The sequence below is a fragment of the Thalassophryne amazonica genome, chromosome 2 (genome assembly GCF_902500255.1).
Source record: "Thalassophryne amazonica chromosome 2, fThaAma1.1, whole genome shotgun sequence".
NCBI classification, from domain to species: domain Eukaryota; kingdom Metazoa; phylum Chordata; class Actinopteri; order Batrachoidiformes; family Batrachoididae; genus Thalassophryne; species Thalassophryne amazonica.
Window position 1 is genome coordinate 9307381 of NC_047104.1, and position 72089 is coordinate 9379469.

At 41.2% G+C, this 72089-nt stretch overlaps 1 protein-coding gene across 1 annotated transcript; it reads right to left on the reverse strand.

The window, feature by feature from the left end:
• Positions 1–23038: 23038 nt before the first annotated feature.
• znf507 (zinc finger protein 507) lies at positions 23039–54158 on the reverse strand. Its single transcript, XM_034183572.1, is given in 13 exon segments — positions 23039–24393; positions 28277–28411; positions 30952–31056; positions 42074–42182; positions 42959–43055; positions 44177–44394; positions 44397–45567; positions 45569–45812; positions 45814–45980; positions 45982–46014; positions 46017–46335; positions 46337–46539; positions 54059–54158. Coding segments are annotated over 13 exon segments (3240 nt in total). The 5' UTR covers positions 54065–54158; the 3' UTR covers positions 23039–23960.
• Positions 54159–72089: the final 17931 nt, after the last annotated feature.

Consider the following 72089-nt stretch of genomic DNA (forward strand, 5'->3'; position numbering starts at 1 on the left):
AGTGTTTCGGTGACTGAGTCGGTAAGTGATGGCTGGAGTTTTGAAATGTTACACAAGTGGAAGAAAGCAGATTTGGTGATGCTCTTAATATGGGAACTGAATGAGAGTGTTGAGTCCAAAATGACACCCAGGTTCTGCACTTCGGATGTTGGAGAGGTGGTGCAGCCATCAATCACCAGGGTGAGGTCTCCAACCTTCTTGAACAGTGGTGATGGGGCCACCACCATGAACTCTGTCTTAATGCTGTTAAGTTTCAGTAGGTTGGTGGTCACAAGTGAAATGAGGTTATCCTATCTATCAACAGACTCTATGGTGGAAGTTGGCCCTCACGACAGGGTGCAGGATCATTCTCAGACACTGGAAATCAAAAAATGTAATTCCAATCAATGAATAGTTAGAGGAAATGACCAAAATGGCTGACTATGAATGGTTGACCTTTAGGCTGAATGACCGAGAGGAGGTGTTTTTGAAATTATGGGGCCCCGTCTTGAATCACGTACAAGATGGGTGATGAGTGATTTCCATGTGAATGATGAAGTATTCAGACTGTAACATGGGCTTGGCTGTGTAGTGCAGGGGTGTGTGTGTGTGTGTGGGGGGGGGGGGGGGGGGGTGTCTGTGGGAGTAGAGCAGAGGAGTTGGACAACATCAGCCTGGGACCTGCTTTTAACAGCCATTAACAAATACCCACAGCAAGCTCTGGTACGGGTCCGGTGTCAAGTGAAGGTTACAAATGATCTTCTTATGGCCTCGGACAGTGGACTCATCTCTGTGCTTGTTCTGTTAGACCTCAGTGCTGCTTTTGATACTGTTGACCATAAAATTTTATTACAGAGATTAGAGCATGCCATAGGTATTAAAGGCACTGCGCTGCGGTGGTTTGAATCATATTTGTCTAATAGATTACAATTTGTTCATGTAAATGGGGAATCTTCTTCACAGACTAGGGTTAATTATGGAGTTCCACAAGGTTCTGTGCTAGGACCAATTTTATTCACTTTATACATGCTTCCCTTAGGTAGTATTATTAGACGGTATTGCTTAAATTTTCATTGTTACGCAGATGATACCCAGCTTTATCTATCCATGAAGCCAGAGGACACACACCAATTAGCTAAACTGCAGGATTGTCTTACAGACATAAAGACATGGATGACCTCTAATTTCCTGCTTTTAAACTCAGATAAAACTGAAGTTATTGTACTTGGCCCCACAAATCTTAGAAACATGGTGTCTAACCAGATCCTTACTCTGGATGGCATAACCCTGATCTCTAGTAATACTGTGAGAAATCTTGGAGTCATTTTTGATCAGGATATGTCATTCAAAGCGCATATTAAACAAATATGTAGGACTGCTTTTTTGCATTTACGCAATATCTCTAAAATCAGAAAGGTCTTGTCTCAGAGTGATGCTGAAAAACTAATTCATGCATTTATTTCCTCTAGGCTGGACTATTGTAATTCATTATCATCAGGTTGTCCTAAAAGTTCCCTAAAAAGCCTTCAGTTAATTCAAAATGCTGCAGCTAGAGTACTGATGGGGACTAGAAGGAGAGAGCATATCTCACCCATATTGGCCTCTCTTCATTGGCTTCCTGTTAATTCTAGAATATAATTTAAAATTCTTCTTCTTACTTATAAGGTTTTGAATAATCAGGTCCCATCTTATCTTAGGGACCTCGTAGTACCATATCACCCCAATAGAGCGCTTCGCTCTCAGACTGCAGGCTTACTTGTAGTTCCTAGGGTTTGTAAGAGTAGAATGGGAGGCAGAGCCTTTGGCTTTCAGGCTCCTCTCCTGTGGAACCAGCTCCCAATTCAAATCAGGGAGACAGACACCCTCTCTACTTTTAAGATTAGGCTTAAAACTTTCCTTTTTGCTAAAGTTTATAGTTAGGGCTGGATCAGGTGACCCTGAACCATCCCTTAGTTATGCTGCTATAGACGTAGACTGCTGGGGGGTTCCCATGATGCACTGAGTGTTTCTTTCTCTTTTTGCTCTGTATGCACCACTCTGCATTTAATCATTAGTGATCGATCTCTGCTCCCCTCCACAGCATGTCTTTTTCCTGGTTCTCTCCCTCAGCCCCAACCAGTCCCAGCAGAAGACTGCCCCTCCCTGAGCCTGGTTCTGCTGGAGGTTTCTTCCTGTTAAAGGGAGTTTTTCCTTCCCACTGTAGCCAAGTGCTTGCTCACAGGGGGTCATTTTGACCGTTGGGGTTTTACATAATTATTGTATGGCCTTGCCTTACAATATAAAGCGCCTTGGGGCAACTTTTTGTTGTGATTTGGCGCTATATAAAAAACAAATTGAATTGAAATTGAATTGAAAGTGAATTAACCGAGCCAGACATGAGTGTTTGGAGGAGGTTCCTGAACACTTACAGGATCCATTATGAGCAGTTGGTGACAAGCCTGCGGGCTGAGCGCTTCATACCTGCAGTGCTCAGATTACTTGCAAGGCATTTTATTCTCTCCTCACTGATGAGAGTCCAAGGAGTGGCTGAAAGCATCCTGAGCCTGACAACTTAACAACAAAAACTGAACGAGATGTACAACTACATCTGTGGGAAATGGAAGATGTCTGGAATGTTGTAATTTGATGACTCTCACTTGTAGTAGATATATATATATATGCTTTTGATCATATATCCTTGTGTAAACATTAATTTTATCATGTGCAACTGTGTGATTTGTTTGTTTCGAGCTGTGAGGGATTGCTATGTCCTCTGCGAGCTATCAGCTGGTCACTCACAAACTGATCTCTTCTCATACTTCTGTATTGGAGAGGCTCCTGGACTTGGTCAGAAAACAGGCTGATCCTGGTGTTTGGGAGGAGAATGTACTGAGAACAGTTTCACAAATGTCTGAAAACTCACCGTACGATGTCTTACACAGAATTGCTGTTCTGACTACTGACAATTTATGTGGTTTAACCCGCATCATCTCTTTGCGCTGTACATATTATTTGTGGACGTAGACTCATTCACGGTGTAAAACATCAACCGTCCCTTACCAAAAAATAGTACTGACAAGTATATAAAAAGTAAACTAGAAGTATACTTGAAACATACTTGCATATACTACTTTTTGGTAAGGGGTTGCAAAGATTGGGCATCCTGCCAGTGTTGCAGAGACTGAACACGATGATTAATCGCAACAACCACAGTCATGTTTTACACCGAGCGGTGCTCAAATATGAATTTCTTGATGTTTATCAAGATGTATGAAACATTTACAGTAGTGTTCAGAATAATAGTAGTGCTATGTGACTAAAAAGATTATTCCAGGTTTTGAGTATATTTCTTATTGTTACATGGGAAACAAGGTACCAGTAGATTCAGTAGATTCTCACAAATCCAACAAGACCAAGCATTCATGATATGCACACTCTTAAGACTATGAAATTGGGCTATTAGTAAAAAAAAAAGTAGAAAAGGGGGTGTTCACAATAATAGTAGCATCTGCTGTTGACACTACAAACTTATGTTCAAACTGCTTTTTTAGCAATCCTGTGAATCACTAAACTAGTATTTAGTTGTATAACCACAGTTTTTCATGATTTGTTCACATCTGCGAGGCATTAATTTTGTTGGTTTGGAACCAAGATTTTGCTTGTTGACTAGTGTGCTTGGGGTCATTGTCTTGTTGAAACACCCATTTCAAGGGCATGTCCTCTTCAGCATAAGGCAACATGACCTCTTCAAGTATTTTGACATATCCAAACTGATCCATGATACCTGGTATGCGATATATAGGCCCAACACCATAGTAGGAGAAACATGCCCATATCATGATGCTTGCACCACCATGCTTCACTGTCTTCACTGTGAACTGTGGCTTGAATTCAGAGTTTGGGGGTCGTCTCACAAACTGTCTGTGGCCCTTGGACCCAAAAAGAACAATTTTACTTTCATCAGTCCACAAAATATTCCTCCATTTCTCTTTAGGCCAGTTGATGTGTTCTTTGGCAAATTGTAACCTCTTCTGCACATGTCTTTTATTTAACAGAGGGACTTTGCAGGGGATTCTTGCAAATAAATTAACTTCACACAGGTATCTTCTAACTGTCACAGCACTTAGAGGTAACTCCAGACTGTCTTTGATCATCCTGGAGCTGATCAATGAGTGAGCCTTTGCCATTCTGGTTAGTCTTCTATCTACACTCAACAAAAATATAAATGCAACACTTTTGGTTTTGCTCCCATTTTGTATGAGATGAACTCAAAGATCTAAAACTTTTTCCACATACACAATATCACCATTTCTCTCAAATATTGTTCACAAACCAGTCTAAATCTGTGATAGTGAGCACTTCTCCTTTGCTGAGATAATCCATCCCACCTCACAGGTGTGCCATATCAAGATGCTGATTAGACACCATGATTAGTGCACAGGTGTGCCTTAGACTGCCCACAATAAAAGGCCACTCTGAAAGGTGCAGTTTTATCACACAGCACAATGCCACAGATGTCGCAAGATTTGAGGGAGCGTGCAGTTGGCATGCTGACAGCAGGAATGTCAACCAGAGCTGTTGCTCGTGTATTGAATGTTCATTTCTCTACGATAAGCCGTCTCCAAAGTCGTTTCAGAGAATTTGGCAGTACATCCAACCAGCCTCACAACCGCAGACCACGTGTAACCACACCAGCCCAGGACCTCCACATCCAGCATGTTCACCTCCAAGATTGTCTGAGACCAGCCACTCGGACAGCTGCTGAAACAATCGGTTTGCATAACCAAAGAATTTCTGCACAAACTGTCAGAAACCGTCTCAGGGAAGCTCATCTGCATGCTCGTCGTCCTCATCGGTGTCTCGACCTGACTCCAGTTTGTCGTCGTAACCGACTTGAGTGTGCAAATGCTCACATTCGCTAGCGTTTGGCACGTTGGAGAGGTGTTCTCTTCACGGATGATGCGAAGGAGATGTGTTGCACTGCATGAGGCAAATGGTGGTCACACCAGATACTGACTGGTATCCCCCCCCCCAATGAAACAAAACTGCACCTTTCAGAGTGGCCTTTTATTGTGGACAGTCTAAGGCACACCTGTGCACTAATCATGGTGTCTAATCAGCATCTTGATATGGCACACCTGTGAGGTGGGATGGATTATCTCAGCAAAGGAGAAGTGCTCACTATCACAGATTTAGACTGGTTTGTGGACAATATTTGAGGGAAATGGTGATATTGTGTATGTGGAAAAACTTTTAGATCTTTGAGTTCATCTCATACAAAATGGGAGCAAAACCAAAAGTGTTGCGTTTATATTTTTGTTGAGTATATTTTGATGGTTGTTTTCCATTTTCTTCCACGCGTCTGTTTTTTTTTTGTGTCCATTTTAAAGCATTGGAGATTATTGTAGATGAACAGCCTATAATTTTTTGCACCTACGTATAAGTTTTCCCCTCTCCAATCAACTTTTTAATCAAACTACGCTGTTCTTCTGAACAATGTCTTGAACGTCCCATTTTCCTCAGGCTTTCAAAGAGAAAAGCATGTTCAACAGGTGCTGGCTTCATCCTTAAATAGGGGACACCTAATTCACACCTGTTTGTTCCACAAAATTGACAAACTCACTGACTGAATGCCACACGACTATTATTGTGAACACCCCCTTTTCTACTTTTTTTTTTTTACTAATAGCCCAATTTTATAGCCTTAAGAGTGTGCATATCATGAATGCTTGGTCTTGGATTTGTGAGAATCTACTGGTACCTTGTTTCCCATGTAACAATAAGAAATATACTCAAAACCTGGATTAATCTTTTTAGTCACATAGCACTACTATTATTCTTAACACTACTGTATGAATTTCTCTTGATGTTTATCAAGATATATGAACATTTATGTAACCCTATGCCTTTTTAAATCATTTGTGTAATAAATCTCAAATATAAAATTAGAAAGTGTCGAGCCAGGAAGTCTTGGAGGGGTGGAGCGTTTACAGAGAGCCCTGGAGGATGAAGTGGGAACTAAAGTGGATATAAAAAAGATCAAAGATGCTTTACAGAAACCGGCAAGGTCACACGCCCTCTGAATCAGTTCCAGACCGAGCTGTGACATGCAGGCTTCATAAGAGAATAACGACGGCCACAATTATCTCTTAACTGTCCGAGATGTATTTTAAAAAAAGGCTTACGCCAGGGTGTTAAAGACAAAAATGGGATGCAAATTCTCTAAGGTGTTCCTCTCAGTGTTAAGAGACAGCGGTGTGCCAGAAAAGTTGCAGACTGATGCAGGAAGAGTTTTTTAACAAGACTTGTACAGCTCTTAGATTTTGCCACAGGCAGCGATCTGAAGGCCTCCATGGTTGAACGACTTAATCGCACTCTGAAAACGAGGATGTGGCGAATTTTCACTACTAAAAACACATGGCGGTGCGTTGACATGCTACAGGATCTGCTCAAAGATTATAATAGTAGTTATCATAAAAGTGTAAAGATGAGCCCTGATCAGGTCACAAAATGTCAGAGAAGTGTTTGAAAATCTGTACAGGACATTTAATATTCACACGCAGCATCTGAAGATGAAATTTAAGGTGGGAGATGCTGTTAGAACATCAAAAGTGGGAGGTGACCAAGTGGTGTGTGCGCTTGGTTTCAGTGCATAAGGTTCCCGGTTCAAACCCCACCCCTGCCACATTTCTCCATGTAATGTGGAGTTGCATCAGGAAGGGCAGCTGGCATCAAACTGGTGTCAAATCAACGTGCAGATCCACCTTGGATCTGCTGTGGCGAGCCTAAGTGGGGAACAAGGGAGTGGCCGTAGGAGGAGTGTCAGGGGAGGATTAGAGGAGTGTTTGATAAAACAATATGAACAAACTTGCACTGATGGACTGTTCAGTGTCAATGTGTACCGCGCTCACCACCGACTTATATAGGGTGTCCCAAAAAATATCCAACATTTAAAACTCGGTTTGACCCTTAAATGCTACAAACTTAATCACTTATGTTTCTTTTTTACTTGCAGAGACCCTGAAGTTTATGTTGATGCCAAGCAAGACTCAGGAAAATGTCAAGATTAACCATACTACAGTCAACAAAAATGATTGAGTTTTGGCACCAGACCAACAGGTGCAGCGACTTTATGCTGGAGTGACAAAATGCAGGGCCATTATTGACAATGGTATGAAAAACTTCAACCTTTCAGCTTTCTATCCAGCCATAGGTTTAAGCCCTAGACATATGCTTTGACCATTTTTTTGAGGACACCCGATAAATTGAAAGACTGTGGCGCCGATCTCATAGACGGGTCATTTAATGAACTGGAATTGCAGGTCAAAATCTGCAAAGACAAACCTTAGCAGATTATTCTGCAAGATATTCAAGATATTCTGGAGGAATGCGAGGAGGGGAAGAAAACACAAACTAGACAACTTGACCGTCGTGGCCTTGTGGCCAGAGTGCGCTTTAGCACCCAGTCAAGAGTTTCACGTTCAGGGGCCATTACATGCAGACAAACCCCCCACCGAGAAGACTTCTTTTGAACAATTAAATTTAAGCATTAAATGAATTCAGGCCAATGACGCTTTTTGCCTGATGTGTGCAGATAACAGCACTTTCAAGTTAAATATTCTGGGGACATCTCTATTTGTCAAAAAAGTGTCCGTCTCCCCAGCCGTGCCATTAGGCCACCCTGCAGCCCTGATGTACACATTATCACAAATCAACGTCAGGATTTATGTCATCCCCCAGAATTCCAGGATATGCAGTCAGGAGAATCTGTTGAGGACCATACTAAAATATGTTGTTCTGGATATGGTGAATCACAACATGTCCAGCGGGACGAGACATTAGTCACCATTAAACTTTGAACACTGCGACGTGGAATACCTGGCTCTGAGCCAAAACGGGAGATGCCGACTAAAGCCTTCCAGCCTCAATTTAACAATGGGACACCTCAAAGACCTGCCTCTGTGTATAGACCGTGGATATTTTCCTCAGGAGTTTGCCTTGTACATGTTAAATTTGAAACCTGAGGAGGACAGTGGTGCACTCTGCCCCGTTTCCACAGGAAGCCCAAGACTGGAAATGAGGTTCAGAGTAGCAACCCCACACATCATCAGGCTTGTGTACGCCATTACGATTCTATCCTGGAAATTAATTCCAATACGCAGATGCTCATGGATTACTACTGGGACCATGAAAATGCTAGAATTGGACGCTGTGATTTAGTGTTTAGCAGGAGATGTATTTGGCGGTGTTTGGACATCTGACAAAGTAACCCCTATCAAGATGAATCCCCCCCTGGTATATTTTGTTGTAAACACCCACCTGAGCCATTTACCTGGAGAACACTGGCTGCCTATCACGATTGAAAAAGATGGATGAGCTACAGTTTGACTTGAGTTCAGCCCAGAATTCCCGTATTACCCTAAAAACATCCTGCAGTATTTGGAGAAACAACCTGGGATTAAAAACATTTTGTATCCATTAAACCCTTATCTTACCCGGTCATCAAATTTTGACAGAAGGCTCTTTACCCTCTGGCACAAGTTGTGCCACAATGATGTCATAAAAGGAAGTCACATTTGCTCAGAGCAGTTAGCATCAGCTCTCTGATGCCTTTCATTATTGTACTTTAGTGAATGTAAATCATTTTTATCAGTACAAATTAGAAAAAAAAAAAAGTTTTTTAAAATAATTTTTTAAATAAATGCAAGGTTTGTTTGTTTTTAGGCTAAATAAAGTGGCATGATTATTCTCTGACATTTCTTTGATGAAACCTGATTCGAAAAGGCCAGAAGGCAAAAACAAAAACAAACAAAACCATCACAACTGTTGGACAACAGTAACCTTAAAGAGGACGGTGCATAAATAGAACTATTTCACATCAATTTAAATCTACTGAGTTTTTTTTTCAAACACACAGTTGATACTTTGAAAAAGCAAAATGGCCTGGATTCTTTGAGCTACACCATCTGAGTTTCCTGCTGGAAGCGCAGCGCCATGACCTGACAAAAATCAACGGAGACAAACAGTATTTACATATTTCTCAGTCTTTATTACCAAAAATACAACACAGTGACATAATACTGCCTATGATGTTCTAAAAATAAATATACAGAAAGCAAATGCCACATTGCTGTCTGACGAGTTGAGCTTTCATGACAAAACCGAGGACGAGCAAAAAAAAAAAAAACACGAGTGATCAGGACGAAGATACTTTTCAACAACTTTTGGTTTAAATGCACACATTTTATTTTGTGCTTTGCTTACAATTAAAAAAGAAAAAAAAAAACGTTCCCTCAAGCAGACTGCAAGTGAATAAATACAGAACCAAACCTATTTTTTTGTCTGAATATTTCAACATTGAAAAATAGATTTGAGATTCTACAGTATGTACATACTTGAAATACAGTATCTGAGAATTTGATCAATCAATCAATCAATCAATTTTTTTATATAGCGCCAAATCACAACAAACAGTTGCCCCAAGGCGCTTTATATTGTAAGGCAAGGCCATACAATAATTATGTAAAACCCCAACGGTCAAAACGACCCCCTGTGAGCAAGCACTTGGCTACAGTGGGAAGGAAAAACTCCCTTTTAACAGGAAGAAACCTCCAGCAGAACCAGGCTCAGGTAGGGGCAGTCTTCTGCTGAGACTGGTTGGGGCTGAGGGAGAGAACCAGGAAAAAGACATGCTGTGGAGGGGAGCAGAGATCGATCACTAATGATTAAATGCAGAGTGGTGCATACAGAGCAAAAAGAGAAAGAAACAATGCAATGATCGTGATAGTAGAAAAGCTGTTCCAGGACCATCTGCACTTTTGTTTCTCTGAGATGCTACAATCAAACCAATCGCGGATTTACAGATTTATTTCTTTGCAGCAAAAATGACAATTCCCAGTTTGAGAATTTAACAAACTTTTTTTGGAAACCACATTGGTTATTTGAAAATATTAAAAACAAAACAGATTTTAGAGGACTTCAGAAAGTAAGCGTAAATTCCATTTTAAGTTAGCGTCATGAGCAACATCTCGGTTACGGCGGTGTCAGTGCATTTCAGATAATTCCTTTGGACTCAAAATCTCAAAACTATTTGGCGGGTGTTCCTGGGTGGGGTGGGGGAGAGGGTCACTAACAAATTAAATTAGGAATAAATAAAACCCATACATATGAACATTATAAATCCGTACTTGGTGAATGCAAACCTCTGACAACCAAAACAGCATTTTTATACTTGGGTCTATGGGCCTTTGTGACATCACAAGGCAAGCTGAAATGAAAGCCAGAAAGGATATCAGGATATGTTTACAGCTTTGTGAGGTCATAAGGCCAGCTCTTGAAATACCAGGAAAGTGCTAAAAACAACAACAGAAAAACTGCATCAACAACTAAAAAAATGTTATTCAATCAGATCCAGATCTGTATTAAAATTTAAGCAACTCTCTCTTGACCCAACATTTGGATTCATGACACCTAATCAGATCCTTTGATTGTTGTATTCTACGCCATGAGAAATTCATTTGTCCTGCTGTACGGGTGATGTCACAAGTGTGCATTTTTGGTACTATCTGTGCATTTTTGTCCCATCCCGTTTTGCCCTATTGGATTCCACCATAAACTTTCTGTAAAAATTATTCCATGATACGAGGAAGCTAAATCCAGCACCTGCAATGTTTGCATGGACATTAGTTAAAGGCTCTTGAAGTGCTGCGAAATAAAGAATTAGACAAGTTATTGTTGGGATTTTTTGCTATCCCGCTGCTCACGAATTCCGCTTAAAGAAGAAACACCTTTCGAAATTTAAGTAAAATGGCAATAAAATACACTGATGCAGATCTATTTAAGTGTCATATAAAACAAATAATGAGCATTTTCAGTTTTTGCAATGGAAAAAGTAGTTTCTTTTGTTGAAAGATGGAACACTTCCATTGCACTAAAACATTCAGGGACAGTTGCAAATGTTGGTTGACCCTTTTACCCTTCCAGATTTTTTAAAATTATTATTAATAAGGCACAAATCAATTATTTCCGCCCACACTGTGACTTGGGATTGGTAAGGGCCCCTTCACATATAACACGATTGAGGCAGAATGGCGCATAAAGGAAGAGTTAAATGCCACTCGTGAAAAATCAGATCTGCCTCAAATGCCTCATGCCTGTCGCTACAACCATTCACACACACCAGCAGTCTAAAGACAGACAGTGCCCTGCGAGTGCCCATTCGACTCCCCTCTTGGCAGGTGTCGGCCAAATTCCAGGTGCCACACAGGAACATCCAACACTGGTCGATGGACACTTAGAAAAGGCGGGGCAATTCATCCTCCTGACATGATTGTGAAAATTGCCTAAGTGCCCCATGAGTGTGGCATTGCCAAGCAACACATGGGTGTGGCTGTGCTGAACTCCCCCACCCCCCAACACGTGGTGTGCCAGTGTGTTGGCTCCCCCGTCAACACATGTGGCGCGTGGGGGGCACACTTGCATGACATGCTGATATTTATGTACAGATAAGATCACATGGGGGCCGGCCAGCTGGAAATGACGGCTCAGTGCACACGATGTGTTACATTAAAAACACAGAACAGAGCCAGGACACGTATATAAATAATTACTACAATAGGTACATACCCAATTACATAAATAACTAAAATAATCACAGAACATAGAAACAGAGAGTGACATTTTGTTCTGTGCGCTGAACGAACAGGTGGGCGTGGCCGCACACAGAAGCAACTGTTGAGATCTCTGGACCCTCGAGTCACAGCTGGAGAACATGTACTGTGTTTTGAAAGACATGATCTTACAACTCTACACCATGAGGCGCGTGTGTGTGCTTGCTGTCCTCACGTGAAAATACATAAAAACATACAGTGAGGAAAATAAGTATTTGAACACCCTGCGGTTTTGAAAGTTCTCCCACTTAGAAATCATGGAGGGGTCTGAAATTTTCATCTTAGGTGCATGTCCACTGTCAGAGACATAATCTAAAAAAAAAAAAAAACGGAAATCACAATGTATGAGTTTTTAAAATAATTTATTTGTATATTACTGCTGCAAATAAGTATTTGAACACCTGTGAAAATCAATGCTTTGTTTGCAATTACAGAGGTCAAACGTTTCCTGTCGTTCTTGACCAAGTTTTCACTGTGTGTTTGGGGTCATTGTCATGCTGGAAGACCCAGCCATGACCCATCTTCAATGCTCTTACTGAGGGAAGGAGGTTGTTTGCCAAAATCTCACAATACATGACCCCATCCATTCTCCCTTCATTACGGTGCAGTCATCCTGTCCACTTTGCAGAAGAGCACCCCCAGAGTATGATGTTTCCACCCCTATGCTTCACGGTTGGGATGGTTTTCTTGGGGTTGTTCTCATCCTCTAAACACAGCAAGTGCAGTTGATTCCAAAAAGCTCTATTCTGGTCTCATCTGACCACATGACCTTCTCCCATGCCTCCTCTGGATCATCCAGATTGTCACTGGTGAACTTCAAATGGGCCTGGACATGTGCTGGCTTGAACAGGGGGACCTTGCTGCCCTGCAGGATTTTAAACCATGACAGCATCATGTCTTACTAATGTAATCTTTGTGACTGTGGTCCCAGCTCTCTTCAGGTCATTGACCAGGTCCTCCTGTGTAATTCTGAGCTTTTTCAGAATCATCCTTACCCCACAAAGTGAGATCTTGCATGGAATCCCAGACTGAGGGAGACTGACAGTCATCTTGTTTCTTCCACTTTCTAATGAATAATCATAACAGTTGTTGTCTTCTACCAAGCTGCTTGCCTGTTGTCCTGCAGTCCATCCCAGCGTTGTGCAGGTCTACAGTTTTGTCCCTGTTATTCTGTAGACAGCTCTTTGGTCTTGGCTATGGTGGACAGGTTGGAGTGTGATTGATTGAGTGTATGAACAGGTGTCTTTTATACAGGTAACAAGTTCAAACAGGTGCAATTAATACAGGTAAAAAATGCAGAATAAGAGGGCTTCTTAAAGAAAAATTAACAGGACTGTGCGAGCCAGAATTCTTGCTGGTTGGCAGGTGTTCAAATACTTATTTGCAGCAGTAACATACAAATAAATTATATATTAAAAAAAACATACATTGTGACTTCCTGATTTTTTTTTTTTTTTTTTTTTTTAGATTATGTCTCTCACAGTGGACATGCACCTAAGATGAAAATTTCAGACCCTTCCATGATTTCTAAGTGGGAGAACTTGCAAAATCGCAGGGTGTTCAAATACTTATTTTCCTCACTGTATATCACCTTTGCCACAGGCTGGAGCGGCCACACAGTGCGGACATCGGCATGCTCCTCCATTTGAAAAGGACCGTCTGATCATGTGTACACTCAGCTGGCAAGCTGAATGTCACGTCACCCACGAGCTATGGTCTACATGACGCAGTGTCCTTTGGCATGTTGCTCGCTGGACACGCAGGGCCAGCAGATGTGGACATAAGAGCGCACTGCTTCATTCATGTCATTTCATGACTGTACGTCTATGACCATGAGTCATCTACAGAGGAACAGAAGGCTTATACTTGGGTTGGATTAAATACTATAAATTGCTGTGTTTTTTATGGTGTGTGGGTTTTTTTCCCACAGCAGTTGTTGGGAAAGTGTAAGTACACGGACCCACAACAGGGGGCGCAAATGAACGGACAATAGAATAGGTCAAATAACAACACTTTACTGTTGCGAACGTGCACAACAAACACAACAGATTCCACAATAGATCAAAGGTCAAATTACAAGGTGTCGTGTGGGCAGGCTCGAAGATAGGAGACGCCTGTCCAAAGCAGAACCGGAACCACACGATTTCCTCCGCCACCAGACCCCGGGAATACTGGAGCCGCCAAGTCCCGAACTCCCAGGTGGCCACTGCCTCCGCGTGTCGGACCTGGTACTGCTGGCGAGGAACAAAAACACAATTAAACGTGGGTGCGTCTGCACCCAGCAATCTGCACGGCAGGGAAGCTACCTCCACCTCTCGTTGGAGAAAAAGTCTGTTATCACTCACAAAAATCACAACAAAAAGGCTTTCTATCAAGCAGTCAGGCTGAGGATATTACCTTTCAGGTAGAACGATATCTCGGCAAAGAGGTGGAGATGACGTCTTGCTGATATACCGATGCAGATCAGATGAGTGGTGACAGCTGTCACAGGTGATGAGTGTCAGCTGTCACCCCGGCTGCTCCTGTGAGGCGGCAGCGCCCTCTGGTGCCTGGAGCCCGCACTCCAGGCAGGGTGCCCTCTGGTGGTGGTGGGCCAGCAGTACCTCCTCTTCAGCAGCCCACACAACAGCAGTGGTGCGATGTGGCACCACACTCTTCAACTGCTCGCAGTGTGTCGCCGCTGTATCATGCACGCCTGTCTGACCGTGTGTCCCTCCCGACAGTAGGTGGAATGTTTCACGGTTCCCCATTTTGTTTTTTGTTTGTGTATTTTCTTCTGGTTTCTGCTTCTTTCACCCAATGTTGGGTTATGTGTGAAGGGGCCCTAAGACTGACTCTACAGCTCACAGCAGCTTGTCAAAATTTCACTGAACAAACGCGACACACATGACTTCCTGCAATTCATTTTACAAAGACGTGTAGTGTTTGCATTAAAAGGTCAGTTTGATTTTCTCAGAATTAAACAAACTGTACAACAACAACAAAATCAAAGAGGAATATTTTATGCAGTCCATATTCAGTAAGTCACACATGCATGGATCTGTGTGTTAATCTCATCACATCCAGCCCCCGGGGCACGGGTTTGACACCCAACGGTAGACTGCGTGTACAGAATCCGACTTTTACGACAGTACTCATGATATTGCAAAGCAAAAAGGTACAAAATAATTTGAAAACAAGGATACACTTCACAGAGGTGATTAAAATGAACTAATGGCACAGATTTATGGCTCCGTAGTATGTGTGAAAAATCACTGAGGAAAATAGGAAGGGAGTGAAAAGCTCCCAACTCCAGATGTATAAAACCTCTTTATGGAATTAAAACTCTTACAGCCTGTAATTAATCTGACTGAAACTTCTATTTTCATTTAATGACCAATATGGCATTAAACTCCCTTGTGTACAAGCTTGAATTTAACATTTCAGTCCCAGTTCAGGTTTCTTTTTTCTCTCCAATGCTGCATCTGGCAACTCAATCTCTGATGAAGGTAATTTTGTTTTTGTGGAACATAAAATGTGGAACATTTTATCGACTGGAATCACGAGCAAACTGGAACTGTGATTTATCAAATCGCTGCTGAAAAGAACTGATGATGAGCAGAATCGTTATGCTCCTCCTGCACAGTTCAATATCCAATATATATTTAGCAAAATACATTTAAAATTGTACTGAAATGCAAGAATTTACTGGAAAGTAGGCAAGCAGTTTAGGATGGAGTTTGACTCGCAGCTGGATTTTAGTTTCCGTGAACGGTGCTAAAAGTTTTCAGATTTCCTCAAACCCATTTCCAGTGTTGGTAGTGAAAACAGGATCCTGACTGAGCGTTTCTGGCGGGAATCTTCTGTTCATGTTCTTACAATTAACATGTTACTGACGACTTGTGTGGTGGACATACGGTTGCACGAGACTCGCTAAAATTCTTTTCACACCATTTCAACAACTGTCTGTACTGATATAACAATGATTTCTGAAGTTCAGGGACGCATTACCTCTCCCCGCTGCCAATAACTGACGAGCACATTCAGGTGTGCTCAGCCAATCAAGAGTGAACAGACACCTGATGACCATGCCTGTAGCTGGGTTGCTATTCCAGATTTGTGCAAAAGTTTAGCGATATGTTCAGAATGCCAGTAAGAAAATAGCTGCAAAGTGATTGAACACTGTTGGCGGGTTCTGTTCTTTTGTGAGAAATGTAAATCTAATAGTCACACCGATGGAACAGTAAGTCCGGCTAAATATTATTAATTGCTCGTGCAGCCGGCGTAAAACTTATGCTGAATCAATCTGCATGTGACGACCCCGACTGAAAACAAGGGAGCAGCCAAAGGGACTTACTAGAGCTCTGGCAAAATTCTTTTGCACCTGCATTAATGATAAATGTCCACCAGGTGAAGATATCACTCCATTTCAAGAACTTTGGGACACAATGATGACCAACCTGTTGCTTATAGTAGTATATAAAGTTTTTTAAGCCAATATTGCTAAATTGTCACTTCTTGTAACACCAAACAATCTCTCTATCTTTTACTTTGTTCAAATGTACCGCGTTGTGTATTTTACAATGTCATGTGATGCTTTTCATACATCATGTGGCATAAAAGCGAAAACATGTTTCCACTGCAGTTTTTCAAAGTAAGGCTCTTTTTTTTAAAAATCACCCGAAAACCTCATGTGAGCATAAAAGCATTTGGCGAGATTTTAAGTTTTTTTCAAATATGTGTGTTTCCATTAAGTGTATTTTTCACTTCGCCACTACTTCAAAGTGTGCAATTTGGAAAGTAACAGAAACCTGGCTAATTTTTGACAAAGAGAATAACATGTAGGCAAGGGTGGTGGCCAAGTGGTTAGTGCGGAAGGCTCTCGGTGTAGGGCCACCCTTATCTATTCTCCATGTAATGTGGAGTTGCGTAGGAAGGGCATCCGGCGTAAAACTTATGCCAAATCAACATGCAAATCCACCTCTGATCTGTTGTGGCGACCCCAAAAGAAAATAAGAAAGAACCGAAGGGACTTGTTTTAAAGAAGAGAAGAAAATGTGCAAGTTACTGGTCCCTGAAGACCGGAATCAGCAACCACTGATTAAAGGGATCAACACTGAACATAACATTGATTTTTAATCGGATATCCACTCTTGGTTTGACGAAGAATCAGAGCTCCGCCCTTTATTGCTGTTCCACACCTGCTGCAGAGATCTTTGTCCTGATCACTGTCATCCATCACTGAAGTACAGCTGCAATGACTTACTGATGACAAATAGACTATTAAGTTAATCAATCAACTTTTGATGATCAATTAATCATTCCGAGTATATATTTAAAAAAAAATCCAAATTCTTTGACTTCCGCTTCTTAAATGTGAATATTTTATGGCTTATTTTGCATCTGTCATATTGCACAGATTTATGAACAAACCCACTTGATAAGAAGTCATTGGGGTGGCACACTTGTGTTCACTGTGATTAAAAGAAGCAGAAAGCGATCGGTAGACTGATCGCTCTTCTTTGTGCCACAGAAAGCACAGATTAATTAAATCACCGGGACTGCACGTTGTTTTAATCCCAAAATGCTCTTGAGAGAGAAGAGCTGCTAAAAGGAGGACTGGTTTGCATCCCAGCTGCACAAAGCTCTCTCAAAACAATATACGTGGACTGAATAAAGCAACTTTTTTTTTTATTGCGTTAGTCCATTAAAAGCCATGTCTCTCCTCCCACAACTTCTCTGCCTCCATAATCGTTAACTGGAAACAGGCAGAGTAACGAATGAACTTTTGCATGTGGTTGCTCAACCTTTTATTTCCACTTAATGCCAACATTGAATATTAACAGAGGACACGGCTTTGTAGCACTGCCGAATTCGCGTTATAGGTTATTTAAAGTGCAGCGTAGTATTAACAACATTGTATAATCCATATTGTGACACGGTGTCAAACCGGTGCAGCGACAACAGTAAAAGCCTCAGAGGAAAATTAAAGTTTGATGTAAGCAGCTGGACTCAGTCAATCAATCAATCAATTTTATTTATATAGCGCCAAATCACAACAAACAGTTGCCCCAAGGCGCTTTATATTGTAAGGCAAGGCCATACAATAATTACGTAAAAACCCCAACGGTCAAAACGACCCCCTGTGAGCAAGCACTTGGCGACAGTGGGAAGGAAAAACTCCCTTTTAACAGGAAGAAACCTCCAGCAGAACCAGGCTCAGGGAGGGGCAGTCTTCTGCTGGGACTGGTTGGGGCTGAGGGAGAGAACCAGGAAAAAGACATGCTGTGGAGGGGAGCAGAGATCAATCACTAATGATTAAATGCAGAGTGGTGCATACAGAGCAAAAAGAGAAAGAAACACTCAGTGCATCATGGGAACCCCCCCAGCAGTCTAAGTCTATAGCAGCATAACTAAGGGATGGTTCAGGGTCACCTGATCCAGCCCTAACTATAAGCTTTAGCAAAAAGGAAAGTTTTAAGCCTAATCTTAAAAGTAGAGAGGAGTGTCTGTTTCCCTGATCCGAATTGGGAGCTGGTTCCACAGGAGAGGAGCCTGAAAGCTGAAGGCCCTGCCTCCCATTCTACTCTTACAAACCCTAGGAACTACAAGTAAGCCTGCAGTCTGAGAGCGAAGCACTCTATTGGGGTGATATGGTACTATGAGGTCCCTAAGATAAGATGGGACCTGATTATTCAAAACCTTAAAAGTAAGAAGAAGAATTTTAAATTCTATTCTAGAATTAACAGGAAGCCAATGAAGAGAGGCCAATATGGGTGAGATATGCTCTCTCCTTCTAGTCCCCGTTAGTACTCTAGCTGCAGGACTCAGACTGAAAACTACATTCATTTGCGGAATTGAGCAGGGTTTTTTTTTTCCTACATTGATTTTACAGGAACTCAATGCAGATGTGTGCACCACAGTATGTGCTGTTACTTAAAAGGAACTTTACATCACATTAACAGGAGTTACAATGTCTCAATTTCTGAATTCAATGCATGTCAAGTGGAGCTGTTGGGACTGCGGGGTACGAGATGATGACATTTGAATCAGAGTATTGTATTCTCTAGTCCCTCCATAGCAAGTTGCATCTGTCAGAAACATGCACTGTGGTGGGGGTGGGGTGTGTGTGTGTGTGTGTGGAACAAGATGCACCTTTTTTCTGTAAATGTAACTCACACTGTAACAGCGTTACCCAGGAGGAAGGTATAACTGACGTGCACTTGGCAGCATGAGCTTTTATTTAACACGAACTCAATGTAGCACATGTGCACATGACAGCATGCGCCTTTACTTAACACGAACTCAATGTAGCGCATGTGTACATGACAGCATGCGCCTTTACTTAACACAAAGTCAATGTAGCGCATGTGCACAACAATGTGAAAAACACTGATGATAGAACATGGTGTCATGAGTCCCCAACACCGTGGTGTAAATTTGAATGCATGTCTGTAGTAAAGCCTGTCCCTTTTCCTTTCTTTGCTTGGGGTCACCGCAGTAGATCAGACATGGACTTGCACGTTGACTGATTTGATTTTTACAACAATTTTTTACACAGGATGCCCTTCCTGAGGGAACTCCACATTACATACAGAACTTGGCCTCCATGCTGTCCAAAAGCACAATGCCAATCTTGAAAATCTGTCCATTTTATTTCTGAGTTTTGACGGTTTTAAAAGAAGCTCTTTAAACTGGGCAGACTCAAAACAGAAGCATCTTCAAACCTCACACTGATCTGATCCAGCTACCCTCATTTCCACCAGATTTCATGACATATTCTACATGACTGGAAAGTTTCAAGATTCAATTTTTCCCCTCAGTTCCTGCCAGTTTACATTTCTCTTTTTGCAGGTGTCCTTAACACATAAAATCATTTTATATATCAGGGCTCAATTTTCCTCTGGAAAGGCGGTTTGCTGCCACGTGTTCTGGGTGACAAACGACTTTTGGGCAATGAAGCAATCCATCACAGCGCACACGCAGCCTCATCCGCGCATCAACATCTCTGCTTTACCAAATGCTGCCATTTTAATTTCACAGCAAATCCGCAGTCAATTCGATACACTCCGTTCTTCACTCGACACCAAACAAAACGAAACGGGGAAAAGACACCAAAACGTGTGCCTTACAAACTTTATTTCCAAACTCATGTCTTCTTATTTCAGGTATGTCAGCTGGAAAAGCAGCATTTCAGAGGTATATTTGAAATGACAGTCTGTACGGAGGAGGAAAGTGTCTATACCCACATTCCAAAATAAAGTAACAAAAAGCTGCTAAAAATCTACTTGTATAAAATGTCCTCGACACTCAAAAGATATACATTTTCTATTCTGCAAGCTGGAATTTGTTAAAAAAAACAAAACAAACAAAAAACAAAAAAAAAAAACAACAAAGTTACGATTTCAGAACAATCATTATTGAGCAATTATTGGAAACAGTCTTTATGTCATCAAGTACAGAGCAGAAGACCGATAATTTTGTACATAACTAATTATATACTCAAGTGGCAAATTGTTTAGGTAATTAATGTGACTGCTCATCTGATGGTAAAGGTCTAGACGAGAGCCCATTCCATATGATTTTTTTTTGGGTGTGGATAACGACAGTAAAAAAAAAAGAGATACTGCTTTATCTGCCGATATATCTGTAAAAAATGATAATTTGTAACATTTCATTATCAAAATTCTCTGAACAAAGAAATGGTCTGAGGTTTGGTGTTTTACAGTTTATACATGAACTTTTATTATAAATAACTACAAATATTACGAACAATCAAAGTATGTCACACTGCTTTCATTCAGATTGATAGTCTGTGTTTTGTATCCCTCACAATTTGCAGATAATAGAGTTACTGTCTATTTTGACCCCGTCTAGCTGGTGGCATAGCAAACACTCATCTTTCGGGGCTGTAAAACATCCAATCCGATTGAAAAATAAATGGTACCTGTTCGCTTTGGCTCTGGCTCTTGTACATAACATGACCAAGGGGTGACTGGGGTCCCAACCTTGCTGGACATAGTAAACAATGCTGTTGGAACGCCCTCTGCTGAACAAATTATGACATGGAAAAATTTGTGTTTTTCCGCATTGTTTATTCAGTAAAATAAAAGTGCTCATGTCAGAAAAACTTAAAGTAATACAGTTACCGTATATGAATGAATGGCCAATATCACCGGCCAATCAATATATCGGTCGGGCTTTAGTCTAGACCTTTACTCATGTAGAGGCATCTGGAAAATATTCACAGAGCTTCACTTTTTCCACATTTTGTGATGTTTCAGCCTTATTCCAAAATTGAGTAAATAAATTTTTCCCCCTCAAAGTTCTACTCACAACACCCCATAATGGCAACACAAAAAATCTTTTTGAAATTTTTGCCAATTTATTAAAAATATACAAAGAAATCAGTATGTTAACTCTTACTGAGTGTTGTTAGAAGGAAAGGTGATGTAACACAGTGGTAAACATACCACTGTCCCAGCTTTTTTGAAACATGTTGCAGGCATCCATTTCAAAATGAGCAAATATTTGCACAAAACAATTACGTTTATCAGTTTGAACATTAAATATCTTGTCTTTGTGGTGTATTCAATTGAATATAGGTTGAAGAGGATTTGCAAATCACTGTATTCTGTTTTTATTTACATTTCACACAACGTCCCAACTTCACTGGAAAAGGGGTTGTACATAAGTATTCACACACTTTGCTCAATACTTTGTTGATGCACATTTGGCAGCAATTACAGCCTTAAATCTTCCTGAATATTACGGCACAAGCTTGGTGCACCTACTTTTGGGCGGTTTTGTCCATTCCTCTTTGCAGTACCTCTCAAGCTCCATCAGGCTGGATGGGGAGCGTTGGTGCACAGCCATTTTCAGATCTCTCCAGAAATGTTCAGATTCAAGTCTGGGCTCTAACTGGGCCACTCAAGGACATTCAGAGTTGCCCTGAATCCACTACTTTGATATCTTGGCTGTGTGCTTAGGGTAATTGTTGTGGTGAAACATGGTCCAGTCTGAGGTCAAGAGCGCTCTGGAGCAGGTTTCCATCCAGGTGCCTTTTACTCCTCAAGTTCACGGACGATACAACATTGTATATACATACAACGATACAAGATACACTGTACTTATCTCTGATGGGGACAAGTCCGCCTACAGACGTGAGATTGACCACCTGGTGTCCTGGTGCAGACAGAACAATCTGGAGCTCAACACCCTCAAGACAGTGGAGATGGTTGTTGACTTCAGAAAGAACCCAGTCCTGGCCGCCCCCATCACTCTATTGTAGAGTCCTTCCGTTACCCGGGGATCACCATCACCCAGGACCACAAGTGGGAGCTGAACATCAGCTCTCTCATCAAGAGCACAACAGAGGATGTACTTTCAGCGGCAGATGAGGAAGTTCAACCTGCCAAAAACAATAACGGTAAACTTCTACACTGCCATCACTGAGTCCATCCTCTGCTCTTCCATCAAAGCCTGGTACGCTGCTGCCACTGCTAAGGACAGAAGCAAACTGCAGAATACCATCCATGCAGCAGAGAAGGTGATCAACTGCAGTCTGCCATCCCTACAGGACCTGTACACCTCCAGGGCCCTGAGGTGAGCAAGGAAGATTGTGGCTGATTCCTTCCACCCAGGTCACAAACTTTTTGTCACCCTCCCCTCTGGCAGGAGGCTGAAGTCCATCAGGACCAAAACCTCAAGACACAAACAATTTCTTTCCATCCACTTTACTTATAAATAATGCCAGAGATCCTCACTTACCATGCCCCCCCCAACTACGATAAAGTAAAGATTGGTCATGACAGCACTGAACGGTACTGTGCATCTATACTCCAATCACCTGTTGTTGAACAGAAATGTTTCTGCACCCTTCCCCAGAATTGTTCCTCAAGACAATCCTGTCTCAGAGGTCTACAGACAATTCCTCTGACTTCATGTTTGGTTTGTGCTCTGACATGCACTGTCAACTGTGGAATCTTATATCTAGACAGGTGTGTGTCTTTCTGAATCATGTCTAATCAACTGAAATTACCCCAAGTGGACTCCAATTAAGCCGCAGAAACATTTCAAGGATGATCAGTGGAAACAGGATGCACCTGTGCTCAATTTTGAGCTTCATGGTACAGGCTGTGAATACTTAAGTACATATATATATATATATATAATTTTTTTCACATTGTTATTATGGGGTATTGTGTGTACAATTCTGAGGGAAAAATGAACTTCATAAATTTTGGAATAAGGCTGTAACATAAAATGTGGAAAAAGTGAAGCGTTGTGAATACTTTCTGGAGGCACAGTATAGCTTCTTGAAGTAACATGATTTGGCGCTGTGTAAATAAATGGAATTTTACTTCTTAAGCAAGTGTCAAACCATAAATCAAAAGTGAAAACAGTGGGAACTGTTTCAATAAATATTTCTGAAACATTAGGCACCATTCAATTAAAATAACAGGCTTAAAACGGACTATCCCACGTCTCTTCTCAACTTTCCTTTTGCAGATACGCATGGCTAACCAAACCAAACGTTAAGCATGCTGCAAACATCGCACATCATCTACTTCCCTCTGGTTTTCTTGTATACGTCCTTTGAGAACCAACACATCCTTCATCCCTTACAAGCCACTACTCAAGAAAACAACATTAAAAATTTGAATTACAAACAAGAGCTGTGAACATATAAATGGCGTAACGGACACAAACATGCATAAAAATGATAAATATTAAATCATAGTCAACTTACGAACGATGCCCATTGGCATGCACAAACTCAAAGACTTGGAACATTCTCCCCGCAACTACTGAACGCTTGAGTCACCACTGCACTAGATTAAATACATCAAATGTTACAGTAGCCGTAAAAGAGCTGCCTTACGGTCAACATATGAATTAGACTGGAAAAAATAGTTTTCCATTTTATATGAGGGATTAGATGGTTTTGTGAGGTAAGGACTGTCCCTGTAGAGTTAAAATCCTATTTGGGTTTGTCATTGAAGCCAAAGTGCCGGCCCGATAAACACATTTATCTCTTATTTGTCAAACTATGCCACAGTTCTCCTGCACTGGATGCGTATCACAAATATGAAAGAAAAGTCTTCAAGATGCATGTATTGGAACACCAGCTCAGCCGAGAAACTTTGAAATTATTGCCTTCCCGTCAAGAGAGAAAATATTCTGAAAAAAATAATGGCACCTGAAGAACAGGTTTCACTGCAGCAGGAGTGAAATGATACTACCACAAAGAAAAAAAAAAAAAAGCACAATCACCTCGAGGTAAGAAACATCAATATTGAAATGCTTATTAAAAGCCTAGACGGACAAGACCTGGACAAAGAGTGGGCGGTCTCACTCTGCGGTTTGGAGGCTCAACTGTGGTTCTGGTGGTTGCTCCTTGTTCAGGATGATGCTGATGATGTCTCCCTCATGCTCCTTCATGTGCTCTATCAGCCGCTCTTTACTGGTGGACTCAAACCCACAGATACAGCAGCAAAAGAGAAGCATGCAGTACTCCAGGCCTGGCCCTGAGACAGGTACGTGGCCAGGATGCGGTCGGCCCTGTGCCTGAATCTGTGCAAGGTCCTTACCCTGGAGACCTTGGTCTTCACTGGGTCGCTGTGAAGAGTCTGTGTTGGCTGGAGAAAAGCATACCGAGCCTTCCACTGCCACACCAGCTGCCTGTCTTGATGTGGGCATTGGTTCCTTCTGTCCCATGCTTTTGTCCACTGAAGCCTGGGACACCACAGGCCACTCAGCCACCAACTCCACCTTCTGAGGAGCACTGAGGAGAAGACAGAATGAGGACTTAAAGAAAACACCAAGAGGGAGCATAAATTTAACCAAATTTAATGCCACCTTAAACACAAAGTACACTGGGGCCAAGTGCCCATGTAGGGGTGATTCTGGTGGAACAGTGCTGAGAACGTGCACACAAATGCCTCAACCCAGCAATTTCAGCACTTACGGTGAGTGTTGGGTCTGTGAACACACAACTAACTACTATGTTAGAATGTAGCACAATAAAAAGTACTCACCCTCACCAAAAACCAAGCGTCTGTCCAATCTGCTATTACAGATTAGTTTTTGTCTATTGTGATAGATTCTGAGTGACAAATCAGCAAAAATAAATGTCTCATTGGCACATTAACTGTTTATTACTTTATTGCTGAGAAATGTTCTGGAAGTTATTCGCGTTGGCTGACTGATTTCTGCTCTGTCTCTGTTTGAGGTGCAGTGCTGAGTGCAACGTAATCAAGCCTGGACTTATCTTTACTGGACTCATTCTGCAGCATGGAGTCAGCCTGGGGCCACATTTTGGAGCCTGGGAGACTTTTGGAACTGCTGGTTGTAGACTTTTACTGCCTCTCCATTGGTAATTATAACCACTGGAACTGACAAGTGCCTTGATGCTTGGTTCCATCATCTCTCTTGGGCACATTGGACATTTCTCTGTTATACTTTATTGGCCTTTGTTATTGTCTGTTTGGCCAAAGCAGATAGCCACCCCTGTGAGTCTTGTCTGCTTGAAGTTTCTTCCTACAATCAAAAAAGCCCAAGGGAGTTTTTCCTGACCATTATTGCCTACATACTTGCCAAGGGGGTTTGGTAAGGTTAGACCTGACCCTTGTGAAGCACCTTGGGGTGACTTGTGTTGTGTTTTGGCCCTATATAAATAGATAGTGCCCCCCCCCCCCCCAGTTGCCTGGAAAGGCGCTACAGTGACATAAAAGTGGCTTTCTGAAAATGTGGATTTTCTACTTAAAAGCACTCAGAGTAGCCAGACAGTGGGTGTGCAGTTTCTTCTGGAGGTGGCCGTATGTGGCCACATACAGCAGTGTTCAGTATAATAGTAGTGCTATGTGACTAAAAAGACTAATCCAGGTTTTGAGTATATTTCTTATTGTTACATGGGAAACAAGGTACCAATAGATTCAGTAGATTCTCACAAATCCAACAAGACCAAGCATTCATGATATGCAAACTCTTAAGGCTATGAAATTGGGCTACTAGTAAAAAAAAAAGTAGAAAAGGGGGTGTTCACAATAATAGTAGCATCTGCTGTTGACGCTACAAACTCAAAACAATTATGTTCAAACTGCTTTTTCGGCAATCCTGTGAATCACTCAGCTAGTATTTAGTTGTATAACCACAGTTTTTCATGATTTCTTCACATCTGCGAGGCATTAATTTTGCTGGTGTGAAACCAAGATTTTGCTCGTTTACTAGTGTGCTTGGGGTCATTGTCTTGTTGAAACACCCATTTCAAGGGCATGACCTCTTCAAGTATTTTGACATATCCAAACTGATCCATGATTCCTGGTATGCGATATATAGGGCCAACACCATAGTAGGAGAAACATGCCCATATCATGATGCTTGCACCATCCATGCTTCACTGTCTTCACTGTGACTTGAATTCAGAGTTTGGGGGTCGTCTCACAAACTGTCTGCGGCCCTTGGTCCCAAAAAGAACAATTTTACTCTCATCAGTCCACAAAATATTCCTCCATTTCTCTTTAGGCTAGTTGATGTGTTCTTTGGCAAATTGTAACCTCTTCTGCATTGTCTTTTATTTAACAGAGGGACTTTGCGTGGGATTCTTGCAAATAAATTACCTTCACACAGGCGTCTGTCACAGCACTTACAGGTAACTCCAGACTGTCTTTGATCATCCTGGAGCTGATCAATGGCTGAGCCTTTGCCATTCTGGTTATTCTTCTATCCGTTTTGATGGTTGTTTTCTGTTTTATTCCACGTGTCTCTGGTTGTCCATTTTAATGCATTGGAGATCATTGTAGATGAACAGCCTATAATTTTTTGCACCTGCGTATAAGTTTTCCCCTCTCCAATCAACTTTTTAATCAAACTACGCTGTTCTTCTGAACAATGTCTTGAACGTCCCATTTTCCTCAGGCTTTCAAAGAGAAAAGCATGTTCAACAGGTGCTGGCTTCATCCTTAAATAGGGGACACCTGATTCACACCTGTTTGTTCCACAAAATTGACAAACTCACTGACTGAATGCCACACTACTATTATTGTGAACACCCCCTTTTCTACTTTTTTTTTTACTAATAGCCCAGTTTCATAGCCTTAAGAGTGTGCATATCATGAATGCTTGGTCTTGTTGGATTTGTGAGAATCTACTGAATCTACTGGTACCTTGTTTCCCATCTAACAATAAGAAATATACTCAAAACCTGGATTAATCTTTGTAGTCACATAGCACTACTATAATTCTGAACACTACTGTACGCTTCATTTTGATGCTGGCAACCAGAATGAAAGAAAAACCTAAGAACCTAAATGAACAATAATTCTTTGGGCTCCCAGAAATAAAACTCACATCAGGACTTGAGCCACCATAAACAGTTTATATGGTCTTTCTTTTGGTGTCAAATTACTCCCAACATACAGACCCTTCTTTAACATATATGATGCGATCGATAACTATATAATCATATTTAAGATGACAGAAAAAAAAATACCCCTACATAAGTCACTATTGGCTCTCTAAACTGTTGTTGAAAGCCACCAGATTACATCATAACATATTCACGTCTAATTTGTGTATGGCGGGAAGCCGAAAGGCATGTTCTCTTGAAGCTTAATTTATTTTGTTTGCTTTTTTGTGGAGTGAGGTTGGGGGAAGGTCAAGAAGTCACTAAATCTAGTGAGAACATCACTAACTTGGTAATGTTGCACTGAGGCACCTGTGTGCTGGATTGTTTCCAGAAAAACAAACCACATGGTCTAAACATCATAGCTCATGTTCACTCACAATCCAAGTGATCCTCCTCATCTTTTTTTATCCCCAAGTAACCGCTCAACTGACACAAAGTCATTCCAATGGTACCCAAGGATCCTCCAGAGACCTGGTACCAAAGGCATCCAGCTGTCGCCTTAGGTCACCCGTTCGTGTCCGAGTCTCACAAACCATTCAGCAAGTCAGGAAGCACCAGAACCTGAAAGAATTGGACCTTTGTTCTCCTGCAAAGATAACCTGCGTCACCAAACACCTCTGACCTTTTACCTCATGACTCAAAAAGACCTTTCCAGGCGTCTCTGGATCTCAAAGTCCGAGGTCCCAGAGACATGAATGTCACCGCTGAGATAAGTGAAATTTCTCTACAAGTTCAACACTTTCACCACATACAGATGGTGACACAGAAAGTCGTTAAAAGCCTGGATCTTAGTCTTGATCCAGGATAATCCCAAACCCAGACACTCTGATTCCTCACTCAGCTTCTCAAGTGCTGCAATCAGAGTATCCATTGATTCAGCAAACATCACAGCATCATCTGTGAAGTCGAGGTCAATAAACCGTTCCTCACCATCAAAGGCACCAAAGCCAGTGGTTTCCATAACCCAAACCAAGCACCCAACAACCATTTTTAATGTAGTTTTACAAATATTTACTATATCTAAGATGGGACCTCTAAAAATAACCGACATAGGCCTGTAGGTGGCGAGGCATGCACATGACCACTAGTATGTGTGTAAAATCTCATGTTAAACTGTGTCAAAAATCATCATCTTTCCATTTTGTGCTTTTTTTTCATCATTTTCTCTTGGACAGTGGACATGTGAGGCTCGTCACATGGAGGCCGTAACCAGCTAATGTCCGTCCGGTCATTGGAACGTCTGTTTGTTGTGTGCGTTTACCGGCTGCTCTGGGACATGGCCTCGTTAATGGCTTTGTTAACTTGCTCGTAGTTGTAGTTCTTGTCCCCGGCGTGCTTCCACATGTGGGATTTCAGCGACGGCGGATGGCTGCACACGTATCCGCACAGCAAGCACCTGCAAAAGTGGTTTGAAGGGAGAGAAGAGATGACGAGCAATACAGCGAGAGCGGCTCAAGGCTAAGTGATTTAATATGTGTGCTGAGGTCTGACTAATCCCGTTACTGCTTTCTATCAAGTGACATCATTCCGACTTGAGCCTCCACCACGGAGGCTGAGCCTCAAAGACAAACAAGCAGAGCAAGAGGAAATAGGATTTACAGTGCGCTGGTGAAGGCATTTGTCAAAATTAAGAAAATCACAGATCATGATATTATGTACTATTCAAATTAATGAAAGCGGCTCACATTCCTACATTTGGGATTAAAGCCTGATCGCACGTTTAACAGCCAACAAAACGTAAAAGAAGACACTGAAACTAAATATCCTGTATGACTACACACCACCGACTACACCTGTGACCTTTACTTAACGTGCATCTACTTAAGTGAGATTATTAAATCTTTTTTTTTTTCTCGTGTATATGGGGCCAATATCTCTGATCAACCTACCTTAATCTTCCTTTGTCACCCGTTTATTGCTTCATCTCACATCCAAACCACCTTACTCCACTTTTTCTTTGATGTTTAATATTTCTTGTTCTGTCCAGTTTTATAGCTGCACACATCAAGAAACCTCAGCATCCTCATTTCTCACATGCCCAACTTCTTCTCCTGCACTCCCTCCACCACCCATGTCTCAGCCCCATACATTAACTCTCATGTGGATTTTTCAAAGCAGAGCAGGTCACTTAGGGATCAGGGATCTGATTTCAGGTATGTCCACTTGAGGCTACCCGACTACAGAGGGGTTTCCATTATCCTCCAAAGTGCACAATTTGAAGCATTGAAAATACACTTAATGTAATTGGTTAATGTCTTTCAAAAAGTAGCTTCAAAGTTGCGAGCAGTACCCCTCAGCCCCTCCTTTAGTTCAAGGTGTCAGATGTCTGAATTGGAATGACTGAAAAGATCCATGTGTATTACCTAACATGAACATCCCCACCAAAAACCGCGATGATCAGTCATGGTATTTTTGAGTTAATGCACAAAATGAAAACTCAAGATGGCAGCTGAGGTGGCCATATTGGATAGAGGAGCACAACTAAAACTAATAGGCTTGTGGAGAAACCTAGCCTGAACATCGACAGCAAAAACATAGTGATGATCCGTGACAGCGTTTGGAGTTAACCAATGGAATATGATTGGCCGTCAGCAGCCATCTTGGTTGGGGGAGTGCTAGCCTTACATGTCTTCCTGATGTCACGAGAGAACTACCACAGAAATTTCAGACCTCTAGCAGATCTTTAGTTACCATTAGCAAAATAAATGACAGATCTGAATTTTGATAAGCATCTTCCTGTACACAACTTGGACGTATCGTACAACTTTCAAATCAATCTCCAAGCAGTTCTTCAGTTATCATCACAAAACAAAAATGTTTATGTGTTGGACAGACATCATGCAAGATGACAATACCCTCCATGCAGTTATAGGTCATATGACATTTTAAGATACACGTGGCGCTACTCATGGATGAAGTAAGAGAAGACAGCTTCTTAAAACTTATAAGAGATTATGTTATGGAAATACTGAACTTGGGAAATAAAAAAAAAAAAAAAAAAAAAAAAACAGCAATATGTAGCAGGCCTCCCCACCCATCACCATCGCTATTGAAATTACAGTTCTTGCAAGAGGATCAAACCCTGCAGTCTCATTCTGTCAGCCAGTGGAAATGCTGCCATTCTGCCAGTGTTCTGTCGATATTCGGAAAATATCTCTAAATCTTTATGCAAATCTCATACGGAAACCAAGCTTGTATCCTTGGACAAGACACTTCAACTGGATCACCCCAGTCCACCCAACTCTAAATGGGTACCAGCCTCAGACCTGCAATGGACTAGCATTCCATTCAGGGGGACTCTTTTACGGTACAGTAACCAGAGTTCAGCATCAGCCCTTTGGGACTCATGGCCCAGAAAGGATTTACTCTTAATATTTCAATCATCACAGCTGTTCTATCCACACTCCACCTGTAGAATATTCGGGCTGCAGAACTCTTATTAATTCTGTGAACTTCCTCCCTTCTGCTGCTCCACAACATGATATCATCTGCAAAAAAATGCATGAATCGTAATACCATAACCAGATCAAAATGGGGTTAAAGACAAACCTCTGGTAAAAGATCTTGTACATTACTAAGATACTGGTCCTATCTAGGGTTGAGGTTTCTCCAGGCAAGTCCAAACCACTTGGTGTAGATCATAAGCCTTCTCCAGATCAACAAATACCATCAGAAACTCCTCCTGTTTTAGTTCATGCTTCCCCATGATGCATTTCAAAAAGAACACCAGCAGTCAGTCCTCTACCTGGTACCTATTCCTTGGACCTCCTCTCTACATGCCTTTACCAGAACTTCATTCTGGATGAAAGCAGTTCGATCAATCGCCAATTAAGTCAGGTGTCAGAAGCACAGATTGTAAGGGTGTAAACTTTGTTCTTACTTACAGAATCCTGGGCTTATGCTCTGCAGTGAATACGCACACGTTGTGTTCCTCACCGATATTGCTCCAAAAGCTGAACAGCCTGGTGCTCCCCGGGGTGCTTCCTCATGTGGCTCTTCAAGCTATTCATGTTGGTGGTGGCAAAATCACAACTACAACATCTGGAAGACAGAAAAAAAAAAAATCAGGAACAAACCATACATAAACACATTAACTGTCTTAGGCCGACATGTTCCTCTTTGCAAGTCGTCATGCCTGAGAACATGCACTGCCACATCAACGACATCACAGAATCACTTTGGGTCTTGGATGGTAATCTCACAAGCAGACGACTGGTCCATCCGCACCTCTCCAAAGCAACCATCTATCTACTGCATCGGGTGAAAGATGATCTTCTCCAGCTGCTAGTATCCTCCATGCTGGATGGTGTCCAGAGATCGGTGTGTGCTTGCCGTTTCTGTGAAGCGTACAGTGGCATTTCATGTAATGTGTTTAACCTGCAAATCATCCAGAGTTTTATCAGCTTTATTTCTTTACCTCCTGTTTCATTAGAGATTTGGAACATGTGAGCAACCTTGTGGTTTCCTGATGCTTTGTTTGCCCTGGTGGTTGCCATCCAGGACCCAAGGCGTTCCTGTGGTGTCATGGAAGTGGCAAAGCGGAGCACTAGCGCATGCTCCCAGACTTGACTGGTGCTTTCCAGCCCCTCTCTCGTGTGCACGGCTTGTCTGTGGTGACCGTACGACAAGTGAAGCTGAATGGAAAGTGTTTGGAACATGACCAGAACACTCTCCACACCCTGTAAAATGCCTGCAACTATGTGGTGGGTAATGGCGTGTGCTATACGTGCCTCTAAATGTCACAAACATAGCATTTCAAACATAGTCATTCCAGGGGTACCCAAGGATCCTCTATAGAAACAGAGTACCAAAGCGTCATCTCCTTAGGATATTGGTTTGAGTCCAAGTCTTACAAGCATAATAACACAGGAAGCATTAGGACCCGGAATACTTGGACCTTCATTTTCCTGCAAAGATATCTGCATCATCAAACACCTCATTACTATACAAGATCTGCCCAGGTGGCTCTTGACGTCAAAGTCTGAAGATCCAGAGACATGAATGTCACTGCCGAGAATTTATTTATACATCATCATATAACAATGAAGCTGCCTCAAGGTGCTTCACATAGCTAAGGTCTAACCTTGTCAACCCCGCTGAGCAAGCACATGACGAAGCACATTATCCATGAAGTTGAGGGCTTTAAAACCTGGATTAAGAAGAAAGCCCAATGACAGTAACAATCCGACATATTTCCTCTATGCATTTTTCCACATTTTTTAAGTCGCTGTGACAATCCCTCAGTGGTGAGGAAGACTGTCCCTTGTTCGATTCCCTTACAAAAATCTACACAACAATCAAATCTAGAAATGCCTGCGCATGGTAATGTCATCGTACACCGACAAACACTTCGTCCTTGACAGATCCTTATTGTAGTTCGACAGATGGGAAATCCCAGAATGATAGGGGTCTGAAGAGCTGTTGTAGTCTTCATTTACCCCCCCCCCCCCCCCCCCCCCCCCCGATCTGTTGCCCAAGTTTCTTTTTTGCCATTTAATAAATGCTCGTCAGTGGCCTCAGTGAAAGTGCACAGAGTTACTGTTTTGTTGTCTTTTGGCTGATACTCTTGTTATTCTGCAGTTTGTGGGTTGATAACTTTCCAAATTGATACTGTGTGCAGGTACACTGGAGCACAAAAGAGAACAAATCAATGTTGTATCCCGGACGCACTAAGTATTCATCGTGCTCTCCGCTGCTTTCTGTGAGGAAAACAAAAAAGGCCTCGCCTGAGGCTGACTTACAGTTATAGCAGCAGTCTATTTGGAAGCACTCTGATAAAATAGTGCGCACATTACTGGACACTGGAAAACTGGATTATGCTGCAAAAGTGACTTGACAAGTACGTGGACATTTCTGAGACTTGCCACAACTAGAACGTAATAAATCCAGTCATTAGTGACTTTTTGCAAACTCACACCTTATACAAGTTTTATTTAACCGAGAAGTACAGCTGCACATTCAGGGCCTTGCTCAGAGGCACTTCAGGAATGTGACTGAAAACGGAATCAAAAGCTGTCTTTTCACTTCCCTGACCTAGAATATAAACTGTCGCCTGGTGCACATTTCAAACTAGAGGTGGTGTATGTGTGTCACAGCGGCGCCACGGCTCAAGTGCCTATATGCATTTAGAATGACGACATCTCTGGTGGTGCCGGTGGAACAGTTTTCTGTACAAAGTGGACAGAATAATGGCTTAAGACTATCTCAGAATATATCAGCAAAACCTCACATCATCAGATAAACTGATTAAGCAGGGACACAGCTGGGAGTCCCAACAGCACAAAGACCCCAAAGACATCAAAGCCAGCAGTGAAATGGACAAACCAGACTCGTGCTGAGCTTTTAGAATGGCCATCCCAAAGTCTTGATCTCAGCATCTTTGAAAACATCAGGTCCTTGTTTTATGAAGCACTATTAAGGACAACAGACTGAGACTAAGGCTAAAAAGGTGGTGTGCTACAGTGACACGTGTGTTTGACAGCTGAATGATTCTCTGCTTCCATCGATCAAATTGTCATGCCATCAATCTTCCACTGGGCAAAAATAGGGACATCACAATTATAACTTTGGATTTTGATTCAGAATGGGCAAAAATGTGGGAAATCACAATTTTAACTTTGGATTTTGGTTCAGATTTGGTGAAAATGGGAAAAATTGCAATTATAACTGGTTTGTGGTTCAGATTAGGCAAAAATGGGAAAAATTGCAATTATAACTTTGGTTTGTGGTTCACATTGGGTGAAAATGGGAAAAATTGCAATTACAACTTTGGTTTGTGGTTCAAAGTGGGTGAAAATGGGGAAATCACAATTAAAACTTTGGTTTGTGATTCACAGTGGGTGAAAATAGGGAAACTGCAATTAAAACTTCGGTTTGTGGTTCAAAGTAGACAAAAAAGGGGAAATCGCAATTAAAACTTTGGATTTTGATTCAGATTGGGTGAAAATGGGGAAATCGCAATTATAACTGGTTTGTGGTTCACAGTGGGTAAAAACAGGGAAACTGCAATTAAAACTTTGGTTTGTGGTTCCGAGTGGGCACAAATGGGGAAAATCACAATTCTAACTTTGGTTTGTGGTTCAGATTAGGCGAAAATAGGGAGAATCACAATTAATACTTTGGTTTGTAGTTCTGGTTTGGCGAAAATGGGAAAAATTCCAATTATAACTTTGGTTTGTGGTTCAAAGTGGGTGAAAACGGGGAAATCGCAATTAAAACTTTGGTTTGTGATTGACAGTGGGTGAAAATAGGGAAAGTGCAATTATAACTGGTTTGTGGTTCACAGTGGGTGAAAATAGGGAAATCGCAATTAAAACTTTGGATTTTGGTTCAGATTGGGTGAAAATGGGGAAACTACAATTAAAACTTCGGTTTGTGGTTCAAAGTGGGCGACAAAGGGAAAATCGCAATTACAACTTTGGACTTTGGTTCAGATTGGGTAAAAATGGTGAAAATCGCAATTCTAACTTTGGTTTGTGGTTCACAGTGGGTGAAAATAGGGAAACTGCAATTAAAACTTTGGTTTGTGGTTCCAAGTGGGCGAAAATGGAGAAATCGCAATCAAAACTTTGATTTGTGGTTCACAGTGGGTGAAAATAGGGAAACTGCAATTAAAAGTTTGGTTTGTGGTTCAGATTAGGCAAAAATGGGGGAAAATCACAATTATAACTTTGGTTTGTGGTTCAAAGTGGATGAAAATGGGGAAATCGCAATACTAACTTTGGTTTGTGGTTCACAGTGGGTGAAAATAGGGAAACTGCAATTATAACTGGTTTGTGGTTCACAGTGGGTGAAAAAAAATTTGGTTTGTGATTCACAGTGGATGAAAATAGGGAAACTGCAATTATAACTGGTTTGTGGTTCACAGTGGGTGAAAATAGGGAAATTGCAATTAAAACTTTGGATTTTGGTTCAGATTGGGTGAAAATGGGGAAACTACAATTAAAACTTCGGTTTGTGGTTCAAAGTGGGCAAAAAAGGGAACATCGCAATTACAACTTTGGATTTTGGTTCAGATTGGGTAAAAATGGAAAAAAATTTGCAATTTTAACTTTTGATTTGTGGTTCACAGTGGGTGAAAATAGGGAAACTGCAATTAAAACTTTGGTTTGTGGTTCCAAGTGGGCGAAAATAGGGAAATCGCAATTAAAACTTTGATTTGTGTTTGAAAGTGGGTGAAAATGGGGAAATCGCAATTAAAGCTTTGATTTGTGGTTCACAGTGGTTGAAAATAGGGAAACTGCAATTAAAACTTTGGTTTGTGGTTCAGATTAGGCAAAAATAAGGAAAATCACAATTATAACTTTGGTTTGTGGTTCAAAGTGGATGAAAATGGGGAAATCGCAATTAAAACTTTGGTTTATGATTCACAGTGGGTGAAAATGGGGAAATCACAATTCTAACTTTGGTTTGTGGTTCACAGTGGGTGAAAATAGGGAAACTGCAATTATAACTGGTTTGTGGTTCACAGTGGGTGAAAATAGGGAAACTGCAATTAAAACTGGTTTGTGGTTCAGATTAGGCAAAAATGGGGAAAATCACAATTATAACTTTGGTTTGTGGTTCAAAGTGGATGAAAATGGGGAAACTGCAATTAAAACTTTGGTTTGTGGTTCCAAGTGGGCAAAAATGGAGAAATCGCAATTAAAACTTTGATTTGTGGTTCACAGTGGGTGAAAATAGGGAAACTGCAATTAAAAGTTTGGTTTGTGGTTCAGATTAGGCAAAAATTGGGAAAATCACAATTATAACTTTGGTTTGTGGTTCAAAGTGGATGAAAATGGGGAAATCGCAATTTTAACTTTGGTTTGTGGTTCACAGGGGGTGAAAATAGGGAAACTGCAATTATAACTGGTTTGTGATTCACAGTGGATGAAAATAGGGAAACTGCAATTATAACTGGTTTGTGGTTCACAGTGGGTGAAAATAGAGAAATCGCAATTAAAACTTTGGATTTTGGTTCAGATTGGGTGAAAATGGGGAAACTACAATTAAAACTTCGGTTTGTGGTTCAAAGTGGGCGAAAAAGGGAAAATCGCAATTACAACTTTGGATTTTGGTTCAGATTGGGTAAAAATGGTGAAAATTGCAATTTTAACTTTGATTTGTGGTTCACAATGGGTGAAAATAGGGAACTGCAATTAAAACTTTGGTTTGTGGTTCCAAGTGGGCGAAAATAGGGAAATCGCAATTAAAACTTTGATTTGTGTTTCAAAGTGGGTGAAAATGGGGAAATCGCAATTAAAACTTTGATTTGTGGTTCACAGTGGGTGAAAATAGGGAAACTGCAATTAAAACTTTGGTTTGTGGTTCAGATTAGGCAAAAATAAGGAAAATCACAATTATAACTGGTTTGTGGTTTAAAGTGGATGAAAATGGGGAAATCGCAATTAAAACTTTGGTTTATGATTCACAGTGGGTGAAAATGGGGAAATCACAATTCTAACTTTGGTTTGTGGTTCACAGTGGGTGAAAATAGGGAAACTGCAATTATAATGGTTTGTGGTTCACAGTGGGTGAAAATAGGGAAACTGCAATTAAAACTTTGGTTTGTGGTTCAAAGTGGGCGAAAATGGGGAAATCGCAATTAAAACTTCGGTTTATGGTTCAAAGTGGGCGAAAATGGGGAAATCGCAATTAAAACTTTGGTTTGTGGTTAAGAATAGGCGAAAATGGGGAAAATCACAATTATAATGATGGTTTGTGGTTCAGATTGGGCAAAAATGGGAAAAATTGCAATTATAACTTTGGTTTGTGGTTCAAAGTGGGTGAAAATGGAGAATCGCAATTAAAACTTGGATTTGGTTCAGATTGGGTGAAAATAGGGAAAACTGCAATTCTAACTTTGGTTTGTGATTCACAGTGGTTGAAAATAGGGAAACTGCAATTAAAACTTTGGATTTAAAACTTTGGATTTTGGTTCAAATTGAGTGAAAATGGAGAAAATCGCAATATAACTGGTTTGTGGTTCACAGTGGGTGAAAACAGGTAAATTGCAATTAAAACTTTGGATTTAAAACTTTGGATTTGGTTCAAACTGAGTGAAAATGGGGAAACTGCAATTATAACTTTGGTTTGTGGTTCAGAGCAGGCAAAAATGGGGAAAATCGCAATTATAACTTTGAGTTTTGGTTCAGATTGGGTGAAGATGGGGAAAATCACAATTATAACTTTGGTTTGTGGTTCACAGTGTGTGAAAATAGGGAAACTGCAATTAAAACTTTAGTTTGTGGTTCAGAGTGGGTTAAAATGCGGAAATCGCAATTAAAACTTTAGTTTGTGGTTCAGAGTGAAAATGGGGAAATCGCAAATACAGCTTTGGTTTTTCAATCTTAGTGGGCAAATATAGGGAAATCATAGTAAAAGCTTTGGTTTTTGGTTCCGGAACTTCACCAGATAATGTTGAGTGTGTCTTGCAACGTTCCACAAACAAACCTTCAATAGTATTTAGTTTTAATACAGTAAAACCTCATTCCAAGAATATAAAACCAAACCACTGTTTTGCCACTTCAAGTGTTTCTCTTTTGAGTCATATTTCCTCCAGCAGCGCATACATTTTGGCGTTGGTCAAATTTTCGCATCATTTCCACTCATTGTGGGCAAAGAGGTTTCACATTCACAGAATACGAGCTGTTGAATGGGAAAACGAAACCACAACAAAGACAAAATTAATTTCTGGGCTATCAAGTGCGCACAAAAAAGAAGAAAATTCAGACCGAATCTCTGACTATGACTTCGGCCAAAACATTTTAGTACAGCCAAAAATAAAACCCATGCCCAGGTCTGTGCCTAGAAACCAACATGTAAGTGAATCAATTCTGCAAAGACGAGCAGCCAAATATTGAACCAGGATTCCGTGTTAATGTCTTAAAGAGCGTTGAGTCAAAGTCATCAAATATTCAGTGTAATTTAGACCCTACGCTCCCTTCAGAAATCCCAGGGGTGTTTTTTTTCTTATTAAAGAAGTTGAACATTCATTCTTCCCCAGAAATGAGAACAATTCAAAGAAACCACTCAGACTCATGTCCCCGATGAGTGTACGTAAACCTGTGATCACAGCTGAAGGTTCAAGTGTCTATGATGTCACCTGTTGAAGTGGATTCTAGCTATCGAGTCCGCAGTATGCCCCGGTATCTGTTTCGGATAGCGTTTGTAACTGGAAACAGCAGCCTTGTAATTAGAACCCAGCTGACCTTTTGGAACGGAGGAAGACACTGATGGATGTTTGAGCATTTCTCTATATCTACTTGACCTTAGAGCAAAGGTGATGGCGCACCATTAAGAAAGCTGGCGCAAGCAGAAATACATCACAGTGTGTGTGTGGCCAGAGTGTGCCAGCTGCTGTCCTCACCAGGCCATGACTGGGCAAACACTGCCACCTAATGGGCCTTTGTAAAAGTACACTTTCACACAGGAAAATCTGCACATATTTACTCACACGGGAATCTACTGCTGTCCTGAATGATTCACGGCAACATTACACAAAGCCAGTTGACACTACAAATTACCCAATGTGCTCAAATTGTTATTTTTAAACCCAAACATGAGCCTAATTCTTGTCATTTTAATTTTCTACAAATCTGATGTTAAATAGGTGTTAAAATGTTTTTTTCCTTATTTACTGCAAAGTACTGCATGATGATATATTTAAGGATTACTGTATTTTCCAGAGTATGAATCACACATTTTTCCCTGTATTATCAGCTATTAAATTTGAGATTTTTGTGGAGTGTATTTATTATTATTGACATTTATGATTGGAGCTTATTTTGTTTGTGCTTTGATTGCTGTGAAATTCCTATATATAAATTTAGTATAAAATAATGAATGCGTGTTTTGTTTTGTTTTTTGGTGTATCAGTCCTGGGACCTCCCAAACTACTAACAAAAAGTGACATAAACCGGAAAAAACTTTAAATGTCAAAAAATAATATATGTACATATTTGTTTCATTGTGCTTCACACATCTCAGTGAATCTTTATTCTCCTCTAACAAACAAACAAACAAAAACAACAAAAAATCAAAACTTTTTATAACTAAAATATTTGGCAGCTTGTCATTTTAAGTGCCATTATGTCTTTAATCTACATTCTGTTATATTTGGGCATAACTTGATAAATTCAGCATTTGTACTGTGGGGAGTTAAGGCAGCTGAATATAGGTGGTGCACAAGGTCGCCCCCTTTTCACGTTTTTAGTGATTTTTGAGGGATTTGTGTGCAACATACCTTTATCTACCAACCTGATTTGTTCTCGTCTATCACAGTGGCTCAGTAGATAAGGAGCTATTGGCCATTATCCCCTGTGTGTCCTTGTCCAACACACTTAATCGGCATTGTCCCAGTCCACCCAGCGGTAAATGGGTAATGGTCATGACTCGGGAAGTAACCACAGATGGACTGGGATTCCATCCAGGATGACTCGTAGACACTCATCCACTTTACAGAATCCAGAGATAAACACTGAGAAACAAACCTCAGACCCCAGCACATCTGAGCCTGACACGACTTGACTAGTGGTCACTAGGGGGGTGTCAAGTCATTTTATACAGCTATGGTCATAATAGTCCCTAGTTGCACAAGCATTTCCCAATTTATTCTCTCATTACATACAGTATTTTATGATGGCACAATTACATTAGAACACAAGTATATTATTGATGTCTTTACATGAAAATAGCCAAAAATTTCAAGATGCACAAAGAACCTTTATTATTTAACATGCATAACAGTGCCTCACTGTTTCATTGTTCCATGCAAGTGCTACGTTAAAGATTGGCCAGCAGACTTCCCACATTTACTGTAATTGTATCAAATGCTTCAAAACACTGAACCATTTCAATGCAACTGCTTCATACTGATTCAGTGGTTCAAAACGCTTTGGTTTCTCCGTCACTAATAATTAACCATAAAATGCATCAGCGACCAGTAATTATTATCGCACATGCACGGACAGACTTACAATCATGAATACTTGCTAACCAGGACATCAAGTAACGTGTGACATGTCCTTTAAACACAAACTTACTGAAGAAAGAAGCAGAGCAACTCACCTGAACCTCACATAACGTTCAGTCCGACAGGTACCTGATGCCTGCTTTTCTGTCAATGTTCCTGGCACCCAAATCACCAGTTTGGTCACTTTCTATTGTTTTCTACTGTATTGTTACATTTGGCTTGATGTGATTACAAAGCAAGTTTTTGTTTTTCTTTAGTTTGACCGCTTTACAGTAATTCACGCCCATTTACGGTAGCACTGTATAAACATATGATTGTCGTAATTTTTTTTTTACAACATCTGACGTACGATTTCAAAACAGACTGACTTATATCTCACGCAAAATACTCTGGCAGAAATTTAAAAAATGTGTAAACATGCAAAAATATACACTTCTCACATGCCTTACCTTGGTCTCCAACCTTGTTTTCTTGGGGTGTTCCTGACTCTAGGCTGAATAAACTGAGGCTCCATTTGGCTGCTCATTCTGTGTCTCACAACCTACTATTTAACCACCAGAAGCGTGCCTCACTGTGAGCTATGAACACATTTTAAATTCTGTGCTTGTGTTTTGTGTAAGATCACTCCTGTGGACTGAAGAGCGACAGCACAGAAGGACACACCATCAACATTAAATGAGACAGAACTTTATTAATCCCTTGGGGAGACTCCTTTGATCACGCAGAAACTGGGGAGAGCTGAAATCTGGATCAAGGACAAACGCCTGCGAAAAAATTAAAGTTGATGGGACAAATATTTTGGAGAAATTAGCCATTATAGCTAACCAGCAAACAATGGACGTTGTGCTGCAATGCACTATGGAAGTTCGGGACTTTAGGGTTTATATGTTGTTACTGTGGTTCATGTTTGTTTAACAATGTTGTTAGTGTTATTGATTTACTGTGTTTTTGTCGTTCAATTGGTTTAGTCAGTTAGTTAAGTGTCCATATTGCCGTTACCATGAGTGAAAAGTGTAGTGCCTTGATGTCTTCTGCCACATCTCTGTTTGTAGGTGTGTAAAAATTAAAGCACCTGCTTGTGGTAGAATGTGGAAAAGACAAAAATCTCTCTGTGCATACGTGTATGAGTGTGTGTATCTTCAATGACGGACAAGCTGACACTTTCCGTTTGGTGTGCTTATGTATTTTGGGTCAAGGATGAATGCTGTGAAAACAGCATTCATCCTTTGACTAATTGATAGGACTAATATTTTTGGAGAAACTATGGATATTAGCTAACACTGCTAATTACATTCTGGACTAACACGCCATTCCAGCAGGGGGCAGGTAAATCATCGTTATATTAAAAGCGTGCGTGCGTAATACGTTAAAAATACATGGATGACAAGAAAGTGAAAACCACCGACAAGGAGGACTCCACTGAATTTTGGAGGTAATCTGGATTCGGATTCTGGCTCAGGATAGCACTATTGGCACCTAAGGATTGCGCCAAAACTACTGCACGGATTTTGATGAAATTTTCACGACAGATAGATACCACAGATAGGGGAGGGAAGACTCCACTGAATTTTGGAGGCGAGCCGGATTTGATTGGTGGATGTCACAAATCTGTTCTCATCTCCATTGTGGTCCATTTAAAAATCCAAATGACAAAATAGAAGTAATACTAAAATAATAATAACGATAATGAATGTGTATATGATAAGAATCTAAACATTTTATAAATACATTAAGACAGTAAATTAACATTAAAAAATGATGGAATTAAAAGAAAACAAAAGGGCTGAGTTCTTCTTCAAACACTGTTGGGGTCTAAGGTCCTCAAAACATTCTGGACTCACACATCATTACAACTCATTATAGAAACTTTGCACAATTTATTACCACCCTTGAAAAATGTCAGCTACCTATTTTATAAACACTACCCAATCTAGAGGCCCATGGATCCCCATAGGCAGCATGACAGTCCTTTGTTTATGATTGCAAGCAGAACTAATTCAGGTCTGAGAGAACAGAGTTCCTGCTGTCTCTGTAGCTGTGGCATGTGCACTAATCAAACTGATCTCTGCCAGTGCATTTATACAAGCGTTTACAGCAACTCACCGATAGGGTTTGTCACAGCTGTGAATCCGCCGGTGGTTCCTCACGCCAACATACGTAGCGCTGGTGTAGTCACACACATCACATTTGTACATCTTCTGCAGGATACACTCTGGACAGAGAGAGAAATTATCACGTTAGACAATGACACAATAAATAAAAATAATACAACACCTAAATAGATCCTTGTGATTTGACTGGCTGGCTGTATGTCAGGTACATTATTTGTCCCACTGGTATAAGTGATGTCCACACCTTGGATTTTTGTCCAATACGTTTTGCTTCGTTAGGGTCTCATAAAAATGCTTTTATGTTGTGAAAAAGCTAAATCCTGTAGCTGCAGTGCACGCTGGGACATATATAGCGGCTGTAAAAGCGCTGTCAGATGAAGAATTGTACAAATTCCTGTTGTGATTTTTTGCTGGACTGAATAAACGGACATGGGTTTCGACACACACACCAGTGAGGAGCAAACTGGCACATACTGATCTCAGTACTGCGGCGGCTCACTTGCCTGATGGACTGAACCACTGGGTGGACAAATCCTACTCTGCCCTTTACAGTGAGCTTCCTGTTCCTACAAGAAAAACCTTTCTAATTTTAAATAAAATTTGCAGTGACAATCTATTGAGGCATCATATAAAACAAATAATGTTTTCCATTCATGCAACAGAAAGAATATTTGCACAAGCTGAAAGTTCCACATGCATAAATGCTCATTATTTGAATGACAACAAGAGGCGATGGCTAAGACTACAAACAGGAAAAACAAACAAACAAAACAAATAAAAAACCCCAAATGCCCATGATTTTAAAACCTGAAACGCGCCTTACATCTTAAAATGTTCCAGGGTCACGACATAACAAATTTAAAAAGACATCTCTCACCTTCATCGGTTACTCGTTCTGGCTCCTTCTCCTCCATCTTGGCTGCTGGGTCATTGGTGAAGCTGTGATGCTCCTTCTGATGACTCCTCAAGTGACTCTATTGAAGGAAAAAAAAAAGAAAAAGAAAATGACAGAAATGACCTCTAACCCTGTCAAGAAAGTCTCTGTGCGACTGCACACTTTCTTCTGCATTGTACAGTGAAAAGATGCTCCTCATTTCAGTTGAGGAATTAAAGCACAAAGATTTTATCCACTTTAAATGGCTTCTTTCAGGAACCAAAGTAAATATTTAAATGCTCAGGAAACACAAAGCATTGTAAAAAAAAGAAAAGAAAAAAAGAGCACTTTTGCATGCCGGAGTACTCTGATACAACCTGAAGCTCGTAAAACATCCAGACGGCACAGAGCTTTGCTGAAACACTGCGTGTTTAATTGGCCTTGATCTCAACTAATACGACTCCTGTGCCAGCCATCACCCTTCACAATTACAAAGCTTCTCCACCTAACTCCCCGATCTGATGGTTAATGCGATAAATGTAATATTCTCTGCTGCAAATCGACACAGTCCCACATGGCCGTGGAATCAATAGCTTTCTTCTGTACATTCACCATCTCACAGAGGCAAACTTTTACTGCAACTCTGAACCGAGATCCCAACTTTCTCTGACAACTTCTATCATTTCACACGAGCAATATATGTTATTGGCGAGCCATCACTCTGTTTGGGTGCATTTTAGTGTCGAGGAAGGAGAAACAAACATCAATTTCTACTCGTATACAGATGCTGGGGGCTCCAAAAGTGCTTAGAAACATCAATTCAATAGCTCCAATTGGAAAAATGTAAAATCCAAACAAAGCAAAGAGGAGAAACTGCTCTATTTTCAAAGGACGCATAAGTTAAAATAAATTTAAGCTACTGATTTTAGTCATGCTGTCAAAGGCATTTATTTGAACAGCGTCAAATCACAAGTCACCCCAAGATGCTTCACAAGAGCAACCTTAGACAAAGACTAAGCTCAGACGAAGATTCCAAATTTGATGCATGTAGACTGTGATGTCGCAGGCAGGATAACTTGTATTGCTTTGTTAAGGCAGATAAATATTTTTGCACAGGTAAATGTTTGCGCTGTTATTCTAACTATTGTTCATATAGTATCTTGAAGCCTCCAACAGTAACTTTCTTCAAACATCACAATCCTAACTACTCTGTTTCCTCACCTTGTAGCAGAAGGTGTCTGGGCACTGCTTGCACTGGTACATCCTGGTCTTGCAGTGATGGACCATGTGGCTCTGCAGGTCCTTGCTGTCTGAGGCGATGTGCTCACAGATGGGACACTGGTACGGCTGCCTCTGTCTGTGCACGCGAAGGTGATGCTTAATGCAGCCCTTGTTGCTGCCGCTGTAGAGGCACAGGCGACACCTGTAAGGTCTTTCCCCCCGGGGATGTACTCCACAAGACCCCCATCAGCAGAAGCAACCACCCCGTCCACTCCTGTGTAGCTTCCAGGGCCATTCCCCGTGACTGTGTCAGCTGGTACTCGATTCTGAGAGTTATCCTGAAGTTCTTTTAAGATATCTTCATCAGAAGCATTCTGGTCAGAACGCTCTCTGAGTCTTTCAATGACAGTGAGCAGAGACATGCTGATGCCGGCTTTTGTAGCAGGACTCTGCTCTACCTCTGCTAGCTCCAGGGTCTCAAATCCCTCTTCCCTGCCCTTACCGCGATGTTCCAAGTCCAATAAAGTGGCTGTTGTCCCCACTTGTGAAGGCTTCTGTCCTGTTGTAGATGTAACCTCTGCTGGTTTCTGGCCTGTGTTTGGACTCTGTTCCATGCCGGTTGTAGACTTCAGACTTATTTTGTTGCTGGCCATAGAGAGCTCTGAGGTCCTCATAGGCATAGCAACTAAAACCTCTGCCGCCAGTGAGTGAAGACGGAGAGACTCCGAGTGTGTCCTCTTACGCCCAGCTGGAGGAATATTTTCATCCCGATGAGAGTCGTTACATAAACTGATGGAGGACTTAATATCGTGCCCTGACTGCTGACCCTCGTTACTGTTAGCGCCATTGCCATTGTCTTCCTTGGTGTTTTTATGGGCAGCAGGTTTAATGTTACCCTGCTCCACTGCATCCAGTAGGCTCTCATCCCCATCCAAGTCTGGGTTGAGAAGAAGAGGGTTGGTTGACATGAGTGCATCTTCAGCAGAAGGCAGGCGTTCTACAATCACATTCATGTGGCCGACACTGTTCGGACTGCTGTTTATAATCTTTTGAGCTGATGACAGTAAGGTGTCTGCAGTCAAGGCATCGTTATAGGCACCTTCACTTTCCACCTTGGCCTCCGTAGTCACTTGCACCTCAACCACAGGCTCCTCCTCCTTGATGGGGTATATAATTTCCGCCTCTCCGGTTTTCGGGCTCCCACTGGGATTTGAAACGGGATGATTCATCACATCACTTTTGTCTTGTGCAGTCAACGGCACGTGCATCTGCAGCTCAAAAGCGGAGGATATTTTTTGCAAGTGCTCTCCTTGGAGAACCGAGGAGAGGACTACTACCTCCTCCCTGGCTGCAGTTGTTTTAGCAGGGAGCACTGCTGACACCTGGGTCTCCTCTTCTAGTTGGCACCTCTTGCTCATCTTCGAAGATGGGGTAGGAACAGTCAACCAGGCCAGCATGCTTCCACGCGGTGTCCTTGAGCATTCGCTGCTGACCACACATGTAGCTGCAGATCAGACAACGGTACAATCCATACTCCTCGTAACTGTACCATTTCTTCTTCTGTTGGAGTGCCTCCTTAGAGCTGCTACTCCTTGAACTTTCAAACCCCAGCCATTCTTGAGCTTCTTTTGGAAAACCTCTTCTTTGGCTCACTGTGAGAATCTGGCAGAATGGGATTCTTCGTCGGGTTGCCTCCATTGTCCATAGTGGAGCCTGACTGCGCCTCTAGTTTGCTCTGGTCTTGGGAGGTGTAGTGACACTCAGAGCACATAAGGATGAGGTCGCTGTGGTGTTCGTTGTGTTGGCTTCAGGTGCTCTTTGAGCAGCGCCAGTGTCGGGGGGAAAGATGGCGGCACAGGCTGCACTGATAACACGTCGTCGTCCGGTGCGGCTCCCTGGTGCTTGTCATCTCTGCAGCTGTGGTTTTGGCATTACCGTCACCTGAGACAGATGGCAGAAGAGTGCAGTCAGCAATGTCAGCATCTACTTTCAGTTCCTCCACTCTGCCATCAGCTTTACAGGTCTTCCTCAGTTTGTTAGCTGGTGAAGCTCCTCTGCTCCGGTTTCTTCTCTCTTCCCCTCCTCTGCATGCTGCACATGAGGACTGGTGCAACGACCGCTTCTGTCCAGCCAGGATGCAGCGGTGCTGTGGGTGTTTGAACGATTTTGCTGAGCTTCTCAATGACCTGGATGAGAGAGTCGGCAGCTTGTTTCTGCTGAAAACTTTGGCAGGCCACCTCCCTAAGGCCTTCCTGGGTTTGGGATTGAGCACTGGATCCAAGTGCTGCAGGGGTGGGGGTGGAAGAGGTGCCTGAGGAGGAACATGTGGCGAGTACAGCTTCATCGCCGTTCTCCTCCATGACCTGCCAGACATCAAAGAAGGCAATCGGTCAATCAACAACTCAGCCCTATCATCATTATGATGATAATGTTATTATAATAACATTGAATATTAAATATGTTTCATGAATGAAACATACACTTAATACAATAGATTGTTACCGATAAGGAACCCATTAAATTCAAACATTAGTATAGTTATTATCATTACTATGTTTCTACAGTAAAACAAAAAATACACAATAAATATTCTAGAATTTTTTTTTTTTAATTTACTGCACTGCGACCTGGGCAAGCAGATGAAAATGAATGAATGAAGGATTGTTTTGCACCTCAACAGGCCACAACTGGACATCAAATTAAAATTAAATGAATAACCCTAACCCTCATTCACATGCACATTCTTGCCTGTCGTTTTCAGTGATCAGAAAGTAATGCCTGTAGTTCAGCTGTAAGACACTAATGTTGTGTGTCTCATCATGTGTGTGAACGTTTATATCTGTGCGTCTTCCTTAGCCAATCACCATCACTTATGCACCCCCACCCACCGCCACCCAAAGGCACAGGGAGGCTACCCTCAACTACGCACAGATGAGAGGGTCGCTATACTAACTAAAGCTATAACCTATACTAACTAAAGCTATAACCTATACTAACTAAAGCTTGAATATCATCTGTGGAGGCCATCTTGAATTTCTACGTTAGCGCTGAGAGGACTTTGACATGTTTAGGATGGGAAGCACCATTAAGCTTTAGTTTGTATAGCATTATATAGCAGAAAATAGCATAATTTCAATGCTTTTGGGCTACCTCAAAAAATTTATTTATACAAACAAAATTTTACACAGCATGTTTTCTCATCAATTGGAACCTATTCAGGGGGTCAGAGTATTAAATTTCAAAACTTTCAAAATAAGGACCACCCTGAAGGAGAGTGGTTCTGAAGCTGAGGCTGTGCATGGAGGCGAGGCCCACCAGATCTAACTGGTAGCGTTCCACCTCCTGCAGACGCTCCGGCTCCTTCCCCCACAGTGAGGTTATGTTTCACGCCCCAGAGCTAGCCTCTGCTGCTCGAGTTTAGTCCATCGAGGCCCTGGACTTTCACGGCCACCCATGGGACAGAGCACCCGACCCCACCCTCAACAGGCCTCAACAGTTAGATTACCCATTAATACTGTTAATAAACAGTGTTGTTTTTAACAGTGTTATTCCCATCAGCGGTGATGAGTTCTTTGAGATTTTTGTGCATTGTTGTAGTGTATTTTTTATAAATGGCATTTATTCTGTCATTACTGGAGTTTATTTCATTTAGTGCTCTGATACTTGGGAAAGTTCCATATAGTGATTATAATTATCAATCAATCAATCAACTTTTTTCTTCTATAGCGCCAAATCACAACAAACAGTTGCCCCAAGGCGCTCCATATTGTAAGGCAAGGCCATACAATAATTATGAAAAACCCCAACGGTCAAAACGACCCCCTATGAGCAAGCACTTGGCAACAGTGGGAAAAAACTCCCTTTTAACAGGAAGAAACCTCCAGCAGAACCAGGCTCAGGGAGGGGCAGTCTTCTGCTGAGACTGGTTGGGGCTGAGGGAAAAAAACAGGAAAAAGACATGCCGTGAAGGGGGGCAGAGATCGATCACTAATGATTAAATGCAGAGTGATGCATACGGAGCAAAAAGAGAAAGAAACAGTGCATCATGGGAAACCCCCCACAATCTACGTCTAAAGCAGCATAACCAAGGGATGGTCCAGGGTCACCCGATCCAGCCCTACTATAAGCCTTAGCGAAAAGGAAAGTTTTAAGCCTAATCTTAAAAGTAGAGAGGGTATCTGTCTCCCTGATCTGAATTGGGAGCTGGTTCCACAGGAGAGGAGCCTGAAAGCTGAAGGCTCTGCCTCCCATTCTACTCTTACAAACCCTAGGAACTACAAGTAAGCCCGCAGTATTACTTATTAATTACTATTAAGCCCTTCTTCTTCTTTGTCTTTCGGCTGTTCCCATCAGGGGTCGCCACAGCAGATCAATCGTTTCCATCTCACCCTGTCCTCTGTCACACCAACCACCTGCATGTCCTCCTTCAGCACATCCATAAACCTCTTCTTTGGTCTCCCTCTTCTCCTCCTGCCTGGTGGCTCCATCCTCAGCATCCTTCTCCCTATATACCCTGGGTCCCTCCTCTGCACATGTCCAAACCATCTCAATCTCACCTCTCTGACTTTGTCTCCAATCCGTCCCACCTGAGCTGTCCCTCTGATATGTTCATTCCTAATCTTGTCCATTCTTGTAACTCCCAGAGAATCTCAACATCTTCAGCTCTGCCTCCTGTCCTTTTGTTAGTGCCACCGTCTCTAAGCCGTACAACATAGCTGGTCTCACTACTGTAAACTTTCCCCTTCACTCTTGCTGATATTCTTTGGTCGCAAATCACTCCTGCCACCTTTCTCCACCCACTCCACCCTGCCTGCACTCTCTTCTTCACCTCTTTACCACACTCTCCATTACTTTGAACAGTTGACCCCAAATATTTAAACTCATCTACTTTCACCACTTCTACTCCTTGTAACTGCACTATTCCACTGGGCTCCCTCCCATTCACACACATGTACTCAGTCTTGCTTCTACTGACTTTCATTCCCCTTCTCTCCAAAGCATATCTCCACCTCTCCAGACTAGACTCAACTTGCTCTCTACTCTCACTACAGATCACAATGTCATCTGCAAACATCATAGTCCATGGGGACTCCTGTCTGATCTCATCCGTCAACCTGTCCATAACCACTGCAAACAAGAAAGGACTCAGAGCTGATCCTTGGTGTAATCCCACCTCCACCTTGAATGAGTCTGTCATTCCGACTGCGCATCTCAAAGCTGTCACACTATTCTTGTACATGTCCTGCACTACCCTAACATACTTCTCTGCCTCTCCAGACTTCCTCATACAATACCACAGCTCTTCTCTTGGCACCCTATCATAAGCTTTTTCTAAGTCCACAAACACACAATGTAACTCTTTCTGGCCTTCTCTGTACTTCTCCAACAGTATTCTCAGAGCAAACATTGCATCTGTAGTGCCCTTTCTCGGCATGAAACCATATTGCTGCTCACAGATCTTCACCTGTTTTCTAAGCCTAGCTTCTACTACTCTTTCCCATAACTTCATGCTGTGGCTGATCAACTATATGCCTCTGTAGTTACTGCAGCTGTGCACATCACCCTTGTTCTTGAAAATAGGAACCAGCACACTTCGTCTCAACTCCTCAGGCATCCTCTCACTTTCCAAGATTTTATTAAACTATCTGGTTAGAAACTCTACTGCCATCTCTCCTAGACATTTCCATGCCTCCACTGGCATGGCATCTGGACCAACTGCCTTTCCACTCTTCATAGCAGCCCTCACTTCTTCCTTACTAATCTCTTGTACTTCCTGATTTACTCTCACCACATCATCCAGCCTTTTCTCTCGCTCATTTTATTTATTCATCAGCTCTTCAAAATATTCCCTCCACCTTCTCAGCACACACTCCTCACTTGTCAGCACATTACCATCTGCATCTTTTACCACCCTAACCTGCTGCACATCCTTTCCAGCTCTGTCCCTTTGTCTGGCCAATCGGTACCAGTCCTTTTCTCCTTCCTTAATTATGGAATCACCGGGCTCGGAGGATGTTCATTCAGTTGTTTAATTTTGTAGAAAAAAAGCAGATCACAGACATGACACAAAACTAAAGTCATTTCAAATGGCAACTTTCTGGCTTTAAGAAACACTATAAGAAATCAAGAAAAAAAATTGTGGCAGTCAGTAACGGTTACTTTTTTAGACCAAGCAGAGGGAAAAAAATATGGACTCACTCATTTCTGAGGAATAAATTATGGAATCACCCTGTAAATTTTCATCCCCAAAACTAACACCTGCATCAAATCAGATATGCTCATTAGTCTGCATCTAAAAAGGAGTGATCACACCTTGGAGAGCTGTTGCACCAAGTGGACTGACATGAATCATGGCTCCAACACGAGAGATGTCAATTGAAACAAAGGAGAGGATTATCAAACTCTTAAAAGAGGGTAAATCATCACGCAATGTTGCAAAAGATGTTGGTTGTTCACAGTCAGCTGTGTCTAAACTCTGGACCAAATACAAACAACATGGGAAGGTTGTTAAAGGCAAACATACTGGTAGACCAAGGAAGACATCAAAGCGTCAAGACAGAAAACTTAAAGCAATATGTCTCAAAAATCAAAAATGGGAGGAAACTGGAGTCAACGTCTGTGACCGAACTGTAAGAAACCGCCTATGACGATATGGGGCTGCATGTCAGGTAAAGGCACTGGGGAGATGGCTGTCATTACATCATCAATAAATGCACAAGTTTACATTGATATTTTGGACACTTTTCTTAAACCATCAATTGAAAGGATGTTTGGGGATGATGAAATCATTTTTCAAGATGATAATGCACCTTGCCATAGAGCAAAAACTGTGAAAACATTCCTTGCAAAAAGATACATAGGGTCAATGTCATGGCCTGCAAATAGTCCGGATCTTAATCCAATTGAAAATCTTTGGTGGAAGTTGAAGAAAATGGTCCATGACAAGGCTCCAACTTGCAAAGCTGATCTGGCAACAGCAATCAGAGAAAGTTGGAGCCAGATTGATGAAGCGTACTGTTTGTCACTCATTAAGTCCATGCCTCAGAGACTGCAAGCTGTTATAAAAGCCAGAGGTGGTGCAACAAAATACTAGTGATGTGTTGGAGCGTTCTTTTGTTTTTCATGATTCCATAATTTTTTCCTCAGAATTGAGTGATTCCATATTTTTTTCCCTCTGCTTAGTCTAAAAAAGTAATCGTTACTGACTGCCACTATTTTTTTCCTGATTTCTTATAGTGTTTCTTAAAGCCAGAAAGTTGCCATTTGAAATGACTTTAACTGAAAGTCCAAAACGTGTTTTGGCATCTTCGTAAAAAAAAAAACAAAAAAACTTCAAAGTACAGAAGAAGAACCAGAGTGTGTGTGTGTGGTGTGAGAAACATGTAAAAATACACTGACTGTCAAACACGTGAGCTGATCACACCGTGTAAATAAGTGCTAAATGGAAGGAAGCGGAGCCTAACGAGGGCTGAAGTCTGAGCTCCACGTGCTCGTGTTTACACACGTGTTCTGAGGGGAACAGCTTTCTCTCATGATTCTTTCTTCACATCCTCATATCCCACACTTTCCTCTTTCTCGCACAATATCTGACCATTGATTTTCTTCCTCTTTCTCAGACTTCTGCTCCGGCATGAGTGCATTAACTCCCTGAAATAACACCTACTATATTTGCATCAATTTCTCAGTTTACTCTAAAACTTTGTTGAAACCGGTTAAATTTGGGTTCATTCTGTTGTCTCCGATTTATGTTATTAATTTCTTTGACATTGTGAAATGCATAATTCATCATTCATGTCAACAACTCCAAAACTAAAGGATGTAAGTACAGTCCTGCTCAGAATGACCCCCCCCCCCCACCCCCCACACACACCAATCAATATCATAGATTATATAATCTGTGGTAGTAAATTTGTTGTAATTAGCAAACAAATCAATGTTTGTGTTTAACCAAATGGGTTTATTTATACATGCAACTGATAAATGTGTAAAAGTAAACCCAACAAACATCCAGTAATCTCCTCTTGATTTGTTTTCCTTCCTGTCCATCTTCACATGATGAATCAGGTGTCAATGGATCAGTATTCAAACATAAGCACACCCTGCATTCAGACATTACTGAGAAAATGCTAATTTATTTGCAATTCATTAACTTAGCAAAAAAATAAAAAAATAAAATAAAATAATAATAATCACATATTTTAATTTTTGTTGCCTATGTTTAGAAATTTTTAATTTTACTGTTGGCACAGAAAAGATTTTTTTTTTGAAAAATAATACACTATACAGATTGGATTTTTGTTGTAACGACATTTTGAGCAGTTTAAATGTAATCATGTCTAAAACATTTCCACAGTAGATTGTTACATGACCAATAAACCAATTTGTCAACTGATGATCTAAATATTGATTATTTGTGTACTGATGGTAAAGGAGGATGATAGTTGTTGAGGTTTATTCAATTTAGTTAATGGGGTTTTTATGACAACAGGGATTATTGGAGAAGTTACCAGGGTTTATTTGATACATTATCAGGGGTTGTTTGACTACTTAGAAAAGATGACTAGTCATCAAGGTTTATTTGGTGAGTTAACAGGGTTTTATCAGATTAGTTAACAGGCTTTATTTGATAAATTATCAGGGTTTATTTGATGAGTTATTGGGGTTTCATCAGACTAGTTAATGGGGTTTTATCAGACTAATCCTGGTGTATTTGATGAGTTAACAGGGTTTTATCTGACTAGTTAATGGGGTTTATTTGACAAATTATCAGGGTTTATTTGTTAAGTTAATGGGGTTTATTTGATAAATTATCAGTGTTTATTTGGTAAGTTAATGGGGTTTTATCAGACTACTTAATGGTTTTTATTTGACAAATTATCAGGGTTTATTTGGTAAGTTAATGGGGTTTATTGGATAAATTATCACTGATGAGTTACCGGGGGTTTATTTGACAAATTATCAGGGTTTATTTGATCAGTTAATGGGGTTTCATCAGACTAGTTAATGGGGTTTTATCAGACTAATCCTGGTTATTTGATGAGTTAACAGGGTTTCATCTGACTAGTTAATGGGGTTTATTTGACAAATTATCAGGGTTTATTTGGCAAGTTAATGGGGTTTATTTGATAAATTACCACTGATGAGTTACTGGGGTTTTATCAGACTAGTTAATGGGTTTTATTTGATAAGTTGATGGGGTTTTATCAGACTAGTTAACAGGCTTTATTTGATAAATTATCAGGGTTTATTTGATGAGTTAATGGGGTTTCATCAGACTAGTTAATGGGGTTTTATCAGACTAATCCTGATGTATTAGATGAGTTAACAGGGTTTTAGCTGAATAGTTAATGGGGTTTATTTGACAAATTATCAAGGTTTATTTGGTAAGTTAATGGGGTTTATTTGATAAATTATCAGTGTTTATTTCATGAGTTAACGGGGTTTTATACAAGACTAGGTAACGGGGTTTTATCAGACTAGTTAACGGGTTTTATCAGACTAGTTAACGGGTTTTATTTGATGAGTTGACGGGGTTTTATCAGACTAGTAACATGGTTTATTTGAGGAGTTTATCTGAGTGAACTGTGGACTCACACCTGTTCTGAGCCGATCTAAATATATTTCACGTACTTTCGGTCCGCACCAGCCTCCAAACACGTGGCGGAAAAGAAAAAAAAACGCTTCTTTAAACCTGCGGTAAACGTTAGCTGACATTTAATAAGACATTTATAATAAAGAGACTCGAAGAAGTTCGAAGACGCGGAGCAGAAGCTTAGCGTGTTAGCTTCACGGCAGAAATGACAAGAAAAGGACGTTTCAGTCGTCCTGTCGGTTAATGACTGACGAGCACGCGCCTGGTTTAATTAGAAAGGAAATACTCACTAACATACAAACGCTCGCCGCTTCCTGTACTCAGCAAACCGCTCCGTTTTATTCGTCAGCCATAAAAAGTGGCCTCTTTTTGCCCACATTGCAAGATGGCGAGGATGGAAAATCAGTCACGTGACTCGGGGCTTGGGTCAGGTGACCAAAAACCGATGCTGCGTTCAAAACGATCGGTTTTGTCGGATTTCTCAAGACGCAAGGCCTTCGTAAAAAGTCAAATTCATGCATATATGAAAGCTTCGCATCTGATTGTAACTCTAGCAAATCATTCGATAAAATATTATGGGTGCATGTAGGTTTTTAAGTTTCTGGTTATTTCCCCACATTTATTTAGTAATTCTTTATAAACCCCCAGGCGGTTTCTTCGAAAGAAAATATCTTTAATATTCCCCATTGATTTAGTTCATGTTTCTTAATGAAGTTAATCTGTATTTCTGAAGTTAATCTGTATTTCTGACATCTGTACACGAGCGAACAAATACACCTGTCATTTCACCTCCACCACAGTGTGAATTTTCTTGCATCATTTCCCTCACTGAGGGTTGTCAGATTATTTTCAGTGTGTAAGTGGACATTTATAAACGCACTGGGACAAATGTTAGAGTGTGGCGCCGCGTCCATCCTGCACAGCTCCTATCGTTTACGTCACTGCACTGCCCTCTAGTGGATGGTTTATGTGTGTGCACCTCGCAGCATCTGATCAAATATGTTTTAAAGTTAAAACAGTTATGTGTAAATGTGTTCACATAAATAACACATGCTGCTTCGGGACACAGTGCAGCGCTGTGCAAACGAATTAGGCAGCTTGTTTTGATTCTTCCTTTATTCGTGGATCAACAGAAAATTTCATTTGAAATGTCCAGACACTTCGATACAAATGGGATAGTTTCTGTCTCAATCTTCTTTGTCTTTCGGCTGTTCCCGTTAGGGGTCGCAACAGCAGATCAATCTTTTCCATCTCACCCTGTCCTCTGTATCTTCCTCTGTCACACCAACCACCTGCATGTCCTCGTCATCAGCACATCCATGACCTCCTCTTTGGTCCTCCCTCTTCTCCTCCTGCCTGGTGGCTCCATCCTCAGCATCCTTCTCCCTATATACCCTGGGTCCCCTCCTCTGCACATGTCCAAACCATCTCATCTCGCCTCTCTGACTTTGTCTCCAAACCGTCCCACCTGAGCTGTCCCTCTGATATGTTCATTCCTAATCTTGTCCATTCTGTCGCTCCCAAAGAGAATCTCACATCTTCAGCTCTGCCACCTCCAGCTCTGCCTCCTGTCTTTTTGTTAGTGCCACTGTCTCTAAACCATACAACATAGCTGGTCTCACTACGGTTTTGTAAACTTTCCCCTTCACTCTTGCTGATATTCTTCGGTCACAATCACCTCCTGCCACCTTTCTCCACCCACTCCACCTGCCTGCACTCTCTTCTTCACCTCTCTACCACACTCTCCATTACTTTGAACAGTTGACCCCAAATATTTAAACTCATCTACTTTCACCACTTCTACTCCTTGTAACTGCACTATTCCACTGGGCTCCCTTTCATTCACACACATGTACTCAGTCTTGCTTCTACTGACTTTCATTCCCCTTCTCTCCAAAGCATATCTCCACTTCTCCAGACTAGACTCAACTTGCTCTCTACTCTCACTACAGATCACAATGTCATCTGCAAACATCATAGTCCATGGGGACTCCTGTCTGATCTCATCTGTCAACTTGTCCATCACTACTGCAAACAAGAAAGGACTCAGAGCTGATCCTTGGTGTAATCCCACCAAGTGATTTCTTTTAGCTTGCATCTCCTATAAAGAATGTAGTCCACCTGTGTGCACCTTCCTCCACTCTTATATGTTACCCTGTGCTCCTCCCTTTTCTTAAAGTAGGTATTCACCACAGCCATTTCCATCCTTTTTTGCAAAATCAACTACCATCTGTCCTTCCCCATTCCTATCCTTGATACCATATCTACCCATTACTTCCTCATCACCTCTGTTCCCTTCACCAACATGCCCATTGAAGTCTGCTCCTATCACCACTCTTTCATGCTTGGGCACACTCTCCACCACCTCATCTAACACACTCCAGAAATCTTCTTTCTCCTTCATCTCACAACCTACCTGTGGGGCATATGCACTGATGATATTCATCATCACCCCTTCAATTTCCAACTTCACACTCATCACCCTGTCAGACACTCGCTTAACCTCCAACACACTTTTAACATACTCTTCCTTTAAAATGACCCCAACACAATTTCTCTTTCTGTCCTCACCATAGTACAACAACTTGTACCCACCGCCGATGCTCCTGCTCTTCCACTTGGTCTCTTGCACACACAATATGTCTACCTTTCTCCTCTCCATCATATCAGCCAGCTCTCTGCCTTTACCAGTCATACTACCAACATTCAAAGTCCCCACTCTCATTTCCACCCTTCTAGTTTTCTTCTTCTCCCGCTGTTTGTGGCAACGTTTTCCTCCTCTTCTTCGTCGTCGTCTTCGCCCAGCAGTAGTCCAATTTCCACCGGCACCCTGTTGGGCAATAGCACCAGTGGCGGACGTTGTTAACCCGGGCCGCGACTGATACGGTATGGGAATTCGATTCTGAGTCTGCATAGTTGGGTTGGCTTGTTTTACGCCGGATACCCTTCCTGACGCAACCCTCCTCATTTATCCGGGCTTGGGACCGGCACTCAGAATGTACTGGCTGCACACCCCATGTGGCGGAGGTTCTGTCTCAATAAAGAACCTAATCATTTATCAAGTACAAACCTCTGAAGTAAACACACACACACACACGTTTGCACAGACGCACATGCAAATACATGAGTGCGCGCGCACACACACACACACACACACACACACACACACACACACACACACGTGCACGTTTACACAAACGCACATGCAAATGCATGCACACGCGCGGCAGCACAATCACACACATGCATGCACACACAGACATGCACACTTATTTGAACATGTGTCCTGTTAAATGTTACAAGTGATATTGTCAGTAAATGATGATAATCTTTTTGATTGCTGGCTGCTCCTCTTGCTCTGTGGCAGACCGGCGCCGCACACACATTTGCGGTGGAGGTAGGCGGATCGATCCTAATATCGATAATATCGATACCAACGCTGGTATTGATATTGAACGATCTTCGTGTAAAAAGATCGATACTCAAGCTTTTTTCTCTCCCGCACGCACTGACTGCTGTGCACGCAGATTCATCAAAGTCTACTCTCTGTCTGTAAAAGCAGTCAAGTCAGCCCTCTACATCAGGAGATTTTGTTTTAAGTTGTGTTGAGTGATATTTTTTAAACAAAAATGTTGATTGTGATAATAAAGTATTTTGTTGTCATGTATAATGTTTGGCGAAATTCTATCCTGGGTCTTTTGGATCCTTTGTATCTATGAAGCTTAAATATGAAAAAGTATCGGTACCGGTATCAATATCTGTGATACTGCGCTTGTATTTACTTGGTATCAGATCAGTACCAAAATTCCCGGTATTGCCCACTTATAATTTGCGGAGTTGCCTGATGCTCAAATCGTTTTTTTTTTTTTTTTTTTACCTGCACCCACCCACTGATACAAACCCGACCTGAGGGGTAAAAATGGCAATGTGTTGATATTGTGGTGGATCCATTCTAGTGAAGTAAAATGCTTTTATTGTGATTTTGTTCACTAGAACCCAAAATGTAAACATTCTTCCACATGGGAAGTGTAAAAATAAATGATTTATTCCTGAGTGTCCCAAAAAACAAACAAAAACAGGTATCAGTCCAGAACATGATAGAAGTGTGAGGTGTGTCCTCAGCAAAAAGGAACATCCAGTGGAGGTCGATGGTCGGTGTGAGGGTCGATGGTCACCTCACACATGGACTCTTTGGTAGGTCGCACCAACTCATGGTACACAAGATGGTTTACCTGCTGGTCCTAAAGTGCAAAAAATACAAAATATAGAAACATATTAAAAAAAAATCTAATCAACTGTTCTATTTCAAAACCAGTCTCACACCATTTTGTGATAGCATCATGACAACTGAATTAATCTATTAGTTTGGGATACCGTCATGAAAAGCGTCACATTTTCATGACGGTATCTCATACAGGGTGACATGGAGGAGTCTGTGGGGGTTATATTTAGGGTTAGAGTTAGGGGAAGGGGTAGGGTTAGAAATAGTAAAATAAAATAATAAAAAAAAAACACGTCACGAAAATGTCATTCAAAAAAGCGTGAGACTGGGCCGTCTACTGACTTCACATCACTCAAAAGGATCAATGAGAAACTGTTTTTCTTTAAACCAAAATGACAAAATTGTGTTTAATTTTCTCTTCACCACGGTTTTTTTGCAAAGCTCTCGATTTACCGATCAATCTACGTTCCGATCCTCACCTATGGTCATGAGATTTGGCTCATGACCGAAAGAACGAGATCGCGAGTACAAGCGGCCGAGATGAGTTTCCTCCGCAGGGTGGCTGGGCGCTCTCTTAGAGATAGGGTGAGGAGCTCGGTCACTCGGGAGGAGCTCGGAGTCGAGCCGCTGCTCCTCCACGTCGAAAGAAGCCAGTTGAGGTGGCTTGGGCATCTTTTCCGGATGCCTCGCTGGAGAGGTGTTCCGGGCACGTCCCATTGGGAGGAGGCCCCGGGGAAGACCCAGGACACGCTTGGAGGGACTACGTCTCTCAGCTGGCTTGGGAACGCCTTGGGGTTCCCCTGGAGGAGCTGGGAGAGGTGTGTGTGGATCGGGAGGTCTGGGCGGCTTTGCTTGAGCTGCTGCCCCCGCGACCCAACTCCGGATAAAGCGGAAGAAAATGGATGGATGGATGTTTTATTTTTGGCGCCATACATGTCCCAAGATATTTAGACATAAACATGGGAGGTTTAGTCTGATTTCATCTGCTGCTTTTAAATGGTCAGATTTGACAGACTGCAAGAAATTTCAGTGACATCACATTGGGGACCTCCAGGTCCATGTGTTGGATTGAAGGAAAGAGAGGAATTTCTACATTTAAAATAAAGTCTTCATGATGGACTTTCACGCTGAGGATGCCGAAATGGTGAACAGGTCCAACAAAGCCTGTGCTGCTGTGCTTTATTTTAGAATTGTTTAATAGCCTTTTCTCCAAGTCTGGCCACAGTTGCAGCAGACATCAGGACTCCCGTTTGAGCTTTCTGGGCTTATGCACTTAATGTGCTCTTTTTAATGAGGAGCACAATTCTGTAGGAGCAGAGTGCACAGCTCTACGTAGCTCTCTCTCACTGAGAACGTGTGATGGGAGTTCCTTGATGTCTTCATTGTGAGGGACACACAGTCAGTGAGGAAATATGACATCATGCTTTCATTAAGCAGCACTCTGTTCAGATCCAGCTCTCTCACAGCGCACAATGTGTCTTTAAACTGGGAAAAACTTTCTGCTACATGCTGTTCCATGGAAATGTGATGACATCTGTCCATCAGAGCCAAAAGGCAGGAGGACGGAGAAGGACATTCTGTTCCAAATGAACATGCAGATCCAGCTTGGATCTGCTGTGGAGACCCTGATTGAAAAAAGACAAGAGAACAGCCGAAGGGACTTACAATGAATTTACAGTGAATGTGAGGCATTGCTGTAAAGCGCTTTGAGCTTCTGATATAGATGGAAAAGCGCTATATAAATGTTATCCATTTAACCACTCTGAATAACCTGACTCACATACAGCTGACTTTGAAAAGAAAACCTTGTTGGTGGAAATGCTCACCTTTCTGCCTCCGTGTGGATTGCTGACCATAGTCAGACTCCAGCTTCCGCTTTCTCTTTGGTGGTTTCTGGAGTTCCTCCTCTTTGGGCCTGAGGTCTGCCTGTGGCATGGGAGGGGGAAGATGAAATTAATTTTTTACTGAAATCGGAGCAACTTTAACTTTTGACCTCTGTACAAACTAAAACTGACCTTTGTCACCATTTTTACCACATAACTCCAGAACATTCAGTCATATGCCTTTTTGGAATCATTATGATCAGATAAATGATGTGGTGTATCTTTCAACATGACTGGAGCATTTTTTAAAATTTTGACCTCTGTAATTCTTCATTGACCCCTACCTGGCTACAGCTGCCATCCTGGGATGGTTATCATACTTTTTTGTGTAGGCCATGGTACACTGAGACTGGATTCTAAGCGTTGTTTCGTCTCCTTAAGTGGTACCGATCAGGTCAGAATTGATGACTGGCAAATGGACTAAAGACTGCCCTGCGAATAGAATCAGCTAATAATTAAAGGGGTCTTCTTTGGCAAAACCAGTTTTTAATCCACCTTTTACATTTTCACGTGTTTCAGGTTTAATGTTAAACATCCTGAAAGTCCCATAATTCCAGGACGTAATAAAATTGTCAGTGTTTAATTATTTATTTTGTCTGTCTGTGTGTTTGTTAGCAGGATTACATCAAAACTCCTGCATGGATTTTGATGAAATTTTCACCACAGATACATATTAGGCCAAAGAATCCATTAAATTTTGGAGGTGATCTGGATCAGGATCCAGACTGGATCAAGTTTCACTTTATATAGGCTTTGAAAGATTACTTTTAGCAGGATTACATCAAAACTACTGTACGGATTTTGATGAAATTTTCACCACAGATACATAATAGCATTTTTGACAGCTCTTGCTTGCCTCTACTGGTGGTTGGCTCTCACTGCGGTATTGTATCACTTCCTGTTCCAGAGCACAGCGGTGTTTTTCTGTATCTGTTAGCTGTTTAATCTGCGCAGTTAGATTGATCTAGTTACCTAGATAACGATTTGTTTCACAGTGTAATCTTTACGTGCCTTAACTAAAGCACTCCCTCTGCTGAATCACCTCTAAATTATTTACACATTATTCACTTTGTGTGTTTTTAGGAATCTGCTAGCTTAGCGCAGCTACTAGCTCTTAGCCGGTTTAGCATGGCGGCTTCTCCTGTCTCTCCTGCACTTTTCTGCTCTGGGTGTGAAATGTTTAGTTATTCCTCGGCCTCCTTTAGCAGTAATGGTACTTGTAATAAGTGTAGCTTATTCATAGCTTTGGAGGCCAGGCTGGGCGAATTGGAGGCTCGGCTCCGCACCGTGGAAAATTCTACAGCTAGCCAGGCCCCTGTAGTCGGTGCGGACCAAGGTAGCTTAGCCGCTGTTAGTTTCCCTCTGGCAGATCCCGAGCAGCCGGGAAAGCAGGCCGACTGGGTGACTGTGAGGAGGAAGCGTAGTTCTAAACAGAAGCCCCGTGTACACCGCCAACCCGTTCACATTTCTAACCGTTTTTCCCCACTCGACGACACACCCGGCGAGGATCAAACTCTGGTTATTGGCGACTCTGTTTTGAGAAATGTGAAGTTAGCGACACCAGCAACCATAGTCAATTGTCTTCCGGGGGCCAGAGCAGGCGACATTGAAGGAAATTTGAAACTGCTGGCTAAGGCTAAACGTAAATTTGGTAAGATTGTAATTCACGTCGGCAGTAATGACACCCGGTTACGCCAATCGGAGGTCACTAAAATTAACATTGAATCGGTGTGTAACTTTGCAAAAACAATGTCGGACTCTGTAGTTTTCTCTGGGCCCCTCCCCAATCGGACCGGGAGTGACATGTTTAGCCGCATGTTCTCCTTGAATTGCTGGCTGTCTGAGTGGTGTCCAAAAAATGAGGTGGGCTTCATAGATAATTGGCAAAGCTTCTGGGGAAAACCTGGTCTTGTTAGGAGAGATGGCATCCATCCCACTTTGGATGGAGCAGCTCTCATTTCTAGAAATCTGGCCAATTTTCTTAAATCCTCCAAACCGTGCCTATCTAGGGTTGGGACCAGGAAGCAGAGTTGTAGTCTTACACACCTCTCTGCAGCTTCTCTCCCCCTGCCATCCCCTCATTACCCCATCCCCGTAGAGACGGTGCCTGCTCCCAGACCACCAATAACCAGCAAAAATCTATTTAAGCATAACAATTCAAAAGAAAAAAATAATATAGCACCTTCAACTGCACCACAGACTAAAACAGTTAAATGTGGTCTATTAAACATTAGGTCTCTCTCTTCTAAGTCCCTGTTAGTAAATGATATAATAATTGATCAACATATTGATTTATTCTGCCTTACAGAAACCTGGTTACAGCAGGATGAATATGTTAGTTTAAATGAGTCAACACCCCCGAGTCACACTAACTGCCAGAATGCTCGTAGCACGGGCCGAGGCGGAGGATTAGCAGCAATCTTCCATTCCAGCTTATTAATTAATCAAAAACCCAGACAGAGCTTTAATTCATTTGAAAGCTTGACTCTTAGTCTTGTCCATCCAAATTGGAAGTCCCAAAAACCAGTTTTATTTGTTATTATCTATCGTCCACCTGGTCGTTACTGTGAGTTTCTCTGTGAATTTTCAGACCTTTTGTCTGACTTAGTGCTTAGCTCAGATAAGATAATTATAGTGGGCGATTTTAACATCCACACAGATGCTGAGAATGACAGCCTCAACACTGCATTTAATCTATTATTAGACTCAATTGGCTTTGCTCAAAATGTAAATGAGTCCACCCACCACTTTAATCATATCTTAGATCTTGTTCTGACTTATGGTATGGAAATAGAAGAAGACTTAACAGTATTCCCTGAAAACTCCCTTCTGTCTGATCATTTCTTACTAACATTTACATTTACTCTGATGGACTACCCAGCAGTGGGGAATAAGTTTCATTACACTAGAAGTCTTTCAGAAAGCGCTGTAACTAGGTTTAAGGATATGATTCCTTCTTTATGTTCTCTAATGCCATATACCAACACAGTGCAGAGTAGCTACCTAAACTCTGTAAGTGAGATAGAGTATCTCATCAATAGTTTTACATCCTCATTGAAGACAACTTTGGATGCTGTAGCTCCTCTGAAAAAGAGAGCTTTAAAGCAGAAGTGCCTGACTCCGTGGTATAACTCACAAACTCGCAGCTTAAAGCAGATAACCCGTAAGTTGGAGAGGAAATGGCGTCTCACTAATTTAGAAGATCTTCACTTAGCCTGGAAAAAGAGTCTGTTGCTCTCTCTCTGCGCTGCGGTGGTTTGAATCATATTTATCTAATAGATTACAATTTGTTCATGTAAATGGGGAATCTTCTTCACAGACTAAGGTTAATTATGGAGTTCCACAAGGTTCTGTGCTAGGACCAATTTTATTCACTTTATACATGCTTCCCTTAGGCAGTATTATTAGATGGCATTGCTTAAATTTTCATTGTTACGCAGATGATACCCAGCTTTATCTATCCATGAAGCCAGAGGACACACACCAGTTAGCTAAACTGCAGGATTGTCTTACATACATAAAGACATGGATGACCTCTAATTTCCTGCTTTTAAACTCAGATAAAACTGAAGTTATTGTACTTGGCCCCACAAATCTTAGAAACATGGTGTCTAACCAGATCCTTACTCTGGATGGCATTACCCTGACCTCTAGTAATACTGTGAGAAATCTTGGAGTCATTTTTGATCAGGATATGTCATTCAAAGCGCATATTAAACAAATATGTAGGACTGCTTTTTTGCATTTACGCAATATCTCTAAAATTTGAAAGGTCTTGTCTCAGAGTGATGATGAAAAACTAATTAATGCATTTATTTCCTCTAGGCTGGACTATTGTAATTCATTATTATAAGGTTGTCCTAAAAGTTCCCTGAAAAGCCTTCAGTTAATTCAAAATACTGCAGCTAGAGTACTAATGGGGACTAGAAGGAGAGAGCATATCTCACCCATATTGGTCTCTCTTCATTGGCTTCCTGTTAATTCTAGAATAGAATTTAAAATTCTTCTTCTTACTTATAAGGTTTTGAATAATCAGGTCCCATCTTATCTTAGGGACCTCATAGTACCATATCACCCCAATAGAGCGCTTCGCTCTCAGACTGCAGGCTTACTTGTAGTTCCTAGGGTTTGTAAGAGTAGAATGGGAGGCAGAGCCTTCAGCTTTCAAGCTCCTCTCCTGTGGAACCAGCTCCCAATTCAGATCAGGGAGACAGACACCCTCTCTACTTTTAAGATTAGGCTTAAAACTTTCCTTTTTGCTAAAGCTTATAGTTAGGGCTGGATCAGGTGACCCTGAACCATCCCTTAGTTATGCTGCTATAGACTTAGACTGCTGGGGGGTTCCCATGATGCACTGAGTGTTTCTTTCTCTTTTTGCTCTGTATGCACCACTCTGCATTTAATCATTAGTGATTGATCTCTGCTCCCCTCCACAGCATGTCTTTTTCCTGGTTCTCTCCCTCAGCCCCAACCAGTCCCAGCAGAGGACTGCCCCTCCCTGAGCCTGGTTCTGCTGGAGGTTTCTTCCTGTTAAAAGGGAGTTTTTCCTTCCCACTGTCGCCAAGTGCTTGCTCACAGGGGGTCGTTTTGACCGTTGGGGTTTTTACGTAATTATTATATGGCCTTGCCTTACAATGTAAAGCGCATTGGGGCAACTGTTTGTTGTGATTTGGCGCTATATAAATAAAATTGATTGATTGATAATAGGCCAAAGAAGACTACATTAAATTTTGGAGGTGATCTGGATCAGGATCCAGACTGGATCAAGTTTCACTTTATATAGGCTTTGAAAGATTACTTTTAGCAGGATTACGTCAAAACTACTGTACGGATTTTGATAAAATTTTCACCAGATACATAATAGGCCAAAGAAGACTACATTAAATTTTGGAGGCGATCTGGGTCCGGATCCAGATTCTGCATCAAGTTTCACTTTATATAGGCTTTGAAGGATTACTTGTAGCAGGATTACGTCAAAATTACTGTACGGATTTTGATGACATTTTCACCACAGATAACCACAGGCCATAGAAGACTACATTAAATTTTGGAGGCGATCTGGGTCCGAATCCAGATTCTCCATCAAGTTTCACTTTATATAGGCTTTGAAGGATTACGTCAAAACTACTTCATAGAATCTCACCAAATTTTCACCACAGATACATGTTAGGCCATGGAAGACTCCATTCAATTTTGGAGGTGCTCCGGATCCGGATTGGCAGATGTCAGAAATCTCTGATTGCTCTTGTTCCAAGTGTTTTTACAGACATTGTCCTGCTACAAACATCATTTGGGGCTGATACAACTCTTTTCAGACTTCTGTGATTTATGCAACAGAAATATCCCCAAAGGCATTAATTCCACTACAGATTATTGACAGGCCACGCCCACTCAGTCATTTATCAATCCAGTTAAGGGTCACAGCAGTTAGCACAAACTATAATCACCATGATAATTAATAATAATAACACACACACACACACACACACACACACACACACACACACACACACACACACACACACACACACACACACACACACACACACACACACACACACACACACACACACACACACACACAAAGTGATAATGCAAAGTGAAAATTGTAAGATAATCCAGACACACCACTAATTGATTTTAATTGAATTGTGTTGCTGTGTTGTGCACTGTGTGACCAAACCATCCACACTGTGTATCTGATGCGTTCAGGGTTCCACTCAGCACTTCAGATGACATGTTTGAATTTTCAGTTTTGACGTGTACAGTAGGGATGGACACGTGCATGCACACACACAGAGACGTGATGTCATAGAGTCTGAAAACGATGCATTTCATTGGGTGGTGTGATTTTTATGAACTCTAATCCTCTGTGTATAGGGCGCGCACACACACACACGGGCTGCCCTCTAATCTGAAGTGACAGCACATATACTTCTACTCACACATTACACCGGAGCCCCGGGCGTCTCCGCACGCTGCAACCAGGTTATTCCTGCTCAAGTATTAAAGTAATACTTCAGTTTAAGCCATTATTTCAGCCTGTATTATTTTTCCTGCTGCTGGCTGGATTGATTGAATGTGAACACAGTGCAGAGATTGTAATGGGGTCCAGGACTTACTTTCTTTCTTTCTTTTTTCAGTGTTTAGTTTGTGTGTTTTCTGGGTCTGAGCTGGTTTTGAACCTGGAGGAAAAGACGGACAATTATTTTCAAGAACGAGTGATTTAGATCTCTTCACCTCTACCAAAGAAGCCACGATTGATGTCGATATGAATGAAAATGTTCATCTTGAGCACGAGTAGTTTAAATAAACCTGTCACAGATCCAGAAAATCTGAGACAAAATATAAATTGGAGAAAAATCTAAGACTTGAGCACTGTGCTTGTACTCATAGAGTGCAAACCTCCACCAACACTAGTTTCCAATTCCACAAAATTTTTACTTTAGAAAAAAATTTTCAAGGTCGAAGTCCTTTTAGAAGTGACTTTTCATAAGCTAAATTAGATGTGATCAAATGTCAAGCATACATATTTAGTTCATGCACTTGAATCAAAGTTTTTCACAGAACGTTGGTTATCTCTGCAATGCACAATTTGTCATCCCTTTTTGGCCCTTGGTTTCTGACGGATAACTGGAAGATGGACAAACAGGCATACAACTGACTCTCCATCCAATTTTGGTGGTGTAGGTAAATCCAAAACAGAAAAATGAGAGTGATTGAGGCACTTTTGATTGAGATATTGCAAAATGTACATCAATTGGCTTTTCAATATTAAATTCAAATGTCCACAAAATCCACAATCTGGATCAGAGCTGGATCAAACTTTGTCAGGCGATCAAGGATACCATCCTACACAATGCTCTGTGAAATATGAAAGAAATTTGATCTTTTTTGTCAAGTTTTTCAAAGTCTGTTATTTAACAGCAGTTTCATCACGTTATCCACTGGAGATGATGTAATTAAATTTTATATATATATATATATATATATATATGTGGCAGCACGGTGACTTAATGGTTAGAACTGTTGCCTCACAGCAAGAAGGTCAGGGGATCAATTCCCACCTGTGGTCTTTCTGTGTGGAGTTTGCAGGTTTTCCCATGTTACTGTGGGGGTGCTCCGGTTTCCTCCCACATTTAAAGACATGCAGGTTAGGGGAATTGGAATCTTTAGAATTGCCCAGGCCTCCCTTGCAAAAGAGATGTTGATCTCAACTGGACTAACACGGTAAATAAAGACTATATATATATATATATATATATATATATATATACAATGAATCAGTTTTCCACATTTTTTATGTTGCAGCCTTATTCCAAAATGGATGAAATTCATTCTTTTTTTTTCAAAATTCCATATTTGCCTATTCCAATTAAGAGTCACATAGGAGCTGCAGCCTTTCACAATATTGAGTACTGAAATGTAAACAATAAATGAAATTAAGGTTTGGATTTAGTGTTAGATTTGAAATAGTTCTTATGAATGTTTAAATGTTTTCTAATTTTATTGCTGTGTTTTTTATGTTTTATCATGAGTGCACTTTGAAATCTGTTGCCTGACAATATAAAATAAAATAATAATAATAATAATAATAATAATAATAATTATTATTATTATTATTATTATTATTAAAAATGGTCTATTCCACTTTCAGTTTTGTAATTTCATTGTGCCATTCCACACATCACCACATGGTGTCAGTAGTCGCCTGTTGGTCAGTATGTGGCGTATGTGACATATGAGAGTAAAAAAAGTGAAACGATGCAAAGTACATTTATCAAATTACTGCTCAAAACAAATATTTACAGGTTTTCTATATTAAAGTGGAACCAAACTTGGGCCTGTAGATTTTGTCTTTGTAACATCATAAAACAAGTTGAGATTAAAGGATAAATTCACCTTTAAAAAACAAAGAGGGAAAAAAAAATTAATTCGTTTTCTACCACTGATTCAAATTTGAGTTGCTGTGGCAGCTCATCCCACACTTTCTTATCCTCCTGTAACTCCTATGAGTCCTGTAGCTCTTCCTGATGCTTTGTTCACTTTTAACAATTGGTTTATTGGCAAGAATCCTTTTAAAATTGGTTGAGGAAGTTAATCTTTGACAGGGTGGAGCAATCTTACCTAGTGTGCCTTGATAGAGAGACTGAATGAACCTTTAATGTTTTCAACATTTTTAAAAATCATTTAACCACATACAGCAACACATCCAGGTACAGGTGCTATCAAATAATAAATATATGAAAATAATTAAGCTATCAAATGTACATCAATTTGCAATTTATGATCATTTATTTAATTAATTTAAAGCCTGATTTATGCAGCTGCAGCTCTGTGCACGGAGTTATAGTTTTGTCTCTGGATTATACTTTATTCTGGACTAATTTGACCCTCAACAAGCTTTTCTTTCTACAATCATCACTTCCAAATCCAAGGTAAGCTGTACAATTTCCTCTTTTATGACTTTGTGCTGTAAAGTTGCGGAATTTTCGGATGCATTTTTAATCAGTGCGCACTGAAAAAACTATTATAATATGATGGCAGGCAAAGGATTGAAAGCAGAAAATGTGTGTCTGATTTAACAGGTGCACGTCAGACTTCAGGTCCCAGTCTGAACATGGTTTGAGAAAAATAAACGGTCGGGCTTTTAATCACTGAAATGACTCTGGTCCCACTTTCCTCACATTGGCAAGTGTCAGAGCTGAACTGTAATTTTAACTGCACATCCAGACTGCTCGGGGTTTTTAATGGAAATACATTACGATCGGACGGGACATTTTATCTGATGTGAGCGAAAATCCGTTGTACAAAATCCGTTATATACGATGTTTATTACATGGAAAACAATACAAAAACTTTGGGACTTTTTTGTTCTGGTGACTGTGAATATCTGGTTTATATGATGACGGTTTAGGTGAGTTTTACTGTACATGGGACTGAACAATAAATTTACCTCTCAAAGCTTTGACGATGAAGTCGGCTTCCATCCCACACGGCTGACTTTATTTTCCCAAATTTTTCTTCTGTTCGGATCTGAAGGTAATCTCTACATCTTGAAGCCCTTGTTGTGTCTATTTGTGCATCCAAATACACAACAACCTGGCATTTTCAGCGAATAAATAAATAAAATAGCCAGATTTACATGCAGATAGATTGACAGCGAAAGCTATTTTGAACCCAAGATAGCACCGTGAGTAACGTGACCAACTTTTTTTCGACTCATCATGTCGCCACTCTCTCTATCAAGGCACAATAGTCTTACCTGGAGTTAAACAAAAAACAAACAAACATATACTCAACAAAAATATAAACGCAACACTTTTGGTTTTGCTCCCATTTTGTATGAGATGAACTCAAAGATCTAAAACTTTTTCCACATACACAATATCATCATTTCCCTCAAATATTGTTCACAAACCAGTCTAAATCTGTGATAGTGAGCACTTCTCCTTTGCTGAGATAATCCATCCCACCTCACAGGTGTGCCATACCAAGATACTGATTAGACACCATGATTAGTGCACAGGTGTGCCTTAGACTGCCCACAATAAAAGGCCACTCTGAAAGGTGCAGTTTTGTTTTATTGGGGGGGATACCAGTCAGTATCTGGTGTGACCACCATTTGCCTCATGCAGTGCAACACATCTCCTTCGCATCATCCGTGAAGAGAACACCTCTCCAACGTGCCAAATGCCAGCGAATGTGAGCATTTGCCCACTCAAGTCGGTTACGACGACGAACTGGAGTCAGGTCGAGACCCCGATGAGGAGGACGAGCATGCTGGATGTGGAGGTCCTGGGCTGGTGTGGTTACACGTGGTCTGCGGTTGTGAGGCTGGTTGGATGTACTGCCAAATTCTCTGAAACGCCTTTGGAGACGGCTTATGGTAGAGAAATGAACATTCAATACACGAGCAACAGCTCTGGTTGACATTCCTGCTGTCAGCATGCCAATTGCACACTCCCTCAAATCTTGCGACATCTGTGGCATTGTGCTGTGTGATAAAACTGCACCTTTCAGAGTGGCCTTTTATTGTGGGCAGTCTAAGGCTCACCTGTGCACTAATCATGGTCTCTAATCAGCATCTTGATATGGCACACCTGTGAGGTGGGATGGATTATCTCAGCAAAGGAGAAGTGCTCACTATCACAGACTTAGACTGGTTTGTGAACAATATTTGAGGGAAATGGTGATATTGTGTATGTGGAAAAAGTTTTAGATCTTTGAGTTCATCTCATACAAAATGGGAGCAAAACCAAAAGTGTTGTGTTTATATTTTTGTTGAGTATACAAACCAAAACAAAAATATATGCAAATTACAAGTGAAATAGTGTAAACATCCTACTTTTTAAATCATCGACACATTTAGTGGTTAAAAAAAAAAAAAAAAAAAGAAGCTTTTGAAGAAATACAGCCAGCTTAGAGTTTCTTTCTTTCTATTTTTTTTTTTTTTTGGTAATATATCATCTTACCATATAGTGACTCTGAACCAGAAAAAGAAAAAAAAAAATAGATAATAATAAAATTAGAAAATAGTTCCGGCCAGGTTGTTTAGTGTGGATGAATCCCACGGTAAATAGTTCCATCAGAACTGGAAGAATATCATAAGCAACAATATATGTTCATTCATTTTCTACACCCACTTATTCCAGCAAAGGGTCATAGGGGAACTAGATCCTATCCCAGAGGTCACTGGGCATGAGGCAGGGTGCACCCTGTACACGACGCCAATCCATCACAGGGCCACACATTCACACTCTCACCTACAGTCAGTTTAGAGTCACCAGTTCAGAGTAATGGACTGACAAAATATTTATCACTCAATATTTTATTTTATTCCTTTTGAAATAAAGGAATGGATAAAGACATGGATGACCTCTAATTTCCTGCTTTTAAACTCAGATAAAACTGAAGTTATTGTACTTGGCCCCACAAATCTTAGAAACATGGTGTCTAACCAGATCCTTACTCTGGATGGCATTACCCTGACCTCTAGTAATACTGTGAGAAATCTTGGAGTCATTTTTGATCAGGATATGTCCTTCAATGCGCATATTAAACAAATATGTAGGACTGCTTTTTTGCATTTACGCAATATCTCTAAAATTAGAAAGGTCTTGTCTCAGAGTGATGCTGAAAAACTAATTCATGCATTTATTTCCTCTAGGCTGGAATATTGTAATTCATTATTATAAGGTTGTCCTAAAAGTTCCCTGAAAAGCCTTCAGTTAATTCAAAATGCTGCAGCTAGAGTACTGACGGGGACTAGAAGGAGAGAGCATATCTCACCCATATTGGCCTCTCTTCATTGGCTTCCTGTTAATTCTAGAATAGAATTTAAAATTCTTCTTCTTAGTTATAAGGTTTTGAATAATCAGGTCCCATCTTATCTTAGGGACCTCATAGTACCATATCACCCCAATAGAGCGCTTCGCTCTCAGACTGCAGGCTTACTTGTAGTTCCTAGGGTTTGTAAGAGTAGAATGGGAGGCAGAGCCTTCAGCTTTCAGGCTCCTCTCCTGTGGAACCAGCTCCCAATTCAGATCAGGGAGCCAGACACCCTCTCTACTTTTAAGATTAGGCTTAGACTGCTCTGGGGTTTCCCACGATGCACCCAGTGTTTCTTTCTATTCACCTCTTTTTGCTCTGTATGCACCACTCTGCATTTAATCATTAGTGATTGATCTCTGCTCCCCTCCACAGCATGTCTTTTTCCTGGTTCTCTCCCTCAGCCCCAACCAGTCCCAGCAGAAGACTGCCCCTCCCTGAGCCTGGTTCTGCTGGAGGTTTCTCCCTGTTAAAAGGGAGTTTTTCCTTCCCACTGTCGCCAAGTGCTTGCTCACAGGGGGTCGTTTTGACCGTTGGGGTTTTTCCGTAATTATTGTATGGCTTTGCCTTACAATATAAAGCGCCTTGGGGCAACTGTTTGTTGTGATTTGGCACTATATAAGTAAAATTGATTTAATTTGATTTCTTTTGAATAACAGTCATTGGTGCAATATCTGATTGATCCACGTGTGCAATATACACTTTATTATCTGTGCAATATTCATTGTGTTGAAATTCAAGTGTGCAGTAACTGCTGTTCTCTATCCTCATTAACCTGACACTTTGTAATATATTTCTTTTTTTCAGGTGCACCGGGTATCATTTTTATACTGTTGTACATTTTATACCTTTATATTTGTTTCCTCATGAGCTCTGAACAAGAAT